Source organism: Hemicordylus capensis, chromosome 2 (assembly GCF_027244095.1).
Source record: "Hemicordylus capensis ecotype Gifberg chromosome 2, rHemCap1.1.pri, whole genome shotgun sequence".
NCBI lineage: Eukaryota > Metazoa > Chordata > Lepidosauria > Squamata > Cordylidae > Hemicordylus > Hemicordylus capensis.
In genome coordinates this window covers 6710597-6782685 of record NC_069658.1, presented here as the reverse complement: position 1 = coordinate 6782685, position 72089 = coordinate 6710597, and the positions used below count along the sequence as shown (strand labels likewise).

Genomic DNA, 72089 nt, shown 5'->3' with positions numbered 1-72089 from the left:
AGCAAAGTTTATTCAGAAAGTCCCAGTTATCTCAAGATCGGCCGGATAATAGGAAATAACATTTGCTCATCGTAGCATCCTAAAATAATGCTCTCCTCTGCTATCTCGGTATAGTGTGTGTTTTATCTCATATTAAACAAAAGTTGGATTGGAAACCAGGGCAGGCTTTGTATATATAATCAAAATGGCTGGCATTTCACTATCTGCCTTTCGTGCAAAGTGCTAAAGCAAAATTTGTGATCAAGAACTCAGTGATAGATGAAGCTTTAGAGGTGCTCGGGCGAGGCGTGGTGGAAAGAAGAGATGAATACTACCATTGTCTCTTCTGAATGAGTTGTATTTTCAATCTCTCTGTGATGGGGTGTGCACAAAACTGGGTTGCCTGGTTCAATTCAAGTCTGGACTAGACCCAAACTTGCAGGGAGGTTTGTGATATTTTAAAAAAAATAAATTTTAAAATTAACTGTTACTTACTGCCACCTGGTCTGGGGGCTTAGATTCAGCTGTGGGGGGGGGGCCCTCCAGAAGTTTCCCCTCCCCCCGCCAGCCTCCATTTATGTCCAAATCACCTGGTTTGGGCACTTCAGCCCGTTCCAGGCCTGTCCTCCATTGTGGCAGCCAATTTGGAGGTTGCCATTCACGCCCAATGGGCTCAGCCATGCAGAGGCCCATTGGGCATGCATGGCAGCCTCCCAAATGGCCACTGCAATGGAGGGCAGGCCTGAAATGGGCCGAAGACTGCTCAAATCAGGCCAAACTAAGCCCCTGGACTGGATAGCAGCGAGTAAAATTTAATTTTAAAAAGTTTTTTTACAAAATAATTTAAATCGCGACCCCCTGAACGGCCGGTGGTTGCGGTGGTGGTTGGTCCAATAGTAAACCAAACTGTGGTGTGATGGTGGTTCAATATCGAACCATCGAACCAAACCGGTTCGATGGCCAACTGGTTTGACATTTGGGGTGTGCACAAAATCGGCTGGCCCTGTTAGGTTCAAGGCCAAACTGGCCTCAAACCCAACTGGGCCAGTTTGGTCCGGCACTCCTTTGAACTACCCCGCCCATGGTTTGGTTTGGGTTTGGCGGGGTCGCAAACCGCAAAGGTTAGAAAAAAATTAACCTCCTACTTCCCTCGGGGGAGTTCTGTGGAGGTTCCCCCTCCCCCACTGGCCATCTAAATCACCCCCTTGCCCCGTTTCGGATGCTCTTCGGCCAGTTTTTGGCCTTCACCCAGCGGCCGGCGGCCATGTTGGGGACTGGGTGCCGGGCCGCCGGGTGAAGGCCGAAAACCGGCTGAAGAGCACCAGAAATGGGGTGAGGGGGTGATTTAAAAGGCCGGTGGGGCAAGGGGGAACTTCCGTGGGAGTTCCCTCTAGGAACTCCCCCAAGGGGAGTAGAAGGTTAAAGTTTGGTTGTTGTTTTACATTTGCAGCCTGCGAACCCCTGAACTTCGGGGGAGGTTTGGTCCGAGTCCAGACTGAACCAGAGTGGGGGTTTAAACTGTCAAACCCCCAAACCAAAACCTCAAACCTCAAACTCCCAAACCTGTTTGCACATCCCTACATTGAACCTGTTTGCACATCGCTAGTCTGTGATGCCCATGGCTAGTTTTCCAGGGGACTAAGGCAGGGATTCTCAAACCTGTGGCCCTAGGTGCTATTGGACTGCAACTCCCACAGGCTCTTGTGGCTGGGGATGACCTGGAAGTTGTAGTATATCTGAGGACACAAGTTTGAGATCCCCTGGACTAAGTGCCCAGTGCCCATTGAATACCAGAACGTTTCGGATTCAAAATGTTTTGTACTCAAAACCGGCCGTTGTGGGTGTTTTGTAGCCAAAACAAAACTCCTGTTTTCAAAATCCGAGAGTTTTGTATACAAAATGAAATGTCCCTGTTTCAGGTACAAAACGTTTTGTTGTTTCGGAACTCCATTTTCTGGCGACCTCTGAGTCAGTCTCCATTTGACTTTGACATCTGTTTGAATTGCCCGCCCTTCCAGCGATTCCCTCCTTGTTGGTTCTTTGGCCTCTTGCCACTCTTTACTGACCCCACATTGGCCAGGGGAAGAGTCGAAGAAGGGGCAAGAGTGGGCGGGGGGAGTTCAAGGAAGGATTTTCAATTCATTCAACAAGTTAGTTACTCAGTCACAATTCTGCCTTTCTGCCTCATTGAAGAGAGAGCAAGAGAACTATTTTGCATTGCATGCCTCAAGTTGCCATGATGCCATGCCATTGCAGCACATCTTCTTGAAGAGCGTGCCTTGATTCAGCGATGAATGTTTATCGGCTCCCCATTTTATTGTTTGATTAGCCCTATTCACATGTGGCCGGTTCTTATGATCCAGCAGTCATAGTTCTGTTGCCAAAAGTCAGGCGGAGGAGGGAGGCAGAGGAGGGAGGGAGAAGGAGGCACACATGCTCCCAAGTAGTAATGGTGAGCAAGGGTTCACTTGTGGTTGCTCTGCACAGGCAACCGATATTGGCAATTTTAGATTTGTAGTGATTGTGTAGGAGGGTTCAGTCATGGTTGTCCCATGTGGCCACCCTACTTCAGAACCACCCAACATCAGCCAACCTGCTTCAGAACCATGAGAGGTGCATTGCCGGGAATGATTGATGGGGCTGGGGCAGGACTTCTGGCCCCACTTTAGATGCTGTACACAAGTAGAACATCTTTCATTAAACGTCTAAATAGGGCTGTGTATACAATGAGTGTGCAGTGTACACAGGTATAATAATTTACATGTACAGTGAACACAGGTATAGCTTATACAGTAAGTATCTGTTCCATGCTTTTGAAGGGTCTGTACCATCAAACGAATGCAGGTACAGTCATTGACACAGCAACATGACTGTATGAGCCACGTTTATACAAGCATACAAACGTGTACACTAGTGCAACACAATCCCAGATTAGGGCAATTGTATTGCTTTATTGTGGTATTATGACTGGTTTTGTCATAACCACCCTAACACACACACACACACACACACACACACACTGCTGGAGGTGACCAAATGTCCATCTAGTTGGGCTTCTTGTTTTCAGTACTGACTGATGTGCTTTTGGAAACTCATAAGGAGATCATGAAAGAAAGAAAAATCTTTCCCTGCTGCATTTCCCAGAAACTACTGCTTCAGGTAGGCTGCCTTAGCAGAGGGAGGTTCCATTTAGATATAATGGCTGACAATAATAGCCCTATCCTCCATGGGTTTCTCTTGCCTCCATTTAAACACGTCTAAAGCAATAACCACCGCACCTTGCGGCCTGGAATTTTGCATGTCAGATAATCATTGTGTGAAGGAGAGCCCTTGTTTCATCCTTCCTGAATGTACTGCCAACTAAATTTGTTTAAATGAAGCTCAGTTTCCAGCATTAAGATGCAGGGGGAAATATTTTTCTTTACATTTCTCATATTACATTTCTCACATCAACAAGTGAGCCAGCGTGGTGTAGTGGCTAGAGTGCTGGACTAGGACTGGGGAGACCCAAGTTCAAATCCCCATTCAGCCATGAGACTTGCTGGGTGACTCTGGGCCAGTCACTTCTCTCTCAGCCTAACCTATTTCACAGGGTTGTTGTGAAAGAGCAACTTATGTATGCAGTGCACCGCTCTGGGCTCCTTGAAGGCAGAGCGGGATATAAAAATGTAATTTTTAAAAATGTAATAATAATATTTAATTTTCAGCCCTTTCCTAATAAATATAGGGCTGGTTCACCCAATGAAAGCAATGTCCAGTAACCAGTAACCCCAAGATTCCTGTGGTGTGCACACTCCCATGGGGCATGTTGTGAGAACCTGGGGGAAGTTAGTGATCTCCATTTGGCAGTCTTCATCCAGGATTGACAGCCAGAGTTCAAATCTAAGATTACCAATTCACCTTAAAATTCTGCAGTTGGCAAAAAAAAGTACATCTCTAGCAACTAAGAACATAAGAACATGAGAACATAAGAACAGCCCAGTTGGATCAGGCCCAAGGCCCATCTAGTCCAGCATCCTGTTTCACACAGTGGCCCACCAGATGCCACTGGAAGCCTACAGCAGTAGTTCAGGGCATGCCCACTCTCTCCTGCTGTTACTCCCCTGCAACTGGTACTCAGAGGCATCCTCCCTTTGAGGCTGGAGGATATTTAGATTCCCTGAAGCATTTTGCAGTCTTTATTGGAACGTTTTACTTCTGGTGACATTCCTCCAATGTTTGGCCCCAAAAGTCACATTCAAATTTGTTTCAAAATTTTGCTTTAAGAGAAATTTACAAGCAACTCCAAGCACTCTCACCACACACACCCCTTCAATATTGATTATATTTGGAAAATTTTGTTTCTGAGAAATAAAGTCATACTTCCTAATGACCTACAGATACCAAATTTTGTATACACAATCCTGCCAATGAAATTAGCTGAATGCACTATTTTTTATACTGAAATATGCTCAGTGAAATTTATTTATTTATTTTCGACCTTTTGGAAGAAATTCTCGATATCATACTTCCCTACAGGTACTAAATTTTGCATCAACAATCCTTCCATTTAAATTAGCCAGATGCGTTACTTTTTACACTGGAATATGCCTGGGGACACTTACAAAAATGAAAATAAAATGGTATTTTAAAGCAGGATTTCTGAGTTCATCATCATATTTTAATTGCTATTGTTCTCAATAGATTTTGAACACTAATAAGTCTGACAAAATATAATGCCCAGGAAAAGCAGGATATCTTTCTCAGATTCAAATTTACCATTTGTGGTCATTATACAATAAGATGAATAAGGCTTGAAGTTGAAATCCTACAACTTTCTGTTCTTTTACTTCTCTATTGCAAGCACACTTATTTAAAACACAATCCTATTACATATATATAATTTCTTGATCTTTCCTGGAAGTGTAATCTATGCAAAATGACTTTGCCCAGTCAATGAAGGCCCTCACCTTCTACTCTGATAAAAACTTATTCGGCTTTGCTGCTACATTCCACCCAAGCAGAAAATCCTTGATGGAATGCAGGATTTTTGTTTGCATGTTCAGAAGTTAAAGATGCCAAAAGGAAAAAAAAAATCTGGTACAGATCTTCAGTGGTGAGGATTACTTCTTAAATGTCAGCATCTGCATCTCTACTTTCATGATCTGATTATTACTTCTTACAATCTGCTCTGCAGTTCTGATATATCTTTTTGTGGATTCTTTGTTGCTAATCTTGTCAGAGCTTTTTTTTGTTCCCCAGGGAGAGCTTTTCTGGCTGAGGGGTGTGGAAATGGAACTTGGGCATCCATATCTAATATCTCAGAGAGTGCTCTCAGTCTGGGAGCTTTATCATGAGGATGAGTACATGTCCTTTTCATTCTCTACTGGTCCCATGGGTTGTGAATTTGACTCTTTTCCTCACCCCATTTTGCTCCACATGCCTCCCCATTCAACAGTGTGGGGGGATGCCCTATTTGGCATGGCTCCCAGTTTATGCCTTTTTTCTTACAGGTTAATATCACACCATGAATTAAAACACCACCCCAATAAGGACTGTTGATGAGACCAGATTAAGCTTATTTCTGTACTGGATTATCAGCAATGTTTGCCTATACTCATAAAATCATAAGTACCATCCTGCCAGATCAGACCAATAATCCATCAAAGTATATACTCTGTTTCCCAAAGTGACCAGATTCCAGTGGCTTATCCAGAACCAAAACCAAGAAGTGGAAATAAGATGCAAACTGAAAACTTGGGAAACAATGGTTGACATCCAGACTAATGTGGTGCACTAATTCAAGGATGAGTCACGAGCTCTAAGTCAGGAGCCTGTGTCCCTGACTAGTGTTGCTCTAGCACAACCATGTTTACTCTTGTTCGACAAGGTGGTATGAAGCCTCTTGCTCATGGCACTTTGGCTCAAGAGCACAGTTTTGGCCATCCCTGCAAATTTGCACATCTATGACATTTTCTTGCACTTGCGCAATGGTGTTCATTGTGCATGCACAACATTAATATGGATCTTGGCCAGTGGTTGCACTGCAGTCTAAAAATAGTGATACATAACAAAAATAACAAGCAGTAATAACAATAATGACTCCCATACTGGCCAATCAAACTGAGAGGTGTGCTCACTGCTTCTGAGGCATTCTATAGCCCACTGGCATTGTTTGCAACAGCAGGGCTACTGCATGACTTCTACACAGTGCATAAACACAGTTAGGAACATAGGAAGCTGCCGTATACCGAGTCAGACCATTGGTCTATCTAGCTCAGTATTGTCTTCATAGACTGGCAGCAGCCTCTCCAAGGTTGCAGGCAGAAAGCTCTCTCAGCCCTATCTTGGAGAAGCCAGAGAGGGAACTTGAAAACTTCTGCTCTTCCCATAGCAGCTCCATCCCCTAAGGGGAATAACTTACAGTGCTCATACATCAAAAGAGAGCCAGTGTGGTGTAGTGGTTAGAGTGCTGGACTAAGACTGGGGAGACCCGAGTTCAAATCCCCATTCAACCATGAAACTAGCTGGGTGACTCTGGGCCAGTCACTTCTCTTTCAGCCTAACCTACTTCACAGGGTTGTTGTGAAAGAGAAACTTAAGTATAGCAATAGCAATAGCACTTACATTTATATACCGCTCTATAGCCGGAGCTCTCTAAGCGGTTTACAATGATTTAGCATATTGCCCCCCAACATTCTGGGTCCTCATTTTACCGACCTCGGAAGGATGGAAGGCTGAGTCAACCTTGAGCCCCTGGTCAGGATCGAACTTGTAACCTTCTGGTTACAGGGCGGCAGTTTTACCACTGCGCCACCAGGGGCTCATCTACAAGTATGTAGTACATTGCTCTGGGCTCCTTGGAGGAAGAGCGGGATATAAGTGTGATAATAATAATAATAATAATAATAATAATAATAATAATAATAAAGTCTCCCATTCAAATGAATGAAAGATCTCCATGAAATCAAAGCTTAAAGGGACAGCCATGTCTGACATTCAAATGGGAGAAATATAAGCACAACTTGGTACAAGCCTTTTTGTTTCCAGAGGTATCTGGCTGGATTTGAAGTTGCTCTTAGTGAGTCATTTTTTATGCTTGTATGTTTATATGGCTGCCCTGAGCCTCCAACTGTTTTGATCCTAGGTCTGTAGTATGCTCAATGTTTTGACTACTCACCAGGGAAAATTGGCTAAAGCCCCCTGAATCCTGATTTATTGCTATCTGCTACAGGGGCCCAACTCCTTGCCATGAGTCATATAGAAGTCTTTGCTTTGCTGTGATTTTTCCTCAAGGCCAAACTATACATCCAGGAAATGAAGAGCTTGTGGTATAGATTTCCCAAGACATTTCGGATTATCTCGGGAGGGATACTTAATGTAATGACCTCCATCAGAATGCATTTACCTGTGGAAAGCTGACATGCCAAGGATTCTAATATACATTTCTCCCTTCTATGCTAGCTTTCTGTGCATATGTATTTTCACAGGTGCAAAGATTGAATCAAGGGATCCACACCTGTATTCTGAAGTGACTAAGTCCAAGACTGTATCATGTGCTCAGCTTCTTCTCTGAGTCTTGCTTGTGGGTAGGGATGCCTAAACCTCCCTGAGAAACTTCACTAGTCTTATCAATATTATCTTGATTTCCCTTCATGTTTTATCTGAGATGGACCTCCAAATTTGATTTGGATTTTGCTATAGGTAAAATCGAGTTTCAACTTAAGAAACTTCAGAAATGAGCCAAGACATCCTACTGGTTTTTATGAAATGCTTCCATCTTCCTTGAAGTGCCCTTTGATGCCTTGCTTGAGGAAGAATCTTCAAAACTGCCTTGAGCCATTTTTGGAAGAGTGGTATATCACTCACTCACTCACTCAATCAATCAAATAAATAAAATCCTTCTGGAAATTATCTGAAGGAAAAACTGCTGCCCTTAAGATGCATTGAAACCCCCATCCCTACCACCCCCGAAAGTAGTTTTCTCTAGAGATACTGAAAGTTTTTTTGATTCCCTTAATATTCCTTAGATCTTTTGTCTGAGGAGGAACTCCCAAATTTATCAAATTTCACTTTGGACAAAATTGCAGTGGCAGCTCTACCTCTGGAGGTCTACCCTGACCTCCAGGGGCATAGGAAGCTCTCCAGGACAAAGTCCAGCTACCAGCCCCAATGCCCTTGGAAACTGATGTGCACAGACATCGTGTGTGCCTTGACCATGCCCCCTGTGTCAATACCAGATGAAGAGGGCATGACCCGTATCAGGAATCAGGTTGCTCAGCCTTGCTCTGGATTCTCCCCAGTCAGTGTTTCATTCCAGCCTGTCTGGGAGCTCCTTCCTCTGCCTCACGGGCATCCAGCCAGCACTGGAACGAAGCACCACCTGGCCAGGAAAGAGGCACACCTCACATTGGGTTCACTGGCTGGGTGCCAGAGGGGTCAAGGGGGTGGCCAGGGGGCAAAGGGGTACCTAGTTGGCCCCCACAAAACCCTGGCAGCCCAGGGATGCTCATCCCCCCTTGGTCCATTCTGTTCCTGGTGGACTGGATCCAATAGCTGGATCTCAGAGAGCTGGCAATGGCAGTGACTTGGGCTTATATAGGGCTTATCTAGGCCCAAGGTTTTGCAGTGCCTGAGGCAAGGCATAAAATGCTGCCTTGCTCCATTTCAGAATCAAAAATGCCCTCTTTCAAAATCAGCCCTTGCCCTTCAGGCTTTGAAAGTGGCATGGGGACAGGGAGGAGGGCAGGTTGTTAGCAGCCTCCTCTTCTCTCTCTCTCTCCATGCTTCTTGGAGACTTTGCAAAGAGTGTAATAAGAGGTTATCATTGCCAAGTTCTCAAGGAGCTGCGATGCCAATAACATCTTACTACCTTGCTGTCATCCAGTAAAATGCCACCTGAGGCATCTTCTCCACGTTGCCTCACAAAAAGGCTACCCCGGGGTTTGTATCATTTTTTGGTTTCTTCTCATTTTCTGCACCATTGGAAAATCAAAATTTGAGTTAAGGCAACTAATTCTCAGCTTTTTATCTGCACTTCAAAATTTGTGCAGTTGAGGCAGCTGAATGAATTCCCCACTAAAATTACTCACTTGAGGAAAGGAGGGATTCCCCTTTCTATTCCACAAACCAGGGTCAAGTCAAACCGGCCTGTTTGGCCATTTCAAGCTCAAACCAGACAAGCCCTCCAAAAGATGGGGGCAGTCTGAGTTCCAGCAGAACCGGGCCCGGTTCGTATTTAACTGGTTTGACCTGGTTCAGCTGGTTCTGATGCTTGTAAGGGGAATTCAATAAGAATCGGGGGAACCCTACATAATTGGAAACAGGTGACTGGGAGGTTACCATATGTGCTGCAGCGTGGCTTCTCCGTGGCAGCGGCTCCCCTGGTGCTCCCCCATCATTATGGGTTGGTGCAATCACAGAGACCCAAACTGAGTCCCATCTGACCCAGAGTGATGGGGGAGCACCAGTGGGGCCTAGGGGAGCCACCACTGGCCCACTACTGCCTAGGAACCACACCGATACGGCATGTAAGGTAACCTCCTGCCCACCCTTTTTCAACCCTGCTGGGTTCACCCAATGCTGGTAAAGGGGAATTCTTACTGGATTACCCTTTGCAAGCACTAGAACTGGGTCAAACCGGGTTGAACCAGTTTGACCTGATTCTAGGCATGAAGCAAACCTCCAGCCAGTTTTAACAAACTGGGTGCAGACCGGGCAGTTTGATTTGAGTTCAGTTTGAACTCGAACCAAAATTCCCAAAGGGGTTCCATGCACACCCCTACTTCCTTATATGCTGCAAAAAGAAAAGAAAAAGAAAAGAGCATTCTTGATTGCTCAAATGTAATGATGCTGCCAAAACTTGTTATTGGCTGGTTTGTAATGTAAATCTATGTTGTTCATAGTTACTGTATCTATAAATGTGCCCTGACTCAGATGCACAGGAATTATTACTATGTATATTAATAAAACAAGTTTATTTATACCTCCACGGTCTATATAGCTAAATGAATCAGTGACTAAGCAAAGAAAAACTCTGGCAGGTTCCGCTTAGGGATGTGCAAAACATTTCAACATCAAAACATTTTGACTTCTTGTTTGTGAGATAATGTTGTTGCAGCTCTAGCTCTCTCTCTCTCTCTCTCTCTCTCTCTCTCTCTCTCTCTCTCTCTCTCTCTCTCTCTCTTTCTCTCTCTGCAATATTTCTTGGTGATTGCTGTGATGAGCTCCATGTCTGGCCTTGGGACTAACTTGTGCTTCACCTACTGCTCTGGTCTGCTCTGCAGTCCACATTGTATTCCGTCAAAATGTGGCTGAAGTTGCTCTAGTTGAGCTTATGTCTATGTTTGCTGCTAAGGGTGCTGCTGTGGCAGCTGTTGAAATGCTAGGAAGTAAGGAAGGAGTCCTAATTGTGTGAGAGAGAGCAACTTGTGCCAGTGATGTGACTGCAGCGCAGGCACTGTGGCTGGCAGTGGATTCTGGGTCAGTGATTCATTTTTGGCCATTTTAGGACTGTGTTTAAAATGTGTGGTGTTCTGTGTGGGGAGGGACAGATTCCCTTTTCCTGTGTGCTTCTGCAGTGTTTTCCAAGGCACGGTTGCAAAATGCATTGCAAATGGCCATACAAAACTTCTGTGCATACACTTTGTGAGTGCAGCTTGTTCTGGCCATAGGGAGCAATGAGGGAAATAAAAACATGCCATTGTTCCCTGTGGGTAGCTCCTAGGATACCAAAGTGGGTTGGGTGGTAGGGCTTGATGGGTGCTACCAACTGCCCAACCCACAGAAGAAATGGGCAAGCGGGCAATTTTAAACCATTTTTTAACATTTTCCCCAAACTCCCATAGAATCCCCATAGGATCCATTGTTCCCTATGGCCAAAACACTCAATGCTTTTTGAGTTTGTTTTGTTGAAACAACTGGGGTTGACTGGTGTTTCAAAGGAATGTTGTGGTCATCTGCATTTTGTTTTGAGCTTGAAACAAAACACAAAATCTGTTTCATGCTCATCCCTAGTTCCACTCTGTTGGTGCATGTCAAGATGTTTATTTTAACCCTTTAGTTATGCAATAGAATGGAAATGTCCATGGTGTTCAATGAGGCTCCCAGGTAAGTGGGTACAGGATTTGTTTGTTATATTCCTTTATTATATTCATGTCCCCAAAGAGACTCACAATCTGAAAAAAGAAAAGTTCTCAGATGAGAGGGCTAGATAGCTGTTGGTGTGGGGACCTCGCTGTTTTGCTTCACTTTCTGTTGCAGCTTGATGGCAAAGAAGCACTGAGGACTTTTATCACCCCAAACCCAAGCCATCCACCCCATAAGAAAGAAAAAGTTCTATTGATGGGTATGCGTCCCAGCAGTTGCTTCAGTGTTAGGGAGTGGTTGTTGGGCTTTTTTGGCACCTTGGTTCCTCCTTCACCCTCCCTGAAGAGCTTCGCCATACTCCCTCCCTCAGTGTTTTTTTTAAAAAAACATCTTAAAACACACCTTTTTAAGGAGGCCTTTAAATATCATGATTTTGTTATATCTGGTAGGTTCTTTAGCTTTCATAATTTTGAATTTTAATTTGAACCTAATAATCATTTTTAATCTGACTTTTTTTTTAAAAAAAATTATTGCTCGTATCTGTGTCTATGTTATTGTTGTAAGCCGCCCCGTGCGGTATTGCACTAGAGGGGTGAGGTATAAATATTTTAAATAAATAAATAAAATAACGGCAGCCCAAGGTCTCTGCTCAGCCTCTCTCTAGAAGGACCTGAGCCCTCGGCCCACCACACCACCCCTCATTAGTGGCCTGGCTTGGTTTTAATGCCCCTGCACAGCCCTGGCATTCTTCAAAACCCCACCCTTCTGTCCCTTGACTGTTCCAGCCCTGTGCCTCTATCCCTGGTTGGCAGCAGCCCCACCTCTGGTCTCCTCGGGTGGAAATGAGCCTGACATGAGAGGAGTTGTTTGAGCTCAGCCCCTCATTGAGATGCTCTCTCACATTATCATACAAGAGGAGAGGAGAGCAACTCGCATCCCACATGGAATTCACACTACATTTGCTCACAGGGAAGCAACTAGCTGAAACCAAGTGCATAAAGGACTGCAGAGACTTCCGACCGTTTGCCACATTAATACGGAGCGTTTGAGGGTTCCCAGCTGCACTATGAAATCAAATACTTCCCTGGGAGTTGCCTTTGTTTAAAACACCCCCATTCTTTTTATTTTTGGGTATACTTCTCGTCAACACTCAAGGGTGCAAGAGGAAGACAGAACATTGTGTGTCACTCCTTTTAATAGCTCAGACAGAGTCGGTACAGCATTGTGCAGGCAAAAAAACACTACAAAATGTTCTGCAAACACTTTGTACCAGAGGGAAGAGACAGGAAAATATCACTCCTCGGGGACACCTCGTTCCTTCTGGAAAAGTGTTGTTATTATTACTATTATGAGACAAATTGGAGTTCAACTTAATTGGACACATTACAAAACAGCTGGGGAAGTGAAGAAAGAAAGCAACACCAGGCATGTGGTAAGGAGAATATTTATTTCATAAATATTTCAGAACCATAAAACAGCTCTCTCAGTTACAGGCGTGCACAGAGGCAAAGAGAGAGAGAAAGACTTGGCCAGGCCAGTAAGCGGAAGGGAATAAGAGTATATTATGTTATCATTATTGAGCACAAGCCATACAGATGGAACTTAAAAAGAGCAAAATCAACAACAAATTCTTTCTCCAAGGAGCTTGCAATCAGCATTGGTTGGTAGAGATGTTCCCTTGCAGCAGAGGTGAGCACTAGGACACCCAGGAGCTACTGGGAGCTCCCAGAATTGCCTGAAGTTGGTCTCCAGGCATTTGGGCTCGCTTCTCCCTCCCTTTTCCTCCCAGCTAATACTGCAAATCTGATGGGCTGGCTGCACCATTTTACCTCTCCCATTTTGTGGGGAGGCTACTGAATTCTGTCTAGTGATATTTTGTTGTTTGGACGTTTGTCCCAGTGGGCATCCTGGAGAGAGAGAGAGAGAGAGCATGGGGTGTGTGGAATCAGACCGAAAAGGGAGGAAAGGAGAAGGAGAAAAAACTGAGTTGCTTTCTGAATAGAGTCTTAGTTAAACCATAATAAGATGTCTTTGTGTTTACAAGGAAAGCAGTTATACAACATTTGGCAACAAAGTTTTGAAACAGCTCTGCATGTGAGCCTGCAAAGCTTGTGCAAGTTCCTGCATCTTCCTTTCAATGCTTCATTGGGCCTACATTCCTGAACTGCTGCATTCTACTGTTGCTGCTGCTGATTGTTTCTCCAGCTTCCTGATCTGCACAACTCCTGAAGGTATGTTTTTGCTGATACTCCTGGCATTGCCATACATTTAAAAGATAAGATCTAGATGAAGGCAAATGCAATATCTGTACAACACAAAGTGAGGAATGTACCCATATCATTGCACCAACCACTTAGAGAGGAGCTCTTAAGACGACAGCATGCTGGCATCATAGAGCCTTTTGGTTCATCCGAATGGGTCTCTCCCATTGTTCTTGCATGAAAATAAAAAGGTACACTTCACTAGGTCTGGCCTAGGTGACCTAGGATATTCTTGCAATGGCTCACCCTGGCAAAGCAGTCCTTGCAGACCAAACCACACTCCTGCTCTGCTGGCTGCTGCTGCCAGTGTGTGTACACTCTCATGAGAGGGCCAGTCTACTGGGGAGTATGACTGGGGTTCTAGAAGACCCTGCTATCCCACCAGACTAACAAGTGTGTGGAACAGCCCTCTGGTTCTCCTGATTCCTTCACTGCTGCTACCAAGTGGGCTTTTGGTAAGGCTGAGTCCACTGCAGCAGCCCTTCCAGGAATTCAAAAAACCCAAACCAAACCTTAGTAGAATGGAAAGGCCTATAGGCATGGGGTAGAGACAATCAACAAGCTCTACTATATTAACAAGCAAGTTTTTACTAAAAACAAAAGTTCCGATTAAGCCATTATTTTACAGAAAATCACAAAATAATACTTACAGAGCGAGTCATGGTAACTAATAAGCTGTAGGCTTTTTAACAGTTCTTGTTGGGAATTCTCTCTGGTAAGAGATACCCTTCTATTACAACAGAGTGCAGTGAGGCACAACACACCGGAGTCTGCCTAGGCATGCGTGTATGCTGAGAGTAAAAGAAACTTGGAGCCAGTTCAAAGTTTCAAATCAATATAAGGAGTCTTTATTAGTGAACTCCATTCTAGATAGTAAAGTGGAGAGATAGCGTCTCTAATCTAGCTGGCTAGCTGGAGGCGGATGGATGGTTTCTGCATCTCTGCACACATGGTGCAGGGAGAGAGGAGCCTGTGTGTTGCAAGGAAGAAAGGGGAAGAGGAAGCTTCAGGAAGGAAGTCCCTGAGAGTAGCAATCTACATATCAAAAGAATAGTGTCAGAGCAAAAGAGAAGGGATGACCAATGTCTTGACCACTCTAGCCCGCTGACTCAATAATCTGTCCCCCTCTGTCACTGAGACATGAGACAGAGAAGAGTCCTTCACTTCCAACAGTTCTATCAAGGTTTTCCTTCAAAGTCTCTCTTTTCTTCCTCTGGCTGGCTGGGCAGACTTCTATGTTCAGGGGACTCTTGCACAGGTCTGGGGCTCAATCCAGCCTGGCTACTTTCCCACTTTCAGTGATTTCAGCTCTTGGTCCTGGGCTTATTGGCTGAGCAACTCCAGCAGTCTCCAGCACCCACCAATTCTCTGCTCAGTTCCCTCCCAGGTTTCTTTCTCCAGTTTTTCTTCCAGCAGACTTTTGCCGGCTCTTCTTCTACAGACTCTCTCAGCCTGACTCAACTGGACTCCAGCAGCTCCACTCCAGTAGCTCTTCAACTAAACTCAGCTCCAAAACCCAACTGAAGCTCCTCAATTCCACTGAACTCCTTTCAGCAGTCAGCTTCAGACTGATCCAATCCCCCTCAAACTTCCCCAATATATACACTTCTTCCATCCCATCAGTTATTTAGTTCAGCCAATCAAAACTCAACAAATTTCCCTCCATAACTTAAAATCATTTTCCCCTCCAAAGTCCAACTGACAGATTTTCCAAAACCAAAAGTGAAACAGAAAAACACAACTGAACCTTTGACCCTGCACCTTCATGTATAAGGATTTGAAAGCACAGAAATCCTATGTACAACAATGCAGATTTAAGAATATTTAAAGTTTATAATTCATTTATGTGAGCTTATTTACAAAAAAAACCAGGATGTCTAGGCCTCATTCCTTCACAGGGGTACACACGCTTGGGCTTCCATAGGACTGTACTTTCATGCATTGAGCTAATCTGACAAAGGGGCCCCTGTTTGTTTGCACCCGCCACCCTCAATGGTAAATGAACACTCCATGTGTCAGAGCATGGACTGATCTTTACTCCTATTCAAAATTCCTTGGTTCATGCCAGCGTTGTGTTATATGCAGATCTCCCACTGCAGAGAATCATGGGAAAGGGGAGCCCCAATTTCCCACCACCCAAGGAGAGCAAGGTTTCTGTTTTGTGGCACATGTAAAGGTACACATGTCCACATGGGTGGACAGGCTCACAGGTGAAATGCTTTGATCCCATTTTATTGATCTTCTGTATATACAATTCTCTAAGACATACCCATAGCTAATGCCATGTGTGACAGCTCTTGCAAGAGTTCAGAGAGCTGCCGGACAGCCATGGGATGGTCCAGAGAAAGAATATGGTGGCGGTGGTGGTGGCCGGCTAGCTGAAAAAACCGGTGGCAGCCAGCCGAGTGGCCATGACCAGCAGGCAGATGGCCAAGTAGCCATGGTCAGCAGCTGGCTGGCCTGCTGGCAGGTGGGCAGGCAGAGAGTGGGGGCAGGCAGGTGAGCGGCGTAAAAGAAGAAGATCACAGTGGGTGGGAAAAGAGGAGGAGGGCAGGCATGTGGGGGGAGAAGAAGATAGGCGGGGAGAAGATGGGCAGGGGGAGAAGACAGGCGGAGGTGGGCAGGCAAAAAAGTAGCTGGGGGGAGGCTGTGACAGCAAACTAGGGTTGCAGATTAGGGGTGTGCAAATCAGATTTTCAGTGTTTCGATTCAGATCCAAACCGAAACACCCCTGTTCTGTTTTGTCTCCGAATATGGTCCATCCGAATCACCCCTGATTCGATTCGGCTCCGAATTAATCCGAATCTGAATCGATTTGGATTAAAAAATGGGACCCAGGGGCAAAATAGTGGGGTGGGGTGGTAGTGCCCAATGGGTGGAGGCTACCACCCAAATTTCAGGAGGATTGGGCAAAGGGCTGATTTTTGGTGAATTTTTGAAGTTTTAGTGTCTTTGGGGCAGTTCGGGGGCATAATGTGGGATCTGGGCCAAAAGAGTGGGGTGGGGTGGTAGTGCCTAATGGTTGGAGGCTACCTCCCCCATTGCAGAGTGATTGGGCAGAGGGCTGATTTTTTGTGAATTTCTGAAGTTTACGCATTTTTAAGGTTTTTCCCCCATTAGGTATAATGGAGGGTGTATAGCTTCATGTCAGGGGGAAAGGGGTGGCCTAGAGCGGTGTGGGGTTGGAGGCAAAAAGTCGGGAAATTCAACTAGACGTCAAAATCCGAAACAACAGATATTCGGAGCCGAAACGGAGGTGATTCGGTTCGGCTACAAAAAATTTCGGAGGGCCAGAGGGGTGATTCAGTTTAGATCCGAATCACCCGAAATTGGCTGTTTCGGGTACAGATCGTTCTGTACCCGAAATGTTTCGCACATCCCTATTGCAGATGCTCTGCACTGGATCAGCTAGTTTATTATTGTTTTCTCTATGTAAACTGTTTTGGGAAATTTTGTTGAAAAGCGGTATATAAATATTTGTTCATACCAAGGCTCGGAGTGTGGGAGGTGCAGCTCCCAGTTGCCTGAATTTGGCCCACCTCTGCCCTAGGCCATTCTCTCAGGGCCTCTCAGCCTACTATTCCTGGCTACGGGGTATAGTGGTGAAGGGGGCCTGAATCCCTTAAGGCATGTGAGCAGCTATAGCTACAAAGTGCAGCATTTAGACTGGCTACTGAGCACATGTGCCTTAAATGGTGGGCTGTGGCTCCAATACGGAGATAAAAACCCAAATCATGTATGAAGTGCTCTCTGAAATATCACATGGACTTCAGAGTAAATCTAGCTGATATGTGAACGCACACCCACCCTCCCAAAGTAAAGTCACGGAAAAGACACCATCTGAAAAAGTTCCTGCTGTGAAATCTCTTCCACTGTCCACATCTGTTGCAGAGACTAATGCAAAGCAATCCTATCCACAATCCCTGTTCCGCAAGACAACCAAGACTGCAAGAGATTATGCAACTTTGAGCATCTGCTCAGTGACATAGCGTTCGTGTGTGTGCACACCTTGGTTTGTGCAGCATTAATCTGAATGCCAGCTATCATATTTCCTGAAGAGCAGCCCCAAAATCTTTTAAATAGATGTCACCTCTTCATTGCTGCCTCCAGGGACATTTCTCTGACTTCATTTCAGACACCTGCTTAACCTCTACACCTGTTTTTCAGGGAGAGAGAGAAATGTGCAGGACAGATTGCAATGTGATATATGAAGTGACACCACTTGCATGATGCACTTTACTGCTTTACAGATATGCATATTGTGCAGGAGAAAGCACGTAGACCTTCATTTAGACAGAAGTGGGCTTAAAAATCATGTCAGTTCCCAAAAGCAAGCAACAGCACTCCCACATTTCACATGTGAAATGAGCAGTTTCCCACCATAATCGGAGCACATCCTGTAGTTGAGAGTATTTCCTTATGTGCTTCTAGTTTTGACAGGAAGTTCCACAGCCCAGAATTCTTGCGTGACCACACAGCTCCCAAATCGCGAGTTGCTTTTCCTGTCGCCTCAGGACCGTACTCCCATGGTTAGAAAGAGGAGACACCACTGCCCTCCTTCATCCCCTCCCTCCTCATCCCCAGAGGGTAGACCCAAGAAGAGAACACCTAAGTGGGCCCCCATATGCCCTATTACCCAGATTATTACCCCCCTCATGGGGGTGAGTGGAGATTCAGTTCCAGCCCCCCAGCCCAGGGACCTGGAGGGGATGGATTCAGTGCCACCTACTGGGGCCTGAAGCAAAGCGGCCCCACCCACCCCCCACCCCCGAACCCAAGGACCCGGGGAACTCAGATACTACCTCCTCTGATTCAGAAGAAGGCAGGATTTCTGAGGAGGAGATACCCCAGCAGGAGGCGCACTCCACTCGCCTCTTCCTCGCAACTGAGTTGAAGGTTTTATTGGCGGCCCCACTGGAGACCCCAGCCACCAACCAGGGCCCGAACCAAGAGGTCTTCCCCTACACATCCAATGCCTGTGGTCCCTTTCTCCCAACTTTTCCTCTCTACTATGTTGAGCAATGGAATACCCCCTTTTCATATAAGTCAATGACTCACCTCTATAACAAGTTATACACTCTTCCAAAGGAGGTATCCAGCATGCTTGCTCCTCCCGTGGTAGACACCCCAACTGCACAGCTGAGTCACTCCTCAAGAAGACCCATGAGGCCTCAACCAACATAATCAGGGCAGCGGTAGCGAATTCGGTTTTTGCCAGGGCAATGGTCCTCTGGGCCAAGGTATTGGGCCAACTGGTCCTGCCCAAGAACGCCAAGCTGTGCCAAGGCATCAACAAGATGGCTAAGGCAGCAGCATTCATGGTGGACTCCAGTCTGGATTGCATCCAGCAGGCCTCCAGGGCCATGTCCTCAGAAGTAGCGGTTAGGCGCTGCCACTGGCTGAAGCCCTGGAAGGTGGACTCCAAGTCAAAACTGAACCTTGCCTCAGCACCCTTCAAGGGGTCCAAACTGTTCGGGGATTCCTTGGAACCAGTACTTGTGGAAACTAGGGACAAGAAGAAGATGATGCCAACCACCTGGATGGAAAGCCACAGGGCATTCAGGAATGAGCCCTACTACCGGAATTTTTGCCCCGCCTTCAGACAACTGAACTATTCCTCCAGCATTTCCTTTCATGACTACAGATACTCTCTAACTAAAGAACAGGAAGACGAGCCCATTGGCAGCAACAGCCCAGAGGCACAGATCGCCAGTCGTACAAGAAACTGTCCCACTCCACTTCCTTCTAAAAGTGAAAGCAATGACTCTGCTCCAATTGGAGGCCAGCTCCTGCTCTTCAGGAAAGCCTGGTCAGCAGCCACCTCTGACCAATGTGTACTCCGGACAATCTCGAGGGGCCTGTCCTTGGAGTTCTCATCCCCCGCTCAGACAAATTCATTACCATGCCTGTGCCCAGGTCATCAGAAAAGAGGACACAAATGTCACAGACCATCCAGCACCTCCTTCAGATCAGTGCAATAGAGACAGTGCCTATGACCTAGATAGGGCAGGGAGTTCACTCTCTCTTATTCTTGATTCAAAAGAAGGACGGATCTTGGAGGGCAGTGCTGAATCTCAGACCCCTGAACTGCCACATCAGGAAGCTCTAGTTCCAAATGGAATCCATCAGGACCATCAAGGAGACAATAAGGAAGCAGGAATTCCTGGTCTCCGTGGATCTGTCAGAAGCCTATCTGCATATCCTGATCCACACAGACCATCGGCACTTCCTCAGGTTCTCCTTCAACAGAAGCCACTACCAGTAAAGGGTGATGCCTTTTGGCGTCTCCTCAGTGCCCAGAGTCTTCATAAAGATCATGATAGCGCTGATTGCATACATGAAAACCCGGGGTGTGTGCATCCTTCCATATTTGGACAATCTGCTCATAAGGTCACGATCACTTGCGAGGGCCTAAAGAGATGTGCAACAGACACTTGCAATCCTTCAGGAACATGGTTTTGTGATGAACCATCAAAAGAGCCACCTGAACCACATGCAGAGGCTTCTGCATCTGGGGGCAATCCAACACAGCAAAGGGGTGCATCTCCCTGTCTCTGGAACAGAGGGAGAAGATAGTCCGACTCTCCAACACAATACTGAGAGAGGGCTCAGCCCATCTCATGACACTGGCCACACTATTGGGGTGCATGATAGCATGCATAGAGTGCACACCATGGGCCAGGTGACACTCCCGCAGCCTTCAGTGGTTTCTCCTACCATACCAGGACGAGATGACAAAACATGTGCAGGCACCTCTTCGGGTCCCCCTGGGAGTACGGGTCTCCCTTCTTTGGTGGAGATCCAGGGCCCTGGCAAAGGGCCTCCCATTCAGCATGCCAGCCAGAGTCACAATAACCACAGATGCAAGTCTAGGGGGGAGGGGAGTCCACCTCCGACACCACTTCGTGCAGGGGAGATGGCACCCAAAAGAACAGAAAAAGTTGATCAAATTGCTAGAGCTCAAAGCAATATGCCTCATGTTGATGCACTTCTTACCTCGCATCAAAAACCACCATGTGTGCATCCTCACAGACAACACAACAGCAAAATCACATGTGAATAACCAAGGAGGAACAAGGTTGAAAGCGCTCATGCGGGAATCTGCCAGACTATTCATGTGGGCAGAGAAGAACCTCCTATCCCTTACAGCAGAACACTTGAGTGGCAGCTCAAACCACAGAGTGGACTGGCTCAGCAGGACATAGGTTGGTCCCTGAGCCTGGAAATCTTTGAAATGATAACCAGAACTCTGGGACACCCAGAGGTGGACCTCTTCGCCACCCAGGAAAATCAAAAAGTGTCAATGCACTCACCAGACCCCTTTTCTAACCCCTCCAAGAGGCGCCACTCAGGGTACTCATGGGCAAGGTCTATTCCTTGTGACGATCACCTCCGCATGCAGGGTCTCCAAACCTGGCACTCTCTCGGTGCAGAAAGAGCTGTGCATCTTCCAGGAGAAGGCAGTGATACTGTACCTGGACCCGACGTTCATGCCAAAAGTCAATTCGATCTTTTATCACTCTCAGCCGGTGGTGTACCCTCTTTCTGCCTACAGCTGGCACACCCAAGGGAGAAGGCATGGCACACCTTGGATGTGAGAAGAGCCCTGTGCACAGACATATGACAGCTAAGCCATTCTGAAAATTGGAATCACTATTCATGTCCTTCAGCTATGTGACAATGGGAAACAAGGTGACTAAGGTCACGCTGTCCGGATGGATAAGGTACACCATTATCAGGGCCTACAACACACTGGAGATTCCTGTCCCGCAGGGCAACACAGCACACTCGGCGAGAAGTGCATCCACATCAGCAGCTTTCTCGGCCAGGGAATCACTACAGGCCATCTGTCAAGCAGCGACTTGGGCCTCCATTTCTCCATTCATAAAACTTTATAAGATCCCAGCCTTCCATTCAGAGCAGGCGGCCCTTGACTGCACAGTACTCCAACAAGTTGTCTAGAACACTTCTGCTTCCCACCCAGGGGCTATGTGGGCCAGAGCTTTGGTATGTCCCTCAACTACAGGATGGGATCCAATTACAGTGGGAAAAGGAACATTGGGGCTTACCTGTGAAGTGTCCTTTCCCACTGTAATCAGAGTCCATTTGGTCCCACCCACAGAAGTCAAAGACCAATAATGATGATGATGATAATGATGACAATAAAATCCAGCCATCCCAGGTCCTTGGGAAGGACTTGATGTTTGGATAAAACAAACAAGTCAATAACACCTGTCTGACTGTGTAAACAAGAAATAATAATAATAATAATAATAATAATAATAATAATAATAATAATAATAATAATACTTGTAGCCAAAAATTGGTGGGACCATAAAATTGAAAAGGTTGTAGAAAATGAAGATGCAAAAATAAAATATTATGTGACTTCTGACTACAAACAGAAAAACATCTGTCAAGCAGTACACCAGATATAACTGTAGTTGAGAAGAAAGAAAAACAAGTCAAAATAATCGACATAGTAATACCAGGGGGTAGCAGAATAGAAGGGGGAAAAATAGAAAAAAATCACAAAATACAAAGATCTACAAATTGAAAATGAAAGGCTGTGGCAGAAAAAGACCAAAATAATCCCAGGGGTAATTGACACCTTAGGTGCAATTCCAATACAACTTGAAGAGCACCAAAACAACATAGGGGCCACAGAAATCACCATCAGCCAGTTACAAAAAGCAAATTTAGTGGGAACAGCCTATATTTTTGATGATATAAAAAATGTTATTGACCATTTGAAGTGCATCTTCTTCACTGTCCTTGATATATTCTTCAAGGCCTCTTTTCTCCTCCTCTACTGTTTGATGGACTTGCAGCATTCCTCTTCCACCTGAGCTGCGAGGGAGGTAGAGCCTATCGACATCACTGCGGGGGTGCAGAGCATGATTGATGGTCATGATTTTCCTGGTCTTACGATCTAGCGTCTCTAGCTCTGCCTGGGTCCAGTCTATTATTCCTGCAGTGTATCTGATAACAGGTATAGCCCAGGTGTTGATGGCTTGTATGGTGTTCCCGCCATTGAGTTTGGACTTGAGGATTTTTCTAACTCCCCGGATGTATTCACTTCCAATGCAATGTTATCAGCCTGGAGAATGCCCTAGTATTTGTAATGTTCTTTCTCTTCCAGGTTCTTGATCTTGCTTCCATTGGGCAGTTCTATTCCTTCTGTTTTTGTTATTTTTCCTCTGTTCATTATTAATGCAGCACACTTGTCTAGTCCAAACTCCATTGCTATATCGCTACTGAATATACGGACAGTCTTTAGCAGTGATTCAATTTCTGACTGGGACTTTCCATACAACTTCAGATCGTCCATGTACAGCAGATGGTTGATTTGACTTGATGTTTTAGATGTTTGGTATCCGAGGCCTGTTCTGTTTAGTATTTGTGGTGGTGGTGGTGATGATGATGATGATGATGATGATGATGATGATTTATTGTTGTTGTTGTTATTTGATCTTTGACTTCTGCGGGTGGGGCTGGATGGTCTCCAATTACGGTGAAAAGGACACTTCACAGGTAAGCCCCAATGTTCCTTTTTCCACTTTAATTGGAGCCCATCCTGTAGTTGAGGATCAGCCACCATCACATATAGCTTTGACCAATGTCCAGTATAAGGCAGTCGGAATGTGCAAACTGGCTCAATCTTGAACTGGTTCGGTTCAAGGGTTTTACCTCAAACCTAACTGTGCCCGGTTCAGCTCAAGGTCATGCCGAACCCTCCCGGCTGGTTTGGGCCTGGTCTGTGGGTGCCAGGTGCCAATACATTTGTTTTTAAAAATTTTAACTTACTGTCACTGAGGGCTTCTGTGGTCTCAGGGGGTGCTGCTGCAGCCACATGGTGGGGTTAGGTTGTTTTGGACTGTTTCAGAGCTCATTTGGCACTGTTTGCACACACACCGCAGCCATTTTTGGCCCACTGAGAGAAGTGGGTAAGCCGGAAGGGGGAGGGGGAGCTTCCAGAGACCCCTCCCCCCCATGGCCATGGCAGCACCCCCCGAGGCTGAAGAAGCCCTCAATGGTGGTAAAAGAAACCTTTAAAAAAACAAAACAAATTGATTGGCACACGGCACCCCAAAACTGGTCCTGAACCGGTTCAAATTTGAACTGAACTGGGCCCCCAGTTCAGGGATGCAGAAACCGAAACATACCCAGTCTGGTCTGAATCCAGTTCAGTTGGAACCCAGTTTGTATTTAAACTGAACCGGGCAAACGAGTTTTCTGCACATCCCTATAAGGCAGCATCGAACATATCCATGTACAATGGACATTTCCATTCTCACGCTGACTTGTGCAACAAGCAGTATTGTGCCAGTGCAAGAAAATCACATTTTGCAAGCCACGGGGATGCCCAAGGTTGTTTTCTTGTGCAACCGTCCCCCCCAAAAAGGTTTCACAGCAGGAGGCACATTACCTTGTTGCCCTAGTGCCAATCTGTTTGCACTAGTGTGACACTAGTTGGGAGTACCAGCTCCTGACAGTGCCTCTGGCCAGCATAACATCCTTGCACTATTGCCACTGGACTCAACCCTTATCTTAGCAGGCAGGTCTGACCTGCATTCCAATGGACTGTAATTGCCTGTTTTTAGTGGCCAATCCATTGAGCAGGACATCATCTGGCTTGTGACATATTTTGCTTGCAGCTCATCTTGGAAATGCTTCTGGGTCAAGAGGGATGGGGTGGTTTCAGAATAATATCTAGAAACAAAGCACCAATGGTATATTTCAAGCACAGGACAGTGCAGATAACAGCACGGAAATCAATCTGGAATCTTTATAATAGGAGAAGGAGAAAGGTGACTCTGATATTGTATGCCCTAATGAGTCAAACAGAGCGTAGGGAACTCGCTGATCTTTATATCAACATATTAATGATTTATATAGCTTTTAATTTACAACACAGACATATCAAAAATAATCAGGTGGAAGCAGGCATTAAAAATTCACTGCATGGGTAATAAAATGATTAGGTATTCCAGGGACTCCTGATTTGTATTTCATTAAGGAATCATTTTAATTTACTTTTAAACAGTGTATATACACAGATTTAAGAACTCTCAGAAGACTATTATGCAAAATGTTCACTTTTATATGTTCAGTTTATTTGTGGAATATTTGAGGCAACTCTCCCCGCCGCCAAAAAAAATCCTTTCTATTTATTTCAATGTAGATGCAACAGGGGTCAGGATTGGGGGGGTGGGCCTGGGAGGGACTGGAGCCAGCAGAAATGTTTTGGGGTGTTTTTTTTTAAAAAGTTTTAATCAGTAGCTATGGAAGTAGTTATGCTGCCAGTCGCTATGCTGGCAATTAGAACTTCAGTGACCATTTGAATTTGCAAACTGTTTTCAATGTGTGGGGGGTGGGTTTTTTTTGGTGGGGAGAGGTATTGCATTCGCCTTCAAACAGCCATGTAAGTTCATTCCCTACCCCAGTGGATCCCAGCCTCAGGTCCCCAGTTGTTGTTGGACTATAATTCCCATCATCCTTATGCAGTTGTGGCTGGGGTTGATGGGAGTTGTAGTCTGAAGGTTGGGAGCCCATGCCCAACCACCCAGCATTTCACAGATGAAACTAGGGGCATGCTCAGACAGCCAAGGGTAATTTCTTGACCTCATCCCCCACCCCCACCCCACCCCATCATTTATTGCCAAAGTTTCTATGTCATCTTGGGTTGGGCCCAAGGTATTGAAGAGAGCACCTTCATCAACCCCAGCACCCATTAAGGTCATTTGGGGAGGTCCGGTTGTGGTTGCCACCAGCCTAGTTGGTGGCAACTCAAAACGGGGCCTTTTCTACAGTTGCCCCAGGACTCTGGAACACACTTCTTGATGAAAATAGAGTTTCCCCTTCTCTGAGTGTTTTTAAAAAGGACCTAAAAACATACCTGTTTAGTCAGCCTTATAGTTTATAGTTTTTAACCTCTGGTTTTACAGTTTTTATTGCATTTTAGACTGTTTTAATTATGTTAATGTTTTAATGGTTTTATATTGTGAACCACCCAGGGACATTTTTTGTATGGGGCAGTATATAAATGTACTAGGTAGATAGATAGATAGATAGATAGATAGATAGATAGATAGATACTCAATCTCCTGTAATATGCTGGATTGTGTTCATTTTAAGGTGGAGCCAAATTTGGAGTGAAAGAGGGAGGTCACGTTTTGAAATTGGAGGTGGGGTTTCAACCAAACGCACCAGCAGTGGCTGTGTGCTCCTGCTGCCAGCTGGTACTCTGCTGGCCACAAACCCCCTTCTGTGTAGCACTTGGGAGTAGCACTGCTGTGGAAACCTGACTGGCACAAACATGTCAGGAATCAACAGCTGAGTCTGCAAGGGGCTGGAACAGGGGATGATGTGTGCCGCCAGTTGCAAGTGGGCCAGGCTGTTATGGCATGTGTCTACATAAGGCCAAGCAAATGGTGTCCATCCATAGCCATCCATAGCCGAACAGGTGTCCATCCATAGCCATCCATAGCTGAACAGGTCCCTTGTCACAGGAAGAAAGGAAGCTGCCTTCTACTGAGTCAGACCATTGGTCCATCAAGCTCAGTATTGTCTACAAACACTGGCAGCTGCTTCGCCAAGGCTGCAGGCAGGAGTCTCTCGCAGCCCTATCTAGAAATGACAGGAAGGACACTTGGAATCTTCTGCATGCAAACATGCAGGTGCTCTTCCCAGATAAGAGCAGCCTCATCTCCTAAGGGGAATATCTTACAGTGCTCACATGTAGTCTCCCATTCAAATGCAAACCAGGGTGGATCCTGCTTAGCCAAGGGAACCATTCATGCTTGCTGGCACATGACCAGCTCTCCTCCCATAACAGTCATATACTGTTCATGTCTCTCTGGGGGTGATTTGCCGCCACCCTATTGATCAGCGGCGGGACTCTGTGGGGACATCAATGTGGGCTGCCAAAACTACGTTTTCACAACCTTTTGAGAATGAAGCCGGGTCCAGAGGCGTAACTATAGGGGGGGCAGGGGGGGCACGTGCCCCGGGCGCCATCTTTTCTGGTCACGTGGGGGGCGCCGCCATGACAAAAAATTTTTTTAATTTTTTGTTAATACAAATGTTTCCTGCTCAGTGCAGCAGCGCTGCAGCAGTCAAGGGAGCACGTCGGCACCCCCTCCCCCACGAGCTGTCCCTTCCACGCCGCCCACGCCCCCCCATTGCTTTGCTGGTGCCTGGCGGCCAGTCAGTGGCCTGGCTTGCCGGCGGCGGCGGGCGCTTGTGAGGAAAAACCTAAGTATAATGTAGTATGTTGGGGGCACGGGGGGCGCCATTTCAGTGCTTGCCCCGGGCGCCATTTTCCCTAGTTACGCCTCTGGCCGGGTCCACTTCAGCTGCACTGATCATGGGAAACAAATGGTTGCTTCTGCAGCCTTGCTTCAGCCAGACATCTTCCTTGAACTTGCTAGGTCTCAGGTTTGTGTGCCAGTCGGGCACCGGCCCTTTCCAGAGAAGAGACGCAAGCAACCTGAGAGACCATCCTGATGGTTCACAATGATCGTTCTATGTACTTTGTTTAGTGGAGGCACTCATGAGGGGACGGATAATTGTTAGATATATTTGAATTATTTAGTGAATCTGCAGTTCGGTTTCTACTGGAATACGTGGAATCTGCCAAGCTGTTGTATCTAGGGATGTGCATGAATCAATTTTTTTGATTAGATTTTTGCCTGAATCAAATCACCCCTGATTTATTTTTTGTCCAAATCTGGACAAACACCCTGAAATCTGAAACACCCCAGATTCAATTTGGATGTGGGACGCATAGCGGACTACTAGCGCCCGTTAATTTAACGGGCTTAAAGTTACTAGTTGTGTATATTTCCACCATTGGTCAGGGCCAAAGAACTTATTAAATGAAGGATCTGGGCTACTGAGTTTCAGAATGACCTTTTGAGGACATCTTGGTCATTCCACCTGCTCAGTGATGGGATGAGAACTCACCCAGCAGATTATTTCTACTTCCTCAACTTCCCTAAACATAGACGGGCCTTCTTGAGGTCCTGTATGAATGACCTCCCCTCAGAACTACTGGCTGGCAGATATAGCAGAATTCCAGCTGAGCAGAGATATCATCCCTGTAACTCTGAGGAGATCGAGTCAGTTGCCCCTGTGCTCCTATGGTGTGTCTTTTACATAGGTCTTAGACGACGGTTAATTAACCCTGTTTTACATAACCTGCCAGGATAATCGGATGAATTCTATGTCAAATATTTGTTAAGAGATGTGAAGCCATCTTTCACACACTGTTGTGAAATTCCTTTGTTCTGCAATACAAGTTCGATGTGCTCTGCTCGCTGACCTTTAGATCCAGTGTACAGATATGTTATCAATATGGCTATGTTTAAATTTTACATTTGTTTTAGATTTTTTGATATTGGTCAAAGACCATAATAAATACTGACTGACTGACTGGCTGACTGATATTTCCACTATAGGAAATAATGTGGATTCAAAGTTGCCCTATCCTAACCTTAACAGGGATCCCCAGCTTTCATTTCCAAAAAAGAAAAAGCTAAGCTCTAGGCCTTGTAGCAATGGAGTTATGGAGCAAAATGTGTGGTATCTGTTTTTCAAGTGTTTGGATTCTTTGGAGTATCATAACTTCGCCTCATAATGAATCCCTATGAGGATTCACTGCACACCTTCATTTCTTCTGTTCATTTTGACTGTCATTGGACAGTGTGAACTGTCAACTGCCTTGTGTCAACTACACCACCCTCCCCCACCCGCACACACTGGGGTACTCAGTTTATTTTTTAGTAATTTCAAAATGCTTAGATTATTTGGTGTCTTCATTACACACCTTCATTTCTTCTGTTCATTTTGACCCCACTGCTTTGCGGGTGGGGATGGGTAATTAGTGGCATCCCATGTGCCAACTACTCCCTAACCCGCAAGCCACTGGATACTCAGTTTATATTTTAGGAATTTTTGAGATATATAGAATCTGTGGTGTATAATGAGTCCTCATAGGAATTCATTATGAGGAAAGGTTATTACACACCAAAGAGTCTAAACACTTGAAAAAATTCCTAGAACATAAACTGAGTAGTGCCCCACTGCCTTGTGGGTGGGAGGGGGGTGTAGCTGACACATGGCAGTTGACAGTTGGCACTGTCCAAAGACAGTCAAAATGAAAAGAAGAAATGAAGGTGTGTTATGAATCCTCATAGGGATTCATTGAGGAAAAGTTATTGTACACCAAAGAATTCAAACACTTGAAAAACAGTGATCACTTATTTTGCTCCATAATTCCACTTCTGCAAGGGCTAGAGGTTAGCTTTTTTAACAAAATGAAAGCTGGGATCTGGGGGAATTAATAGGAGGAATTCGAATCTTGAATTGATTGAAATAGAATCTGGCATTATTCGATTTGGACTCAGATCTAGCCAATGGAACACAGGGGTGATGATTTGTTCTGTCTCCAAATCACCCGAATCACCTAGATTCAGGCACAAATCAATTTGTACCCAAATCGATTTGCACACATCCCTAGTTGGAGCAGCTACATACTGTATATTGAGTGTGTATGTTGCTTTGTTAAGAGCTCTTGGTCTGTCTGGAATTATTTTGTGTTAATACAAGCAAGATGGTCGTCCACCCTACCAGACCTACCAGGGTAGGACAGGGCTAACCCAGGTAGAACTGAAGCACCAGGAGCACTCCTGATCCTGGCACTCCTCCAAATAGCCTTGCTTTGAAACCCAGAATAAAAGTGAGGTAGGAGATGAGTGTGTGCTGTTAAAAGATCTACGCCAGAGTGGTGGCTAGACACTCAAACTATACTTGGGGGTTACCATGGGGAGTCAGCTCATCTATGGGGGAGCAGTCTATTACAGTATTAATCTGAGCAGGGTTTTGCTTTTGGAAATAATGAGGAAACGTAAATGCAATGCAGCAGATTTATTTAGGGATAAAGGGTTACAGGAAAAGAAAAATATTAGGTAGGCAGACAATACACTCTTAATTAATAGTCTTACCAAGAATCTCACTAAGAGGAATTTAGCTAAAGGTGCAAATTGTAAATAAATCAACTTAAGGCTTGCTGTAGAAAGGGCTTGGATGCAGAAATGGAGAGGAAAGAGAAGGGGTGAGGATATTTAGAGGGACAGAAGGTTAGTATTACCTATCCTTATCCGGTGGTGCGTCTGGTACACGTGTAGATAGGCACACAAGCAGATCTCCTTGCAAGGATAAGGCAGCAGAAAAGCAGGGAGAAGAAAGGGCAAGTGGTATAGAGCAGGAATTCTCAACGTTGGGTCCCCAGATGTTATTGGACTTCAACTCCCATAATCCCCAGCCAAAGGCCACTGGGCCTGGGGATTATGGGAGCTGAAGTCCAATAACATCTGGGGACCCAACGTTGAGAATTCCTGGTATAGGGCTACCAGCTTAGGAACCAATATGGTAAAGGTATGGTAAAGGTGTACACAAATAAAATTTTGTCATGCAACATGAATGCCACAATATAAATTCCTTGTTTTTCTTTTTCAGTGTGAACCTGGAGGCATAGGGCCCATGACATTTCACAACTGACGGTCATCGTTCCACTCTCTTCTGTACTCAGCAGACTCACTTAGAATACTGAAGGAAGCACTGGTGCAGCAAGAGAGCGGCTGAACAGACCATCCCAACTAGCTGCACTGGTGTAGTGGAGAAGTGGCAATTTTTGACAACGTTCCCTTATTCAAGAAGCCCTCTCTGTCACCCCCCAAATATGTCCTTGATAGTTGCACCTATTTCCAGGTAGTTTAGGGAGATTTCAGGAGAAGTGGGGGTTGTCAAGAACAATTCCTGGGGAATCGCGGGAGAGGGGAGTCCCGATTTCCAGTGCCCCAAGGAAAGTGGGGTCACTGTTTGGGGGCACAAGCAAGGGTGCACATGTACACATGGGCTGGCAGGGAGCAAAATTTGACAGCTACTTGGCAGCAGTTTCCAAGACAGGGAGAGCAGTTGCCGGGGTACCCATCCCAGCAGCTTTCCTGTAAAGCTCAACCTGGCTCGATAGAGAGACCCCATGGTCTGACACTCTCATGAGAGAGGGGTCCGTGGAGAAGGGGTTGTTTTGTCTTCACACATTATTTGTGATTCTGCCCGACATCCCTATCCCCACAGATGGTTCTTCTCCTGAATGAGCAGTCTGCTTGGGATCACCTTCCACTGTCATCAAATATGTCAAATCGCCCCTTTCACTGGGGCAATGATGATCCTGCTGCCCGACGCTTCTCATGAGTAAGCCTAGGAATTGCACAGGTACCCCCCAAGGGGAAGGGGCTGGGTCCCCCTTCCCCAAGTTTTCTGTGAAAATAAATAAAATTTGGCTGCTCAAGAATCCCTGGTTGAGGCTGCCTTTTAAACCAAACCCTGGGCACCCCCTCCCCTAGCCATTTGTTTCCCTCCTGATGCTGTGATGGGGTGCTCAGCTTATGTTGCCACCTGCAGTATCTGTGCTTGTGAACATACATCATTGTCACTTCATTCTTGGGGAGCCAAGTGCTTAGTATCCATCATGTCATCCTGTTCCCTTTCCTCCTGCTTACCAGGAGAGGGGACCAAGAAACTGAGAGGGGAGAGGGAATAACCCTGGGTAACTTTGCCCCTTCTCAGGCTGACAAGCTTGGGATGGGATGTGGTGGCATCCCTGTTGCTGGGCAACAGCATTTCTGCACTGGAGACAGGAGGGGCGGGGCTGCTGATCATAGAGGTGACCAGCAAGAAGCACCACAGACATGGAGCAGGAGTGATCCCAGATGGGTCTCTGCTGCCATTTCTATGATTGCTGTTTCAAAAACTGCACAGAACTGCAGTTATGGTGGCATCTGTGTTTGGATGTAATGCTTTGGCAGCCAGACCTCAGGTGTCAGCGGTGAACCTTGCTGCAAACCCAAAGTTCAGATTGGAATTTTTCAAGGCAAACTTGAAGTCTTTGGGGGCTCAAAACCACAGCTGCACACATTCGGATATAGCAGAATTCTAACCTCTGCCCCATGTACTCCAGTTTTGCATGACATCCTAATTTAGCCAAAATGTGTACATGAAGCTTCAGTGCATCTCCACATTCACATGGCTTGCCAACAGTTTTTCGACTTCCAGCTGTCCTCTTCTCTGCTTGCAAATGTTTTTGAAGAGGCATGTCATATTTAGAGGACTGATGAGGGAGGGGTACCAACCAAAAGCAAAAAACCCTACATTTTTGCCAGAAAATCAAAGGACATAAGTGTTCTCTCCCCTCCCCCCACCTGCTGCTTACTATTTTGTTATCTGTGCACCTGTTCAAGTGAACAGGTAGCTTTGGGGTGGTCTCTGCCCCATTCTGACCCAAAGTGCTGCCCCCCCCATCTTAACCTATCCTGGGTACCAATCCTTCTGCCACACTGGACTTTTAGACTCCACCCATACCAATATCTTTGGGGTTTATTTTGTTGGCACTTTCCAGGGGGTAAACATTGTCCTAACCCCCTGTTTTTGATCACAATGTGGATTACCAACGTTAGTGTGATTCTGTGAATCCATGCCAAAGTGGGAATCTCAGGCCATCAGTCGATTTGGCATGGATTCACACAATACTTCAATGTTGGTAATAGGGGTGTGCAATTCGGGTTTTCGGATGATTCGGCTCGGACCCGTACCGAATCATCCCTGTTCTGTTTTGTGCCCAAATCTGGGTCACCCGAATCACCCTTGATTCGGTTCGGATTCGGATTTAATCTGAATCCGAATCTGAATCGATTCGGGGGTAAAAAGGGGCCCAGGGGCAAAATTTTGGGGTGGGGTGGTAGTGCCCAATGGGTAGAGTCTACCACCCCAGTTTCAGGGGGATTGGGGAAAATCCTGGTTTTTGGTGAATTTTTAAAGTTTTAGTGATTTTGGGGCAGTTCGGGGGCATAGCATGGGATCTGGGCAAAAGGAGTGGAGTAGAGTGGTAGTGTCTAATGGGTGCAGGCTACCACCCCAATTTCAGGGGGATTGGGCAAAGGGCTGATTTTTGGTAAATTTCTGAAATTTTCATGTCTTTGGGGCAGATTGGGGCATATTGGGGCAGAATAGTGGGGTAGGGTGGTAGTGCCCTCTGCCCAATCCCCCTGAAATTGGGGTGGTAGCCTCCACCCATTAGGCACTACCACCCCACCCCACTCTTTTGGGGCAGATCCACTTTCTGCCCCCAAACTGCCCCAAAGTCACTAAAACTTCAAAAATTCTCAAAAAATCACCCCTTTGTCCAAACGCCCTGAAATTGGGGTGGTAGCCTCCACCCATTAGGCACTACCACCTCACCCCACTATTCTGCCCCAGGCCCCACGTTCTGCCCCAATATGCCCCAATCTGCCCCAAAGACATGAAAATTTCAGAAATTTACCAAAAATCAGCCCTTTGCCCAATCCCCCTGAAATTGGGGTGGTAGCCTGCACCCATTAGGCACTACCAGCCCACCCCACTCCTTTTGCCCAGATCCCATGCTATGCCCCTGAACTGCCCCAAAGTCACTAAAACTTTAAAAAATTGCCAAAAATCAACCATGAACCGAATCACCCGAATTTTTCAGGTCCGAAATTTGGGTGATTCGGCTCGTGCCCGAAAAATATCGGGGGACATCAGGGGTGATTCGATTCAGCCCTGAATCACCCAAAATTGTTTGTTTCGGGCACAGATCGTTCTGTGCCCGAAATTTTTTGCACATCCCTAGTTGGTAACCCACATTAAACCTAGATTCAAATGACTGTGTGAACAAGCCTAATAAGTGATTTTTTATTTTTTATTTTTTTAAAAAAGAAGAAACACTGTTCACTAAGTGGAGTACAACTTCTGAGGAAGTGTTCTTTGTAACTTGAAAGCTGACATACTAAAGTCGTTAACTCTGAGGAACAGGCTCCTGTGCATTAACAGCAGCCCCTGGTGTAGCTATGCTGGTATATTCTTTACAGGAGACAGCGATCCTTGGGTCTCACAATCCAAGAGACCCGCCTGGGGAGGGTGAGCGGGGAGAGCAGGCTTACCCCGCACATGAGCAGGGTGGCAGCCCTGGGCATCCGGATCAGCTGCCCACATGACTGCCAGCTCTGTGACGGAGCCGGCAGGGGCTGGGAGGATCGGGGGCCCCATGGCCCCCGGAAGCTACAGTATGCCCTGCGTGAGCATGCAGGGCATACTGGAGAGACCCCCGAGCCGGGAGGCTGCTTTTGATCCTCCCAGCTGGGGGTCTACTCATGAGTAGCCACAGCATGGAGCTGCAGCACGGCTACTCACGATTTTGAAATCCAGGTTTGCAGAGAGCTCACTCCAGAGTGCTCGCTCCGGTTTAAGGGGAGGGCTAGTTTGGCAGGTTAACCGCCTCCGTGACTCCCACGATTAGGCAAAATCAGGCTAGGCTCCCCTAGCCCAATTTCACCTGATTGTGGGAATAGCCCCAATCTCACTGATGGAGTACTGGTAGAATACCTGCTTCACATACAGCGGTATTGGAAGGACACTTCGGGAAGGTGCCCTATGATCAAAGATTATGCCCCTGCCAGAATGGTGAAGTGGAGTCTACGGAACATCTGATGCTGAAATTAGGGGTGTGCACGGAACTGCACAGCTACGGTCCGGCACTGTGGAGGGGGTTCCTTTAAGGGCGGGGAGGGTTTACTTACTCCTCCCACCTCTTTGCCCCCTCCAGCGCTCGTATTTACTGTAGAAATTGGGGCAGCAGGATACCTTCCTGCCACCCCTTGCCCCTCTGCAATTCAAAAGGCTCCGGGCCTCCGGCTTCGGGGAGACGTGAAGCTCGCGCGTGACGTGCATGTGCGCAAAAGGCTTGCCAGAGCCTTTTGCATTGCGTAGGGGAAAGGGGCGGCAGGGAGGTATCCTGCCGCCCCAATTTCTACAGTAAATACGAGCGCTGGAGGGGGCAAAGCAGCGGGAGGGGTAAGTAAACCCTCCCCACCCTTAAAGGAACCCCCTCCACCCGGACCGGACCAGCCAGGTCCGAACCGGTCCGGACAGTCCGGAGGCCTTTACAGTGGCCTCCAGACAGGTCCGGACCCATCCCTAGCTGAAATGTAGATTTTATACTGAATTAAGGGGAAAGCTTCTCTCCTCTCTATTAATTCTTTTCAATTCTAATTGCCCTTCTGATGGGGACAAGGTCCTTTTTCTGCTTACTGCTAAGTCAGAGTACATTTACAGGAGGGTAGCAAAAAAAAATTTCATAGCAAGCAAGATTCGGTTTAGAGTGATTGAGGCATGAGATGCCGGGCTGTGCATTTCAGATTAACCGGTTTCATTTGAATGAAATTAGTCATGTATATGGTATTTGAAGGTATTAATGTTTTATGCATTTTATTGTTGTGTTTCTTTTTCTTGTATTTATGCTGGCCTTGGGCCGAAATTGATAAATACATACATATCTGATTCACATACAGAAGCTCCGGGATTCATATTTGGCAGCATCTCCTGGTAGAACTGGGAAAGATCCTTACCCAGAATCTTGAAGATCTGCTGCCAGTCAGTGTTAGATGGACAATAACTGAGTTAGATGGACAATTTTTCTGACTCTGTATAAGGCAGCTTCATATGGTCCAATAGTGTCTAGTCTCTCAGAAGCTCACAACTAGGGTGTTGAGCTCTTTCCTGCGGTCTGTTCCCAGTGTCCGGTATTCAAAGGTATACTGCCACTGAACACTGAAGGTCTATGTAGCTATGCCGTAACTGGTAGACCTACCTTCCAAGAACTAGCCTAAATTTTTTAAAGGCTTCTAAGTATGTGGCCATCATCATGCCTAGTGGCAGCGAATTCTATACATTAGTGATGTCTTGTGCATTTTCTCTTGTCTGTGCTGAATCCATACCTCGTCAATTTCATTGAGTAAACAAAGTCTAACTCCAAATGTTAACTTTAAACTCCAGAATGATGAGAGGTGAAATTTCTATTTCTATTTCTTTAAATTTATTCATTTTATTTACTTACTTACTTACTTACTTTTCCTTTCTTCCATTCTTTCCTTCACTCTCTCTCAATTTCTCCTCCACCACACTAATTTACAGCAACCCGCTTGTCCTGCTTCACTTGATGATGACACTGAGCTGCCTGTTGTATTTGCATGTGTGTGTGAATCTGGTGTTTTAAGACCAAAGTGGCATCTGTTTCAGATTTGTTGTCTGTTCCCCTAATATCAAAGGCTTTCAGATCACAGCTGCATTCAAGCATTCTCATCCCACCGGCTGTTTTCCGAAGCAGCTTTCTTGCTTCATTGCAACAGTTTATTTTCTCCTTTCCTCCTTGATCAAGTGCTGCAACAATCTGTAAAAACAATAACAAGTCTAGGGGCAGTTTAACTCCAAATTAATCTTGTCCAAGCTCTAAAGTATATCCAGCAGCCTTCTCTCCCCCCCCACACACACTTCCTAGAAAATGCTTTTGCAATAAACATTTTCCAGTGTTTCAGACCCTCCAACATTTTACAAACAGAACCAGGATGTGATTGCACTCGCTCTCCCCTTTGCGTCTATGCTTTCATTGGCGGCAAGATTGTAGGAGCCCCACTAAAGCATGTCAAATGTTGTGAGAGTGAGTGGGAGGGCTAACTTCAATGCAGTCTAAGGTAACTCCCCCACATCGTCTTGAACTTTAAGATCATAAACCTGATGGATGACCTTTACCGGGGAACCAAGAGAGAGTGTGTGACTCTGCTGGTTCTTCTGGATCTCTTGGTGGCGTTCGATACCATCGACCATGGTATCCTTCTGGATCACCTGGGGGAGTTAGGGAGTTGGGCTTTGTAGTGAATCTGCTCCTATCTCTCGGGTAGATTCCAGATGGTGGAGCTTGGTGACAGTTGCTCCTCAAAATGAGATCTGTTATATGGAGTCCCTCAGGGCTCCATTCTGTCACCAATGCTTTCCAGTATCTATATGGAACCGCTGGGTGAGGTCATCAGGAGGTTTGGTGCTGGGCGTTATCAATATGCTGATGACACCCAAATCTCCTTCTCCTTTTCATCTTCTGGAAATGACACTCATTCTCTAAATGCCTGTCTACAGGCAGTAATGGGCTGGATGAGGGATAACAAATTGAAGCTGAATCCAAGCAAGACGGAGGTACTCATTGTGGGGGCTCAGAATTTGAGGAGTGAGTTAGATCTTCCTGTGCTGGATGGGGTTACACTTCCTCCAGAAGGAGCAGGTGAGCATCTTGGAAGTACTCCTGGACCCAGGCCTCACCCTGGTATCTCAGGTGGAGGCCATGGCCAGGAGTGCTTTCGATCAGCTCTGGCTGATTTGACAGCTGCGCCCATTCCTTGAAGAGGATGACCTCAAAACAATGGTGCATCAGCTGGTAACCTCCTGGCTTGACTACTGCAATGTGCTCTACGTGAGGCTGCCTTTGTACATAGTCTGGAAACTTCAGTTAGTTCAAAATGCGGCAGCCAGATTGGTCTCTGGGGTAACCCGGAGAGACCATATGATGCCTGTCTTGAAACAGCTACACTGCCTGCCGATATGTTTCCGGGCAAAATACAAAGTGCTGGTTATTACCTTTAAAGCCCTGAACAGCTTAGGTCTAGGTTACCTTAGAGAGTGCCTTCTTTTGCATGATCCCCACCGCATGTTAAGGTCATCTGAGGAGGTCCGTCTCCAGTTACCACTGGTTCGTTTGGTGGCGACTCAGAGGCAGGCCTTCTCTGTAGCTGCTCCTGGTCTGTGGAATGCACTCCCGGCAGAAATCCGTAATTTGAATTCATTACTGTCTTTCAGGAGAGCCCTTAAAATCTATCTGTTTGGCCTGGCCTTCCAGGGTTTTTAAACTACTGTAAACTGTTTTAAATTATTTTAAATGGCTGCCCTGGTTTTCCAGGGTATTTAGTTGTGTGAATGTTTAATTGATTCTATTCTGTTTTTATATTTTTGATTTTCATTGTTAAAATGGTTTGATTTGATTTTAATCATTTTTATCCTGTTGTAAACCTCCCTGAGCCATTCTGGAAGGGCGATATATAAATCAAATAAAGGAAGGAAGGAAGGAAGGAAGGAAGGAAGGAATTCCTTGGTCTCCCCATGCAATTGAGAAGAGTGAGGGGGACAAAGAAAGCATCCAGCCGGAAAACAAAGTGCTCTTGGGCTGCAGAGGGTGAGGGGCTGCATGTTTGTGCTCAGCACCATCTACACCTCTTGTGCTGATATGCTTACATAGAGGAAGGAATATGGCCAGTATGGAGTAGCACACCCATGTTCAGCAGTAAGCGGGGGAGTGGTGGGGAGTGGTAATGGAGCCGGGGGGACAGATTAGAGCCCTGTAGTATAATCCTTCCTTCCTTCCTTCCTTCCTTCCTTCCTTCCTTCCTTCCTTCCTTCCTTCCTTCCTTCCTTCCTTGGGATTGTAAAAACAAGGAGGTTGGTGGGCTGTGTTTACTCAGGTGCATAAACTGTTATTTTTTAATCTCTGTTTCACACATTAACCTCTGGTGGACTTGGAGAGTCCATCAAAGGTCCCCTGGCCCCTGGGTTAGGCAAGTATGTCAGAATCTCAATCCTCAGCTCTCAAGCTGAACACAGCCATGCTGCAGAAAATAACCACCGCAGCCTGGTCAGCCTTGTCTGTGAGGTAGCCATTGCGGAGTGTGTGTGTGTGTGTGTGTGTGTGTGTGTGTGTGTGTGTGTGTGTGTGTGTATTAATCCTTTATTCACTTCCATCATGTCCTACTGCAGATCCCTGTAGCTTTCCCCTTAAACAGATGCCTGTCATGTGGAACTTTATTGAGAGCTTTCTAAAACTCCAGATAAATCATGCTGGATGTGTTGACACTGTCAACCTTGTCTGTAACCTTCTCAAAGTCAAAGGAAGTTAAGCGGGCTCTTTTCTCTCTCCCTCGGCTCTGGATTCCCTTCTTTCACCGTGACGATTCTGGGTGGGCTATGCCAACTGGGGCCAGCCAGCTTAGACCCAGGGAAGTCAATGGGGGATGGATCAGCTGCACCTCCTGAGCATACATCCCAATCCCTTTTTGCACCTTTGCATGCTGAACCAAGTTCCTGCTTTTGATGTATGTTGCAAATTCCAAAGCTAAATGAGCCAATGAACATTTATTCAAAATAGGTACCTTGTGATTCCTATCTTTGGTGGTTAATGTCCCTTGCACCTGATGTCTCTTTGTTTTACTCCGGCATTGACATTATCTTTACATTTTCTCCTTTAAAAAACATGGATGGCAGGTAGCAATCTAGAATAATCTTGCCCAAAACTGTGTGGAAATTTCTAGAAAGGAAAGGACGGTGGGATCCTACATAGGAAGAGCCCTGCTGGATCAGCCCCAAGGCCTGTCTAGTCCACTATCCTGCTTCCATGGTGGAAGCTCACAAGTAGGGCATGAAGGTTCTAACCCTCTGCAGTCATTTATCCCCCAGCATCTGACATATTTATTTATTTTATTTATTTAAAATAGTTATACCCTGCCCTGTGCAATACTGCTTGGGGTGGCTCACGACATTTATGAAGTGCAATATAAAATCAGATCAATGAAATTAACCAAATTAAACAAGTTACAAATCCAAGCTAAAATCACATTCAGAATTGGCTTTTAAAATTTCATTCAAATTTCATACAATTACAATGAATGTTAGTGGCAGGTGCATGAGCAAGGCCTGAGATGATGAGTGGAGGTCTCTGGCAGGTTCATACAGGTGAATGCAGTCTGACAGGTACCCCCTTGTACCCTTGTGCCCCTATATGGAGTATACATATTGAAAATATGTATACCCTGTCCCTTCAGTGCAGTACTGCTCAAAGCGGCTTACAGCATTAACAGAATAGATGCAATATAGGATTTAAAATTAATAATGTTAAAAAGTTAAAAGCCCAAGATAAAATCTAGAGATAAACATTCAGAGATAAACTAAGGAACATAGGAAGCTGCCATATACTGAGTTAGACCATCGGTCCATCTAGCTCAGTATTGTCAACACAGACTGGCAGCAGTTTCTCCAAGGTTTCAGGCAGGAGTCTGTCTCAGCCCTATCTGGAGATGCTGCCAGGGAGGGAACTTGGAACCTTCTGCTCTTCCCAGAGCGGCTTCATCCCCTGAAGGGAATATCTCACAGAGCTCACGCATGTAGTCTCCCACTCAAATGCAAAATTCAGGACAGGCCCTGCTTAGCAAAGGGGACAATTCATGCTTGCTACCACAAAACCAGCTCTCCTTCAGGAAAGTCCTTCAGACTTCAGAAAAGCCCTGTGGTAAATCTGAGCACTGGGGCCCACTGCTGACTGACATGGTGGGGCGGGATTTCCCCTCCCTTCGCCCAGCTGTACACAGCGACACAGGTGCAAAGGGAAGCTGGCGGCAGCCTGTATTCGGCCGCCATGCCCCCTGGCCCCACCCCCATGTCTGATGTCAGACATGGGGTGTGGTCTCCCTGCAAAATGTGGCCGCAAGGCCCTATTTGGTAGGGAGATCAGGCCATGCTGTGTTGGGCAGTGCAGGCCAGAGCGACTCTCCCTGCCTTTAAAGGGAGAGTTGTTTGGGAGCAAAATAATGCCCCCCACATCTGATGTGGGGGCATGTCTGGGGCCACACTCACGACCCCTGGGGGGGGTGGCCCGGGATCTTTGAACCTATTCGCCCAATGGTGGCTCTGCCCCTGTGGCTACAGTAGGGTGGTTCTGTAACGTCTGAATGAGTCTTGTGATTTTACATGGTTGAGTTCTATTCTTCATTGCAAAAGGGGGAAAATATTTGTGCATAAATATTCAGGTGAAAAAAATCCCTCAGTATCTTCGTTTGCATCTGTGCAACTTGATCACAATTATCTGCACATGTATTGCTGTGATGTAGAACCACACCAGTCAATAGTTTTCACCATGATCGCAAAACGGATACTCCATGTCTAGTAGCATGGTTGGGACAAAAACTGGGGAAGACCATCATCTCCAAGACCTGGAAGTTTCATTTAGCTATCAGGATCATAGCAATTGATAGCTATATTCCCATCTGAGGAGCCCCCATCCCATCTGAGGGGCCCCCAAATGCAGTTGGACTACAATTCCCATCGACCTTTTGGCCACTGTGGCTGCGGATGATCAGAGTTTTAATTCAGGACCAAAGGGAAACCCTGCTCTACGAATTGCATAACCCAGTCTTTGCCAAACGTCTGAGGCTCATCCACACCCTCCCTCCCTCCAGTTAAAACTGGATGCACATTTCACTCTCACATTGAAAATCTATAGCCCTATTATACTCATCATGTGTACAATCTGTGTACAGTGCACACAGGGGCAGATCTGTACGTGAGGTACCCTCATTCACAAGTTATGCTGAACACAAGTAAAGCAGTATACTTCCAAACTGCAACCTGCATTTCAGGGAGCCTGTACCCAAGATCACGTTTTAAATGAACACAAAAACATGTACATGTGTACACAAATCTGAACTCAGGTACAACATAATAGCTGGATTCAGATGTAACAGGAAACCCAAGGTCCCTTCACCTCCGGTTCCCTCACCCACACATCTGAATTTGGGGAAATTGAGTTTGTGGGGGAAAGGGACCCGTGGTTTCTCTCCCCAAACCTCATTCCTGAAGTGCCAGCATTACATATGAATGCTGGCACCACAGTTTCAGTCCCATGGAACTGGAGAGGGAGGAAGCTCCTCCCCACTCCAGACTGATTGGCTGTGCAGGCTGTCCTTCTGTCAAGGAGGAAGACTGCACATCCAGCAACCCCGCCTCTCTGAAGTCTTGCTGACTGCAGAAACGCAGCTCTCCCGAATGCCTGAATGCAGACGGGAGAGCATTGGGAGGGGGGCACGGAACTGTGGGTCCCTTGGACCCATGGTTCCACGTTACGTCCAAATGGGGCCAATGACTGAACAGGGCTTATCTACCTCAAATCAGTAAACTACCTCCAGTGATTCGTGGAATTCTGTGAGCCAGTGTTCTGCATGTACATCTGGACTGAAAGGAAGCAAACCGGCAGTTGCCTCTAATGCTGAGTAATTCTTCTGCATATCCATATCAGGGATCATGGACTGAACCAATCACACCCAATGCTTATTCCCAGTTATACTCATCTCCAGCAGAGCAAGGATGGAACTTTATAATCATGCAGATGATGGCAAACAGTCTCTTCTGGGCATGGATGCTTTGGACACATGGTTCTCTTTCATTATTTGATGTACATATTTCTTGTGGACTCTCTAGCCGTTCTCTCAAGGCACACTCATGTTCCCCTCACACAGAGTTTGAGAATTAGTGGTCAACACTGGTTGCTTTCAAAAGCCACTTAAGCTTGTGATCAAGCTTGTGGTGTTGAATTCTACCCATGAATTATGTGCTGCGAAAAGAGGAGCTTCCATTTTCCAGAACTGAACTTATGGGTAAACCCCTGCTAACTGAGCAAAAGGCACCTTTTAAAAGTGGTGATTCTCTTTATTGAGCACGGGGAGAGCAACTGGTCCTATCCACCCTCAGCACAGCATCTTCCCAGTGGCTGTTGCTGGTATCTGCCTTCTGTTTCTGTTTTAGATTGTGAGCCCTTTGGGGACAGGGAGACATTTTATTAATTTATTTAGGAACATAGGAAACTGCCATATACTGAGTCAGACCACTGGTCTATCTAGCTCAGTATTGTCTTCACAGACTGGCAGTGGCTTCTCCAAGGTTGCAGGCAGGAATCTCTCTCAGCCCTATCTGGGAGATGCTGCCAGGGAGGGGACTTGAAACCTTCTGCTCTTCCCAGAGCGGCTTCATCCCCGAGGGGAATATCTTGCAGTGCTCACACATCAAGTCTCCCATTCATATGCAACCAGGGCAGACTCTGCTTAGCTATGGGGACAAGTCATGCTTGCTACTACAAGACCAGCTCTCTATGTAAACCACTTTGGGAACTTTTGTTGAAAGCGGTATATAAATATTTGTTGTATTCATATTCTTATAATGGGAAGATGTTAGTTCACTTCAGAAATTATGCTGTATGAGTGTACAGATGTCTGTATTCTGTGTTCTTTTTCTGTGTTCTTTTTCAAAGTGAATCTGGATACAGGCCCATCAAATGCAGGGTACAGATAAGTGTATTTCTCTACCTGTGTTCAGCATAACATGTGAATGGCTGTGCCTGTGTATATTGTACACCAGATGTATGAGTGTTGAACATAATGTGTGGATGGGCCTATTATTAGTTGTTAATTTAGCACTATCCAAGTGCATGACATCTTCCAAGGTGCAAGATAGACGGTCCCTGCCCCAAGGGGCTTCCAATTTCAAATTTGACACGGGAGATATAACAGAGGGAGGTGAGAGAAATGGAGGTCAGGCTGAATGGAAAGAATGTGCTTGGTTGTGTGTTAGGTTTAGTTGTATTTGGTGTGTTTGAAATGTTTTTTCATCCTGCATTTCCAACAGGAATGCGTAAATCTTCAGGGAGGCTTACATCTAAGATTAAAATCACATGATGATTAAATAAAATTCCCAAAATAATTAAATAGAATAAAATAAAACTGGTGTGCAATTTCATAAAACAGCCACCTAGGATTTTTTTTTTTAATGAACAACATTAAGATAAATTAAAGGCTTGGGTGACTGCATAGGCAGGCATTCACCTGGATGGGGATTTCAATCCCCAGCTGGACAAATGGTCAGCCCATGCAGTTCGGGGCAGGGAGAGAAGAGAGAGGGGAAGCTGAGGCAGGGCAAGAATTGGGACTGAGAGACGCAGCTGCAACTCATTTTCCTCCCCACACAACTCATCGGCACTGCTTGCCACTGGCCACTTTCTCCCATTTAAGCCTCATGTTGTCTTTGGTGTGGGTGCAATGGCTGATTGACCTGGCCCCGACCTGGAGAAGAATGTATGCAGCTAGCGGAATTCTCTAGGGAGAGTGTTCCAAAAACCAGGAAGTCCCGTCTCACCAGAAGACAGATCCCTCACTTCTAAAGGTGTGGGGATCTTCTGAAGGGACCCTGAATGTGATCATTATTGCCGGGTAGGTTCATGTGGCACAAGACAGTCCTTCCGATACCCTGGCCTCCCAAATCTCTTCATGCCAAATTTCAGTGCACATTTCAGCCACGTACTGGGCTTTCTGTGTGTGTCTTCTTTATGAAGCTGACTTTCTTCAGCCCTCCTCTCCTCTTCCCAAGTTTTCTCTTCATTTCAAAGGCAGTGGTGGAGATTTTGAAGGTTGTTCCTCTCTCCGGTGAAGTGTGACTGTGTCTACCTGTTTTGTTGGCATCCCACAGAGGAAGACAGATGCTGTCTGCTGAGGTGTCTACAAGTTATTAAACTGGATGCGGTTCAGACATTAATGTCTGTCTGCTTCTGTGCAAAGAAAGTCCTTCCCTTAAATTTACAAAATTGCAGGCCTGTTCCTCTAATAACACCGGTGACACCATTGACATGGCATTCCCTCACATCAGGCATTCATCTTTGTTCTTTCTTTCCCCCATTAGAAGACACCAGAAAGCATTTTTTCCCCTCTTCAGGTTTATCTGGGGGCTTCTGCAGCAGTCACCGTTGATTTCTGTTAGCATAGTCCCTTCTTTAATAAAAAGAACCTCAACCTCTGGTAAACCAAGTGCAAGTTATTGACAAGGCGAATGAGGAGCCTATTACTACAAACCTGTAGCATCTCAGAATTGCAGAACAATAAATCTGAAGGTCCCCCATGAGGAGTTGTATTTCCTCCCCCCCCCCCCAGTTTCCAGGGTTCTGCTCTTCGAAACAAGCTGCAGCTGGGGACCAGTAAGTTAAGAGAAGGGACTGGGGTGATAGCAAGGCCAGCCCTTCCATGAGGCATGGTGAGATGTGGGGAGGGGCAGAGGTGTGGTAAAGGGCAGAAGGGACAGCTGGTAACAAGCCCCTACCACCACTGGTGCCACACTGCTATCCACGACCACTGTCCTTCCTTGCCCTGCTGGGGCATGCTCTTCATTTATTCATCATCTGGGTCTTTCCCAGCGAGCAGGCTTCACTGTGGAATTAAGAGGGGTGAAATACTGTGAGTTACGGGGCATATTGGATATTTTGAAATTGCCCCCAAACCAGATGCAAAAATGGATTTATTTTTTTTACCCTGGACATAAAGCGGGTTAAGCTCCAATGCGCAATGGAAAACCCTGTATTGTGTATGGAGTGCTCCCCAATAGCTTACAGGGACTTCAATGTAAATCTGGATGATATGTGAATGCACACCTGCCTTTCCAAAGCAAAATCATCATCTGGCAGGTCTCCAGGAGATTGGGTGCAGGTTATTATCAGTATACTCATGACACCCAAATCGAATTCTCCACATCAGCATCATCAGGCAGAGGCATAAGTTCATTAAATACCTGCCTGGAGGTGGTGACGGGCTGGATGAGGGATAACAAAAAAACAATATGTTTCGAGGCAAAATAAAAAGTGCTGGTTAGGGTTAGGGTTTTAATTGGATATTTTAATGTTGTGTTGTGAGCCACACAGAGAAGAATTTGTTATGGGCCTGCTAACAATGTTTTTAAAAAAGTATTTTTACAGAGACACAAGTTTTGGGTGGTATAGAAATGTTAACAACAACAACAACAACATAGCAATGGAGTTTGGACTAGACAGGTGTGCTGCATTAATATTGAACTGAGGGGGGGGGGGAGAAGGAATAGAACTGCCCAATGAAAGCAACATCAAGAACCTGGAAGAGAAAGAACATTACAAATACTTGGGCATTCTCCAGGCTGATAACATTGCACACACTGAAGTTAAAAGAAAAATTGGAAGTGAATACATCAGGAGAGTTAAAATCATGACCATCAATCATGCTCTGCAACCCCGCAGTGATGTCGATAGGCTATACCTCCCTCGCAGCTCAGGTGGAAGAGGAATGCTGCAAGTCCATCAAACAGTAGAGGAGGAGAAAAGAGGCCTTGAAGAATATATCAAGGACAGTGAAGAAGATGCACTTCAAATGGTCAATAATGAGAAACTATTCAACACCCATTAAACAAACCAGGCCTACAAGAAAGAACAAGTCAAGAACTGAGCAGAAAAATGGAAAAATAAGCCACTGCTTGGTCAATATTTGCACAATATAAGATGAAAAACAGACATCACCAAGACCTGGCAATGGCTTAAGAATGGCAACTTGAAGAAATAAACAGAGGGTTTAATACTGGCTGCACAAGAACAGGCACTAAGAACAAATGCAATAAGAGCAAAAGTAGAAAAGTCATCCACAAACATCAAGTGCCACCTTTGTAAAGAAGCAGATGAAACCGTGGACCACCTAATCAGCTGTTGTAAAAAGATCACACAGACTGAATACAAACAAAGGTATGACAAGGTAGTAGGGATGATACACTGGAACATCTGCAAAAAATACAAGCTACCTGTAGCCAAGAATTGTTGGGACCATAAAATTGAAAAAGTGGTAGAAAATGAAAAAGTAAAAATAGTATGGGACTTCCGACTAGAAACAGACAAACATCTGCCACACAATACACCAGATATCACTGTAGTCGAGAAGAAAGAAAAACAAGTGAAAATAATCGACATAGCAATACCAGGGGATAGCAGAATAGAAGAAAAAGAAATAGAAAAAAAACCAAATACAAAGATCTACAAATTGAAATTGAAAGGCTGTGGCAGAAGAAGACCCAAATAATCCCAGTGGTCATTGGCGCCCTGGGTGCAGTTCCAAAAGACCTTGAAGAGCACCTCAACACCATAGGGGCCACAGAAATCACCATCAGCCAATTACAAAAAGCAACTATACTGGGAACAGCCTATATTCTGCGATGATATCTATAACAATGGCAACAACATTGACAATAAAATTCAGCCATCCCAGGTCCTTGGAAAGGACTCGATGTCTGGATAAAACAAACCAGTCAATAACACCGATCCTGTGTAAACAACAACAACAACAATAATTAGACTGTCCCAGGAGAGATATAGAAGAAGACAGTTTGCAACATACTGTTTGGGGGCAAAGTGTTGGAGCATTTCAACTCCAATCAGGCCTGCATTATACTGATTGTTTAAATCTCTTCAAGTCTGTTTTCTAGACTGCCTTTGGGACAGTCGCCTCTCGGGTTGCCCTGGTGGAGACAGATGGGGGTAGTATGACCATATTGGTTCTCCTGGACTCCTCAGTGGCTTTTGATACTGTCAACCATAGTATCTTTCTGAGTTGGGATTGGGAGGCATATTGCTACTGTGAAACCTATTTGGAATATCTTACCAAGGAGATGGGGCTGGGGAACATTTGCCTCTCCCATAGCGACTATCATACGGGGTGCCTCAGGGCTCTATTTTTATCCCCCATGCTATTCAACATCTATGTGAAACGGCTGGTAACACCATTTGGGCATTTGGGCGGTGGTGTCGTCGATATGCTGATGACATCTAGCTTCATGTTTTTGGTTTTTGTTTTGCCGGCTGATCCCAGGAAGGAAGTGGAAACCCTGAGTCCTGATGGACAGAGTCTGGTCTGGGTGAGGGCAAACAAGCTTGTTTCCAGGCAAGATGGAAGTGTTCTTGAATGAAAAGGCCACTGAACTGGGGTGTGTGTGTGTGTGACTGTTCTAAGTGGGGCTGCTGCCCCAGGAGGACCAGTCAGTAGCTTAGAATGCTACTGGATCCAGCATTGCTTCCCAGGAGCGCTTTCAGCTAGATTTGTCTAAAGCTCCAGCTGTGGCCCTTCCTAGAGTAGGCAGATCTGGCCTTGGGCATGCATAAGAACACAGGAAGCAAAGTTCCAAGGACTTAAACCATTGATCCATCCAGCATAGCGTGGTCTACTCTGATGGGCAGCAGCTTTCCAGCGCATCAGATAGGGCCTTTTCCATCACATGGTGATGCTGTGGGTTGAACTGGGGACCTTCTGCATGCCAAATAGATGTTCCACCACTGAGCTAGAGCTCTACACGTGCACTGGGAACATCCCCATAGGATTGCTGTAATGCACTACATAGGATTGCCTTTAAAGTGATTCTGGAAGCAACAGCTGGCACAGAATGCCACTATTCAGATGCCCCCGGGAGTACAGTTGCAGAAAAGTGTGATGCCAATTCTGCATCAGCTGTGCTAACTACCAGTTCATTTGTGGACCAAATTTAAAATCATGGTGTGGGGCTAGGGTACCTTACCATCTTTGGCTATATGAGCCTACCCAGATGATATGAAGAGTGATGGAGAAATTCTGGGAATTCTGGGTTTGTTTAATGAGCAGAGGCCAAGCCGGGCATCAGGTTCAAGCTTTTATTGATCATGCCATTCTGAGTGTCTCTCTTCGAAGAGCATACCCTCAGACTTTTGGCAAGAGTCTTTTATACTTTTTACATACAGGCTATAGGATTGTGTACAGAGCCTATCAGAGGCCAAAGTTTCATGGTATATACCAATCATACTTGCAGAATAAAGCTTAGCCATTGGTAGACAAGGCAAACCAATTACAAGGCAGAAACCAGCAATAATGCACCAATCAGCTTTAGCTGTGCTTTTGCCTAGTCAGGCAGAGCAAGCTATGGTCAACAGGTGTTTATCTCTAGTCAGGCAGGGCAGAGTATTATTTTCAAGAAAAGGGGCCCTTGTAACAGCAGAGTGCAGAAACTTGTGACCTTTAGGACTTATGTAGGTAACACTAGGTGAAAGGGGATAGTGGAATTTTCCTTCATCAGCAGCCCTGCAAGCCCTGCTTTCTGGCCCACCATTGAGTTCTGTTCAATTGGTGATGACCAGGGACAGGGCTTTATTTGTGGTGGCACCACAGCTGTGGGGAATACTAACATTCAGCACTCCTCCCCACCTGGGCTGCTTTTAAGCAAACCATTAAAATGTGCCTGTTCTGAAATGCTTTTAACTTCATTCTCTGACTTGCTGCTGCAGTCCAATAAAACTGTTCGGTTTTGGGTTTTTTTTAATGTTGATGAATTTATCGCATGATTGTTAGCTGACATACGAGACTTGCTCTAAAAGGTAGATTATAAATCTTTTCCTTTAAAAAAATGTATTTATTTAAAGATTTTTTTAAGCCAATACAAAAAAGAGAAGAAGAAGAAGAAGAAGAAGAAGAAGAAGAAGAAGAAGAAGAAGAGACATATATGACATCTCATGATAATAAAATACATCAACTTGGATTCCAGTTCCCTATCATATCAAACAATTCATTCTAACCCAATGGTAACTGAATAACATATCTATGCATCGATAAACCATCAAAGGTATAGAACTTATGGCCTAGTTGACAAAAAAATAAAATAAAATAAATCCAAATTTTTGATGTGGCATTAAACCATGAACCAAATTATAATATATAAACGCTTCCCACGTTGGGGAAATCTTACCCATTGATGCATAACCCCAAAGTTTAAGTTACCACTCTTCTAATGATGGGATTAAATTAACTTTCCAATATTTAGCATAGAGAATTCTAGCTGCAGTAGTCATATATATAGAGAGAGTTAAATATATTTTACAGGTATATAAGGTTTTTTGATATTTAACAAGAAAATATCTAGTAACTTCAGAAAGTCAGTATTCAAAATTTATTGCATCTTAGAATGAATTGTCTCCCAAATTTGCTTAGCTTTACTGCACGTCCACCACATATGATAAAAAGTTCCCTCCTGATTCATACATTTCCAGCATTTACCAGAAGATTTATTGTCTGTCTTTGCAATCATCATTGGAGTAAGATACCAGAAAAAATACATTTTATACCAGTTTTCTCTTAATGGTGCTATTCACTGTAAATTTAATATTCACCTTCTGTTGATATTCCACATTGTTGCATATCAATTTTATTTTTTTAAGTTTTGCATCCATTTTATCATGGAATATTTTACCTGTTCCGATTCTGTCTCGTACTTCAATAACAACTTGTATAAAAGTCCTAGTAAAGGTTCTGAGTTTTGTGTTATTAATATTTCAAAATCCACAAATAAATAGTTCTGGGAGAAGCTTTTCAGCACATCACCTTAGTCCATGCACAGAGATATGTCTCCAAACATGGATCTCAGTCACTGGGTTACTAGAGCTGCCTTCACATGGTCACAGTGATCCTGGTAAAAGAGTTAACCAGAATAGCTGGGCCCACAGAGCTGATTTTAAGAACCTAGGTTGATAAGTTGGTGATGCATAACTCCTCATCTCTTAACAAAAAGACCCTTCATTGTGCAAAAAAGGGAAAAAAACTAAAGCTTGGTATCCTTATCTATAAAACGCTTGGTGTCCGTCCGTGGACGGACACCAAGCGTGTGTCCGTGCCTCCCTGGCCTCTTCTGGGCATGCGCGAAGCACATGGCCAGAACAGAGCCAGGGAGCCAGGACCGCCAGCACCCGGCGGCCATCTTGGGTGGCCAGAAGCGGCCGCCCCGAAGAAGCCGGGTAAGCGGTGGCGGGGGACACTGGCCGAGGCGGCGGCAAAGCCGCCGCCTCGGCCAGAGGAGACGGCGCGGCCAAGGAGGCGGCAGAGCCATGGCCGAGGCCTGGCCGTGCTGCCGCTTACCTGGCTTCTTCGGGGAGGCCGCTTCTGGCCGCCCAGGATGGCCGCCGGAAGAGGCGGCGGAGAAGAATGCGGTGGTGGGCCCGGGCAGCGGTGGACCAGGCCGGAGCCGCGGGCGGCAGTGGGTGGAGGGCCCGGCCAGAGCCGCGGGCGGGAGGGGTAATGGCGGCGGTGGTCTGGAGCGCAGAGCTCCCCTAGCGCCCGTTATCCAACGGGCTACAAAGCCACTAGTACATAATAAAATGTTTTGGTGTAACACAGCATCCTCATGTTGTATACCAACTTTTAGGGTTTTTTTTTTCTTTTTTGCACAATAAAGGGTCTTTTGTTGAGTTTAGGAATCTAGAATTTCCAAGAAAATCTGGTCAGCTTGCTGTGGTTATCCCACATTTTCCAGGATAGGAAACTAGCATCTGATCTGGAATCTTAAAAAAATAAATGTGTTAATTTCTGAATGCATGTTGCATGTTTCCAAACAGCATTATCATGATACTTCCCTATTGCTTTAAAACTCTGATTTCTTCAATGGCTCCAAATCCATACCATTCTTCTGTTTTATTTTTCCACGTTTCTTTGTTTTATTTCTTCTTCTTCTTCAAAACAGAAACCAGAGATCATATTTTTTTATTAATAAAGAAAGGGGGGAGAGACCCAGAAAAGAAAAGAATTTGTCTTTATGAAAGAAAATACTGTAGATATTTTGCCAAAAAGGACACATAGTGAAAATAGATTAGTTCATTTGAGCAGTGTGTGGGAAATATATATTTCCTGAAGCAGGTGGAGCGGATGGGGAGAAGAGAGGAAGAAAAATGTTGTGTACAGAAAGTGTTCTCCAAAATGTGATTTTTCGCATCAGGAGAGAAAACAGCAAAAACCACTTGGCCACGGAGGACTGGCACAAACTCCAAGAAGCCCTTTTGGTTCTGCTGATTCTGTTGGAAAAACTCATGTATTGAAATATATATAGAGAGAGCTAGGGACCATGCATCCATTAAAAAGAAAAAATAAGGTAAAATTCAACCGCACAAAATTAGCTGTATGGTTGGAGTTACAGAAAGATTACAAATAGGAAAGGTTTGTTGTAGGCCAGTAGTGGAGGGAGGCCAGCCCCGGTTCAGCCCTCCGCTGTGGCCCCCTAGCCACACCCCCTACGTCAGACGTCAATGTGGCTAGGGTGCGAGGCATGGCCCCTGAGCACAGAGGCCCAGGTTCTTTGAACCCATTCATGCTATGGTGTCTCCACCCCTGTTGTAGGCCCTCATGGCTTGATCTTCCTTGGGGATATCAAATTCAGCTGTTGGTGTATTTCACTTTGGTGCATACAGAACCCATGAAGTTGAATGGAAAGTATTCCAATTCCAAATCCCTCTGATCCCCACCCCTTGACTCTACTTTTAGAAAAAGAAAATGCCTCAGAAGTTCAGTTCCTGGACCTCTCTGCTCATGTTGTTGTTGTTGTTGATGATGATATGATGATGATGTTCTGTTTGGCTCTGAAGGTTTCTCATTGTTAAAAACATTTTGTTGAGTTTGCTTGTATATACAGAAGCACGCATACCTTTTTCTCCCAAAAAGAAAATGTGGGAATGCCACATCTGATCATCTGTAACTGAAGATACTGTTCTTTTTGTTGTTTTGTTTTTACATTTTAAACCTTAAGTTGCTTGGAAATATCTCAAGAACTGACACCTTACATGTGAACCTGCGTGAGAAATGTGTTCTACTTTGGAGGCCCTCCTTTGGTTCACCCTGCCATCAGACGTATGAAGGCTGTGCATCTAGAAGAGAGATTTTCAACTCTGATGCCCAAGCTCTGGAACAGCCTCTTGGGAGAGGTCGACTTTCCCTATCACAGCCTGCCTTTGGACAGACATCAAAGCCAATCTTATTTCAGTGGACTTTTTCAGATGTAGGTTCCCAATCAGGACTTTGCTGTTATTTAAATCACTATTTTAATCTATTGCTTTAAATGGTTTCAACGTACAAATGTAGCGTGTGCACACGCACAACACAGAGATATCACACACACACACACCACTATGGATTGCATCCAAACCCTGTTTTCCACTCTTGATGGCTTGAAGTGCAAAAGAGGGAGAGATGTAAGAGTATTTAATTTAATTCAAATTTGATCAGATGGTTCACCTGAGCAGTGGCCAATGCCCAAAGCGAAGCACCCGAAATCATAAGAACAGATTCAATTTAGGCAAAGTTTCCTAATAGTCACCAGGAGTGCTACTGCCAAGCAATGCTTTTTCAGAACCCAGCAAGAAAGAGGAGTGTCATACTTATTTGCAAGGCTTTATTTCAGAACTCTCCACAGCCAGAGCAGTAGGCAGCAAAACAGGGATATTCAGCCAGCAGAAAGCGCCCAGACTTCCAAAGAAATCTGAGAACCTTGCAAAGTCTAATATAATTATTTTATACCCTTTAATGACAATATAGTTTATAGATTTCTGTTCGGATCTCCTCTACTCACATATTTTTCATGACCAGGCCCCAAAGAACGTCCAGGAAGCTGTGGTTTTTCTGTTTTTCTGCCTCCATGTTGAAACCCTCCTAACATTTTTGGCATCAGCCTAAGTTACTTCCCCACTTAGACAGCTTCTGACTCACAAACATCTGTAAGGCCACTCTTGAGGACTAGAGGCCTACTATCTTATAACTGCTAATCAGGCCTGTGCTAAAATTTGGTGAAGCTAAAAGCACTACATAGGAGTGCTACATAAAAGCTGTCAGTAGTTATCACCAATATGCTTCTAATAATTAGAAATCATGCAATTAAAACCTTCAACTGGGGTTTTAACAACAACAATTTCTATTGATTTCCCCACTCCTCTCCTGCCTAAGTGCCACACACCATCCAGTTCCTGAGGGTTCCTCAGCCTCACCAACAGATTTTCAGGAGATGCAGGGATCTGGAAAGGGATGGAGAAATCAGCGAAACCAATCAGGGAGTCATGGATAAGGTGGGGGGGGGCGGTCCCTTGACACTGCAGCCTCAGAGTGTGGCATCTTCCAGGTGCTGATCAGGGTGTGTCCTTGGTCCTAGTAGATGCTAAGGCCCATAATGGGGTCCTCTACCTCCTCCAGGAAGAAGGTCCTATCTAGTTCTAGATCTGAACATGGGCTGCTCTTCTACAGCTTCACACAACAGAGATAAAGTTCCTTCTCTTGAGCTTATAAAGAAGTTGGCTAGTTGGCATACCTTGCTTCTTGGACTTATGGTAGCAAGCATGACTTGTCCCCTTAGCTGAGCAGGGTCCACCCTGGTTGCATATGAAAGAGAGACTAGATGTGTGAGCACTGTCAGAGATTCCCCTCAGGGGATGGAGCCGCTCTGGGAAGAGCATCTAGGTTCCAAGTTCCCTCCCTGGCAGCATCTCCCAGATAGGGCTGAGAGAGATTCCTGCCTGCAACTTTGGAGAAGCCGCTGCCAGTCTGTGAAGACAATACTGAGCTAGATAGACCAATGGTCTGACTCAGTATATGGCAGCTTCCTATGTTCCTTCCTCCCAACACACACACCCCTTTCCACTCCCCTTGGTCCAGCACCTACACTTTCAAAACCACAACGTGTGGGGATAGACCAAGAGAGAGATTCTGTGGAGTCTGGCTCAACAGATGGGCAGACTCCAGATTACAGAGTAAAATTCAAGTGGAGCAATGCCGACTCTAGGACTCCCTTTGCTGGCTTTATGCATGGGGCTGCTTGCGTCTCCCGTTATTTCAGAGAAACATGCCACATCAAATCAGCCAATGAAGAGCTTTGTCTCTTTTATTGTTTCTATGACAGGGATCGATGTCCCTACATTGCAGCAACCCTCCCTCTGACCCTGGCTGCTTCTGTGAGGTGCTTCTTTGTGAAGCAGCCGAAGAGAGAGAGGGAGAAAAAAGAAACCAGAAGTAATTGTGCTCATTGCTATACGGAGAATAATAATAACTGCTATTGAGAGTCGGGCTTTGTACAATGGAGCCCACTTAATGAAGATCTGATATAAAAATAAACCGAGGAGAATAGATTTACCAAGCAGCAGTATTCAACAATGCACGGTGTGTGTTCTCTGAGGGTGAGGTACACAGGCTTCATAATGAAGAGCCTGAAGGCTGGCTTCTCTTATGCCACATTTCTGAAGACACGGGATGGCAGAAGTGCTCAATTCCTGAGTTAAGCACCAGCACTCACCTGCTCCAGCCAGGACATGGGATTAATTTGGGGGTTGCTGGGCCAGGGCTGAGAGTGATTGCACCAGAATCCAGTCTGTGCTCTCCAACTCAGATCCTGGCTTGGAGTGACTCAAGATGGAGGTTGACACGCGGAAAGCAAAAGGTACATGACCCAGCTTAGCACAGAAGGCTAAGTTCCTAATACCTATACTAATTCTGAAAAACCCAGACGATTCACACAGTACCTGCCAATCACAGCGGCTTCTACTATGCATTCCAGGACGATGTGAAGCATCAGAATAGTATTTGATTTGGTTGAAATTCAGGATGAATCTATTATCAAATAGCAAAATCCAAATCAAATAGCTAGACCTCCAATTCTCTCCAAATCAAATCAACAAATTCCAAATTGATTTGGAGCGATTGAAATAGAAAAGGCCATGCAGACACCTTTCCCCTTCTGTAAAGTTTATTTTCTAGGAAACCACTGAACCTAGTTGCTTGAAATTTTATAGGATTCATGCCCACTTAAGTGACTACAACTCTAGTTAGGATCATCCTATTTTGGGAGGTGGGGGGAATGAAGACAATATAGGCATTTTAGATATTATCCCCATTATGTCCTCTGGGCAAATATTTGTGAATCAAATATTTGGTACTGATCACCAAAATTAAATTGGGTGATCCCACCCACCAAATCAAAGCAACAAAATGAATAGTACATTCTTCTAATACTGAATCTGAATCTTGCCAGTTTGCTTAGGGCTGGGGTATTCCTTTCTTTAACCAAAGAGACATGAGCGCACAAATTCTCAGGATCCAAGACTCACACCATGTGATTCCCAATCTGTTACTAGTGTCTCTTACAATTAAACATACCGTTGTATTCTATCTAGTAATCTTTTATGTTGTGTTGTTGAGAAGTTTGTCCCAGTTTGTCCCCTGCCCTTCCAGCCTTCCAATCGGTGACCTAAAGCATGGGCTGACCTGCTGACAATTCCCTCCTTCTTCCCCATTGGCTCTTTGGCCTCTTGCCACTCTTTACTGACCCCACATTGGCCAGGGGAAGGGTCGAAGAAGGGGCAAGGGTGGGGGGAGTTCAATGAGGGGTTTTCAATTCATTCAACAAGTTAGTTACTCAGTTGCCATTCTACCTTTCTGCCTCATGGGGGGGGGTAGTTTGCAGCATTGCATGCCTCGAGTTGCCATGATGCCATGCCATTGCCTATGCCTGCCTTGTTGCCAGCCTGAGCCCAGCCTGCCAGCCTGCTATGGCTACTGCATTCCAGCCTGGGCATGGATTCAGGGGCAGAAGAGCAGGTTGGGTGGTAGTGCCCCAATGGGTGCCTGCCAGGCTGCCACAAACCAGATTCCAAAGGAATTGGGCAAAGGGCTGATTAGTTGTGATTTGTTTAAGTTTACGCATCTTTAATATTTTTTCCCATAGGGAATAATGGAGGTTTCAGCAGCCCCATAATTTCACTTGGGGGGCACCAGGGTGGCCCAGATCAAGTTGTGGTGTAGTGCACATAGGGTGCCAACCACCCCCATGGGTTGCTGGGTTCTGTTGTTTCTGGGGTGTTCTGAGTGTAGATTCTCTGGTAGCATATGAGATTTTCAACAACAAACCATGAATCCACCCTCATATGCTACCAGAGAATAGAATAAAATAGAATGTGGCTGCTCAGTCATCCCTAGTTGGGGCTGCCTTTTAAATCCAACTCCAAGCACCTCCCCCCCCCCAGCCATTTCCCCCCCTCCCAGTGCTATGATGGGGTGCCCTGCGTATGTTATCACGTGGAGTGTTTGTGCTTGTGAACTTATATCATTGTCCCTTCATCATTGGGGAGCAAAGCTCTTAGTGCCCATCCTGTCATCCCATCCCTTTAACCTCCTGCTTTCCAGGTGGGGGGAGGAGCAAGGGATGGAGTAGGAAGAGGACATGCCTTGGTGTGACTGTGCCACTTGACAGCCTGACAAGCTTGGGATGGGACATGGCAGTGTCCCTGTTAGTGGGCAACTCCATAGCTGGATAGGTGACAAGAGGGGCAGGGCAGGGCAGCCAGCAAGCAGTGCCGCAGCAGTGAAGCAGCTGCATTCCCAAGTGGGTTTGTGCTGCCATGGATTGAAACCGGCACAAAACCGCTGTTATGGTGGCATCCCAGATTAGACACAAAGCTTTGGTGGACAAACTGGAGGTCTTGGCGGCAGAACTTTGTGCAAACCGAAGGTTCAAATTGGAGGTTGACAAGGCAAACTTCAGGTTGCACAGATTTGGACTTAATGGAGTTCCAATTGGACTTCTGCCCCGTTTAACTCCAGTTGTGTTTTGTTTGAATCCAGCCACTAATTAAAGAACATGATAAAAAGTCAAAGGCTAGGTATGTGTGGAACCTCCACAGGAATCGGGGTAAACATAGTGAATCATAGAGTTTTAGAGCTGGAAGGGACTTTGGCAGGAATCTGCTAGAGCGTCCCTAACAGATGGCCATTCATCCTCTGTTTGAGAACTTCCAGGGAAGGAGAGCCCACCACTGCATGAGGCGGACTGTTGCCATTGAGAAACTCCTCATCTCCTTAGACATCTTTCTACAGCAGTGACGGAAAGATGGACCAGGCAGGTGGGAACTTTCAAGGTGCTCCCCAGAAGCAAAGGAGCTCAGAGCACAGGGCTATGCAAATCTCTTGTCTCCTGCTTTGTCCCATTCTGTGCTAGTGTTGGGAGGCCCTATTCTGGAAAATGTTTGGCGTGACACTAGGTCACAGGACAAAGAGGCAAAAGCAGTCATTTGTATCAACGAAGTAAAGCAGGCCAGCTATTGACCTTGCAAACCGGGGGTGGGGGGTGAAATCTCTTGTGCGTGTCCTGATCATCAAACGTTTCAGGCGAGCCAATCAATGTGGTGTAAACACTGTGTACAGCGGTTTATAGCAAATCCTGGGCAGTGTATAATGAAACACCTCCCCTATAAAGAGTGGACAAAAGTACATCCCTATTAAAGGCATAGATTTATTGACCTATTGATGTTCTTAAAAGGTCTCCGCTCTAAAACTAGGCTATATGTAAATAAGAGCATTTGAAAGCAAAGGACGAATGCAGAGAGCTCTTTGAAATGGTGTGATTCATTCCAGGCTCCCAGAGATGCCTTTCAGCCTTCTTAATTATTTTTAACTTGTACTTGTCTCTGGCAGAGAATGAGGAAAAGAATATTCCATGATCAGAAAGTCCCCTTTCAGTAATTGCAGATGGAGTAAATTGTGCCTCTATTTAGTTAGCATGCATAATCCACGATGAATGCTAAACATTATTTTTTATTTTTGCTGAAAGTGGCTGTATTTCAAAACACATCTTGAATTCTGCTGCATTTAAAATAACTGTCTGCAGCTCTGGCCATCCCATCTCAAAAAAGGATGCCATTGAGCTGGGAAAGGTACAGAAAAGGAAATCAAAATGTCAAGATGTAGGTGCACCTCCCTGGAAAAAAAGGCGAAAGCATTTGGGTTTCTCTTGGTTTTTTTAGTATAGAAAAAATAGATGATTTAAATTGGGATATTATAGAGGTTGAAATAATTATAAACTGTGACAGACATGCAAACTAAATTACTCAACAGTACAACTCACAAGTTACTCTAAAGGACATCTTAATTTTAATAGGACTACTCAGGAGTAATTTAGTCTTGATGTCAGCCAATGTGGAGGGAGTGGATATTTCAAGATGAATCTGGGGAAACTGTTGAATCTTTGACACACAGTGAACAGTCAATCTCAACTGATTTGAGATTGCTTTGATGAAAGGCAGTATAAAAATCTAACAATAAAATAAAATAAACCAGCCAGCTATGTATGGGAGTACACCAGGAGTAAGTTCTCTCTCTTGGGTTGCTTCCACTTGGGACTGCCCAAAACTGGAGAATTAGCTCATAACTAGAAGACAGCAATACATGGCTAATGTATAGTCTGGTGGGCCGTACGTTGTTCAGGGTTCTCTCAAGACCTTTCCCACATGGGTTTCTGTGGCAGGGTGCAAGGGGGAGCAGCTTCCCACACTGGATTTACAGCCTGCATTTAGAGTCCTACTTACATATTCTTTCTTTCTATCTATCTATCTATCTATCTATCTATCTATCTATTTATATTTTTATACCACCTGATATGTAGATCTTTAGGCATTGCACAAAATTTAAAATATTTAAAAGTCAGCACTGATTAAAATACATGGCACAATTTAAAAAATAGCATAAAACAGATATTAAAACAAATTATTAAAATTATTAAAACTAATTCTAATTAAAAGCCCGAGAAAACAGGAGAGTCTTGAGGGTCTTCCTGAAAACAAACAGAGAAGGAGATGCTCCTATTTCAGCAGGGAGCATATTCCAAAGCCCTGGGGCAGCCACAGAGAAAGCCCGGTCCTGGGTCACCACCAAACGAGCTGGTGGCATCCGTAGCCAGACCTCTCCAGAAGATCATAACAGGCGGCAGGGTTTATGACAAAGGAGATACTCTCTTAAATAGCCTGGAACCGAGCCATTGAGGGCTTTGTATTTCACCTGGAAACGTATCAGCAGCCAGTGCCGTTCCCTCAAAACCAGTTTTATGTGGTCCCTTTGTGTTTGTTTGTTTGTTTGTTTGTTTGTTAAGAGATTTAATATACCACCCAATCCACAGACTCAGGGTGGTGTACAAACAGGAACAGCATCTGAGATTTAAGAAGGGGGGGAATAAATAAACCCAAAAATAAATTTTAAAAAATTAAAGGGCAAACACCTGGTGGAAAAGAAATGTCTTCAATAAGGTTTTGAAAGTTGAAAGGGAGGAGGCAGACCAAATCTGGGGTGGGGGGAGAGAATTCCAAAGTGAAGGGGTAGCAACAGAGAAAGCCTTTCCATGGGCCCTAGTACTATGGACCTCTGAGACCAGCGACCGAAAGAAGGGCAACCTGAGAAGATTACACAGGACGGGACAGGACTGGTCCCAGAGACCAATCTGGTGTTGTCCCAGAGACCAATCTGGCTGCCACATTCTGTACCAATTGTAGTTTCCAGACTACGTACAAAGGCAGCCCCATGTAGCGTGCATTACAGTAGTCAAGCCTGGAGGTTACCAGCAAATGTACCACTGTTTTAAGGTCATTCACCTCTAGATATGGACATAGATGAAGTATCAGCCAAAATGGATAAAAAGTGTTCCTGGCCACTGCCTCCACCTGAGAAACCAGGGAGAGCTTTGTGTCCAGGAGCACTCCCAAGCTATGGACCCGATCTTTCAGGGAGAGTGTAACCCCATTCAGAAAAGGCAGATCTAAACCATCTCTCTGGTCCTGCCCCCTCCCCCCCCCCCACGATCAATATCTCTGTCTTATTTGGATTCAGCTTCAGTTTGTTATCCCTCCTCCAGTCCATTACTGGCTTCAGGCAGGCATTTAGGGAAGATATGCCATTTCCCGATGAGGTCAACATAAGAACAGCCCTGCTGGATCTGGTACAAGGCCCATCTAGTCCAGCATCCTGTTTCACACAGTAGCCCACCAGATGCCTCTGGGGAGCCCACAGGCAAGAGTTATGTGCACGCCCTCTCCCCTGCTGTTGCTCCCCTGCAACTGGTATTGAGAGGCATTGTGCCTCTGAGGCTGGATATGGCCCACAGCCATCCAACTAGTAACCATTGATAGACCTGTCCTCCATGAATCTGTCTAAGCTCCTTTTAAAGCCATCCAAGCTGGTGGCCATCATCACATCTCATGGCAAGCAATTCCATAGATTAATTATGCACTGTGTGAAAAAGTACTTCCTCTTGTTGGTCCTAAATTTCCCAACCTTCAGGTTCATGGGGTGACCCCTGGTTCTGGTGTTGTGATAGAGGGAGAAAAATATATCTCTGTCTACCCTCTCAATTCCATGCATAATGTTATACACTTCGATCATGTCTCCCCTTAGTCGCCTCTTTTTCAAGGTAAAGAGCCCCAGATGCTGTAGCCTAGCCTCATAAGGAAGGTGCTGCAGGCCCCAGATCATTTTGATTGCCCTCTTCTGCACATTTTCCAGTTCTACAATGCCCTTCTTAAGATACGGTGACCAAAGCTGTACACAGTACTCCAGATGTGGCCGCACCATAGATTTGTATAAGGGCATTATAATATTAGCATTTTTATTTTAACTCCCCCCCCCCAATGATTCCTAGTATGGAGAAGTAGATCTGGGTGTCATAAGCATATTGATAACACCCTACACCAAATCTCCTGATGATCTCTCCCAGCAGTTCCATGTGGCTGCTAAAGAGCATTGGAGACAGTATGGAGTCTTATAGAACTCAACACTTGAGTTCTCGCTTAGCAGAACAACACTCTCCAAGTGACACCATCTGGAATCTACCAGAGAACAGAACCACCATAAAACAGTGCCACCCAATCCCACCTCCCTCAAGTGGTCCAGAAGGATACCATGGTTATGTATATCTATAATATAAAGTTGCTTGAGCTTCCAAATAGCTGACATGAAACTCCCAGACCAAACCACAGAAGATAGAAGCATGCCATTTTTGCAGGTGGGTTCCAGACCTCGCCCAAACTACCAAAAATATCCCAACCCCCAGAAAAATGTATTAATGCCCTGGAAAATGCAGGAAAACTCTCCCATTGGACAGCACAGGTCATGGGACTTCAATGAGCCAGGAAGAGTGATGTGAGCTGTTAATATGATTGCAAACTGAAAGTCATTTTATTAGTATTTGTATGTATATATTCATCCTGTAAAAATAAGATTTTTTAAAAAATCCCTGGAGATGCCCATGCTTTCCCCATTCCCAGTTTGGCATGATAACACATAAATAGTAGGTCAGATTGGACAATACATCCCACCCCCCAGTCTGCCCCATATGCATGGAAGTGAGAAAGCAAAGATGTGCCTGACATTGCACCAAACCCAGCATGCTTGCCAAGATTCGAATGACCTCAGTCATCCATGTGGGAGTGTAATGTTTGAACACCTCCTACACACAACAATGCCAGTGTGCTTAAATGTCGTGGTGGATTACTGGGAATAGTATGCATTTTAAGTGCTGAGCTATCTAGAGATGCTGTAGAAGGAGGATCCCAGATGAGTGAGCACAGTCTTGTTCTCCTCCAATGAGCCTTCTTCAATGAGATTCTTCATGGAGAAGAATCATCTGGCTGAGAAGGGTGGGTCCCTTTTTCTTCTCTCCCAGGTCACCCTTGTCCTGAAAGCTGCTAGCTAGGGATACCAATGGCAATTGTTTACATTTCTGGACTGCAGGGGACATGTGTGCGCGCACACACACACACACACACACACACAACACACACACACATATTCCAGGAACTCCTATATGTCTAATGTAATGGCAGAAGGGGAGCTAAGAGAAGGAGGGGGTCACAGGAGCACTTACTTTGCACGATTCTGTCCTGCCATCTCCAGGTCAGGGGCTGGGAAAGACCCCGTCTGAAGCCCTAAGTCAGTGTGTTCACAATACTGAGCAAGATAAATCAAGGTAAACTGTTTCAAGGCAGTCTCAGATGCTCATCATACATAGGAGGGCCAGAAATAAAAATAAATAAATAATCAGTTTCTAACATACACTCCATGACGTACATGTGTTCTTGGAATACAAAGAAGCAATTTCTGTTCAGCTCTTGAAGTTACCCCAAGTTGAGGTAACAGAACAAAAGCGTAATTGAAGTAAAAGTAAATCTCATTAGAGAAATTCCATTGAAATGTTCTAAAAAGACTCACATTGTCGTCGTCCCCCGCCCCCTTTCCTCTAGATTTGCCAAGACAGCTTTAAATAATGGGCCTTAAATAACCCGCCAGAGCATGATGTTTCTGAAATTGATTTTTGCTGATTGTTGTTAAAAGCAGCGTGTTGTCACCAGCTTCTGCAGAAACTGTGCCATGGATTTCATCAAGCAAGGTCACTCTTCAGCTGATGATTACCCATAATTGCCTGTGGAAAGGCGCCCCATGTATCGAGCTCAGTGATGGGAGAACTACATCATGGGAATGCACCATTCTAAGGGCATGCACAGGGAACTTGAAGACCTGCTCTTTCAGTATGTCCAGTCCACATGGCTTATCAACTGGACAGTGTCCACAGCTACAATAAAATGGCTGCCCTGTTCTCTGCAAATAGTTTTTATTTCATTGTTTGCTCTAAGGCAGGGGGGTCTCAATCTTGGGTCCCCAGCTCTTGTTGGATCCTGAGAGGATTCTCAAAGTGATGAGTCTTTTTATAGTAAGCAGGAGGAGAGCAACTGCCCCTATTCAGCCCCAGCACAGCATCTCTGCCATGGTGGTTCTTGGGATCTACCGTAATGTTTCTTTTTTTAGATTGTGAGCCTTTTGGGGACAGGGCTCACAATCATCTCTGTGTAACCATCTTCTCTGTGTAATTCTTTTTCTATGTAAACTGCTTTGTGATTTGTATTTATTTTTGTTGAAAAACAGTATATAAATAGTAGTAGTGGTGGTGGTGGTTGTGGTGGTAGTGGAAGGAGGAGGAAAAATAGGGGTGAGCCACAGGAGGAGGAGGAGGAGGAGGAGGAGGAGGAGGAGGAGGAGGAGGAGAAGGAGGAGGAGGAGGAGGAGGAGGAGGAGAAGAAGAAGAAGAAGAAGAAGAAGAAGAAGAAGAAGAAGAAGAAGAAGAAGAAGAAGAAGAAGAAGAAGAAGAAGAAGAAGAAGAAGACACAACTCCCAACATCTCCAACTTCAGGATAAGTGTCTATTTTTTTCCTTGAACACTTCTCATATCCTCAGCTGTTCATGACAGCACAAAATTGAAGGGTGCTGATAGTGGACTTGATCAGGAGTACAGCTGGGATAGTAGTTCACTCAACAGAATTAATCTTCACAAACCAACATTATTTTTTAAATAACCCTAATGCTACACTCAAATGAGGTCAAAGGTGGTCCAAGACATTTAGCTGCCTTAAGTGGACAATATGATACTCTCTGTCAATGAAAAGTGTGCCCCAGCAGGGCAAGAAATTGTGGTAATGGATCGCAGGGTGGTGCCGCTGGTGGTGCAGGTCTGGCACTTGCTGCCTCCTGTGCACCTACCCACATTGCCTCATCCTGACTCGTGGAAGAGCCGCCCCTGGCTGCGGTAGTTTTAGGCAGAATGTTGGGGAACGTGAGAACATCTGGATCTACCCCTGATGGGAATCCATGCCCTCTAAAGCACATACCTAACCCTAAATAAGGTGCAAGCTGTTTTGGGCACTGAAAGTGCTTTAAGTTCATTATTTTTATCATTTTAATTGAAGCCATTTCTGGACTTGATTTCTGCTTCGCAATGGCTGCACACAATAAGAAAAGAAAAGCAGTGCTCCCCAAACCCATGGCCAAGTCTTTTACCATTTCCACATCTCTTTTTCTCCATTTTCTCTCAGGCAACTCCAAGAAACAAATGGCCAGCCACTTCATCATTTTGACGCCAGGGAATGATGCGGATTTCATTTGGTTGGATCATGCCACTCGAAGGAGACTGCAAGTGAAGCAGCAGGATAAACTGTTATTCCCCAAATATATTTTGCTCAAGTTGATTTTGCTGGACTATTTTTCTTGCTTCAGACTCACTTTTCTGATCAATGTGTCATCCCTGCTAAACAAGAGCAGAAATGTTTGCCAACTTCCTACTGGTATGGCCCAGTTCTTGGAAACAGCTTGGCAACTGCGTGGTTTTCTTTTACATCACCTTATTTTAGAACTCAAAATCTGCATTTCACGTAGGTTTAGGTAAGTAGACAGACACACTGACAGACAGACATGGTGTTGACCAACATTCATGTGATTGTGAAAACCCATGCACAGTTGTTCGGCCACATGCTCCAACCAAGGTCCCTTGGTTGTGAGAACCCATACCGCACACAGTAAGAACATAAGAAGGGCCTTGTTGGATCATGCCCAAGGCATATGTAATCCAACATCTTGTTTCCCTCAGTAGCCCACCAGATGCTTTGGGGAAGCCCACAAGCAGGAGATGAAGGTAGAGCCCCACTCCTGCCATTACTCCCTTGCAACTGGCATTCGGAGGCATCTTGCCACTGAACCTGGAAGTAGCCTATAGCCATCAAGACTAGTATCCATTGATAGACTTTAGGAGAGGAGAGCTGGTCTTGTGGTAGCAAGCATGACTTGTCCCCTGAGCTAAGCAGGGTCTGCCCTGGCTGCATTTGAATGGGAGATGAGAAGTGTGAGCACTGTAAGGTATTTCCCTTAGGGGATGGAACCGCCCTGGGAAGAGCAGAAGGTTTCAAGTTCTCTCCCTGGCTTCTCCAAGATAGGGCTGAGGGAGATTCCTGCCTGCAACCTTGGAGAAGCCGCTGCTAGTCTGTGAAGACAATACTGAGCTAGCAATAGCAATAGCACTTACATTTATATACCGCTTTATAGCCGGAGCTCTCTAAGCGGTTTACAATGATTTAGCATATTGCCCCCAACATTCTGGGTACTCATTTTACCGACCTCGGAAGGATGGAAGGCTGAGTCAACCTTGAGCCCCTGGTCAGGATCGAACTTGTAACCTTCTGGTTACAGGGCAGCAGTTTTACCACTGCGCCACCAGGGGCTCCTAAGAGCTAGATAGACCAATGGTCTGACTCAGTATATGGCAGCTTCCTATGTTCCTATGACTTGTCCTCCATGACCATGCTGACCATCGCTACCTGCACACCACCTATAAACGTCTGTTCCCTGAGTGGACCATGCCTGCTGGTGCTCTAGCCTCCAACCCAGACTCCATGGCCACCCAGCCAGAATGCCTTCGGCTACACTCTGATGACAACACACCACATCACCCTTACCTTCCCACCTCCTCTGCCCTGACACCACATTCCTACTCCTTCAAGCAACAGCAGAGCATGCTATGGCTAGCCAAAATGGTGCAAATGGAGTTGTGTGGCAATGCAGCCATTATTACATAAAACGGCTGCACTGATGTGTAACTCCATTTGCATAATTTTTGTGCTTGCACAACAGTGCTCTTATACAACTGTGTGCACGTTTTGTTCCACTACATGCATTATGTTGCACAGTATGTCAGCCAGAGAAAAGTGTTGAGGGCTCAAATTAACATTCCCGGGCTTCTCGGAGTCTTAAAAAGACCCTCGGCTCTTACGTCAGAAATAATATATCAACATAGCGTACTTCTAATTTAGGAATCACTTCTTAGTAGACAAAGTGCTTTCCATACTTGTTCTTGTTCGCCCTCACCCAGTCCCCATGAGCGTGTTCAGTGTCCTTTATATGATAAATCTTTTCTAAAGCACTTTCCACCAACCTGCACCATACCGTAACAGAACGAAATCAATATGACTGACGCACGTAACTCTGCACTGCAGTCCCTCAAATGTCAGCCTTTTCAGAACTGCACCCACTCTCCCAGAATGACCCCCCTCTCCTTTCTATAGGCACAGAGAGCAGATCTAAGCCCTTTCAGTTGGCGGGAGGCTTATTTTAGAGAAAGGACTTTATAAAATGGCCTCCCTAGCAAAGCCCGGCTGCGCACTTCAGTTCCTACATCCCCCAGTTTGCTTTGAAATTATCAATGCTTTTAATTGACTTTTACTTACTGTTACTGCTGCATTGACAATTAGTATTCAGGCTTTTTAAATTGTTATCAGTATCGCATTGTTATCAATTTGGGGGAGAAGCCACAGCTCAGAGGGAGAGCACATCCTTTGCATGCAGAAGGTCTCAGATTCAATCTCTGCTTCTCCAGCTAAAACAGAGCAGGTGACAAGAAAGAGCTTTCCTTGGGACCCTGGAGAAGTGTTGCAAGTTAGAGCAAATGGACTGGGCCTCCGTATAAAGCATTTCATGTGTTCCTATATAATGTCAGTAAGAAAGGGGCATCACTGTGGCAAAGGCTGAAGAGAGGGACTATGGCTCAGTGGGAAAGTACATGCTCTGGCAGGCAAACGTGTAGGGGAAGAATGGCAGTTCAGTCCCCAGACAGCAAAGCAAAAACAGTTTGGTGAGAAAGCAGCAAAGTAAGAGGTCTGGAGACAGTTCTTTAGTATTGAAGAACTACAAGGATGTATTGAAAGAAAAGGTTACAAACGGCCACGAAAAGGCCTGCAGCCTTATTTCAGCTGTCGCTCATGGCTGAAAAGAGAGACCAAAACAAACAGCCACCTCTGGAGAGACCAAATGGAGACTAACACTGGAAGAAGAAGAACAAAGAGGGGAGGGGTCCAGCCCTTTTATCCATGATCCTAACCCCCTCCCTCCGGTGGTCACTATGAGACATTGCAGCTGAGAGCTGATGCTGCCAGGGTCCTAGCTCCAAAAAAATGGCCCCAAGTTAAATCATGAGATCTCCAGAGAGGGCTGGAAAATAACTTTACTTAAATCTCTGGAGATCTGCTGCCAGTCAGTGTGGACAATACTGAGCAAGATGGACCACTGTTCTGACTGACTGGAAGGCAGCTTCAGATGTACTCACATGTTCTGCCCTGCTAGGGAGGTATGATAGTTCAGTGGTACAGTGCAAGCAGGAGGTTTCAGGAGCAATCTCTGGCATCTTCAGCTAAAAGATCAAGTAGCAGGTGATGGGAAAGAACCCTGTCTAACAACCTGAGGAGCTGCTGCCAGTCAGAGTGGATAATACTTAACCGGATGGGCCAGTGTTCTTATTCAGTTTGTCAGCAGCAGATGTTTATATTTTCCATCATAATTTTGTGATATTTGTGTGCTGTATATCACTTTGAGATATTACTTTTGGAAAAGTTATTAATGCATATTTTCTTTTTAAAAAGCCACTCAGACTTGTGCAATCATGAAAGAGAATTCATACTTGCGCAGTCACTGAAGTTCTCGGCTAGGGTGATTGGGAGAAGAACCACCACATCATTCAGATCTTAAAGGCGCTGTTTAAATATGCAAAGCATATGATCCTCATCTATATTTACAAGATGGGAAAGAACAGCTCTGAAGGTAATAGATTTTTTTTTCATTTTAAAAAGGGTGTGCATTTTAGGAAAATGTATTTAAGTGGAACTAGATCTAACAGCAGCGCACATTTCTAAACGCTCCCTCCAAATATATATACCTGGCTGAGCAGATGTTCTGGTCTCCTGAGTAAATAATTAAATGTTTTTAATGATGCTGCACATACACATATTTACCAAATAGGCTGGAACAAAAATTAGTATACCAGCAATTAATTGCCCCGGTGGTTGTAGCAGTTTCTGTCCTTGATGAGAAGAGGTGACAAGTTACACTGGCAAAGGAGAGGAGCCTGTGAAAACTTTTGAAAAAAGATGAAACAAGATCGGGAGGTGTTTGCTGTCCTGATCCTATCTTTCTGATGAAGAGCCGTGATTTTTAGCGATGATATTGTTGCTGTGTAGACTGAACAGCCAATGTGCCAATATGCTCCAGCCTTGCCTCACTAAACTTTTTTTTAAAAAAAAAACTGCAATTGTACTTCTGGGTGGGTTCTCACAATCAATTGAATAGTTTACTGGGAATCTGAGACTCTTGCTATGCACGCACCCGCACGGAGCATGCTGTGAGAAGCCAGACCCCACCGAGAACTGCAAATCAGTAACCTCACTAGACTTCTACAGTTCTCTGAGAGTGTCATTAGGCGTGTGCATAGAGGTGATTGGCTCATATCCAGGCTAACGAAACACTCATGCAAACATGTTGCACCAGTGCAAGGCTGTTGTGCCAACTAGTTGTGATCGGTCTGGAGCTCATGTTAAGATAAATGACTTTAAAACAGTGGCGCATGTGCTGGTAAGCTCCAGGCTTGACTACTGTAATGCACTCTATGCAGGACTGCCTTTGTATGGGAAACTACAATTGGAACAGAATGTGGCAGCCAGACTGGTCTCTGGGACAACTCCAAGGGACCATATGACACGGATTTTAAAAGAACTGCACTGGCTGCTGTTGTATTTCAGAATAAAATACAAACTGCTGGTTATTACCTATAAAGCCCTCAATGGCTTGGATCCAGGGTAGTTAAGAGAGCGCCTTCTTTGGCAACCTTGCTAACTGAGCAAAGAGGCACCTTTTTAAAGTGGTGATACTCTTCTGTTTATCAGGTGGGGAGCAACTGGCCCTATCCAACCCCAGCACAGCTTCCCTCCAGTGGCTGTTGCTGGGGTCTGTCTTATGTTTCTTTGTAGACTGTTCGCCCTTTGGGCATAGGGATCTATCTTGTTACTTTATTATTGTTTTCTCGGTGTAAACAGCTTTGGGGACTTTTGTTGAAAAGCGGTATATAAATATTTGTTGTTTGTTTGTTGTTTGTTTGTCATGAACCCTGTCATTTATTAAAATCATTTGTGGAGTTTGGGTTACAGTTGACACCAGCTCCTTTGATGGCGACTCAGGACTGGGCCTTCTCTGTAGCTGCCCTAGGGATTTGGAAAGGGGTGTAGCTATAATTGAGTGGATGGGTTGAAAGAACCCAGGCCCCCAGCTCCACCCCTCAATATTTTCTTCATTGTCTTCCTCACTCCAAGGGGCCACCAGGGAGCGGGGCGAACATGGGCCCCCTCTGCCCTAGCTACGACCCTGGCTTTGGAATATGCTCGCTGTCAAAATAAGAGTATCTTCATCTCTGATTTCTTTTAGGAAGATGCTCGAGATACACTTGTTTTCTCTCTTGAATTGTTTATTTCCTTCTGGAATTGTTAACTTTTGTTCAGTGAAAGTGATGTAATTGTTTTTACTCTGTTTTATATTGTGTTTTAGATTGTGTACACTGCCTAGAGATACACATATCAGGTAGGGATGTTCATGAATCAACTTTTTTTCAATTTGATTTGTGCCCAAATCAAATTGCCCCTGATTGGTTTTGTAACCAAATCTGTCCTGTCCCCCCAATCAACCCAGATTCCATTTGGATTTGATTCAATTTGATTCGGATTTGTATCAGTTTGGACCACTTATAAGAGTCCTTGGGGTACCAAATTTGGTTGGTGGGTAGGTTCCTATGGGTGCCATCTACCAACCAGGTTTCAAGGCAGTGGGGCACTTGGTTTATTTTTATTTATTTATTTTAGTTTTTACTGATTTTGTATATTTTCACCATAGGAAATAATGGGGATTAGAAGTCACCCTATCCTAACCCTAACATGGATTCCCAGCTTTCATTAAAAAAAAAAAAAAAAAAAGCTAAGCTCTAACCCTTGAAGAAGTGGAGTTATGAAGCAAAATGTCCGGTCACCTTTTCCAAATGTTTGGATTCTTTGGTGATTCGAAATGATTTGAATCGAATCTGGCACGATTCGATTTGGACCTGAATCTAACCAATGGACCACAGGGGCAATTTGTTCTGTCCCCAAATCACCTGAATCAGCTAGATAGATTTGTACACGAATCAATTCGCACATCCCTAATATCAGGCGATATATACATAATCAATCAATCAATCAATCAATCAATAAAATGTTCCAGCCTAGTGCTGCACTAGCACAACAAAGTGCACAACCTGTATTATGTCTTGTATGTTTTTCAGGGAACATTTGCACAAGAGCACAATTCCGAAAATCCCCATGCCTTAAGCAGCTATGCCATCTTCTTCTACCAGTGCATCTTTGTTGCCCAATTGCTAGTCTGCTTCATCAGTCTGGAAGTCAGCTGCTGTATACTTGAACTTTCAAAGAGCTTTTGACAAAATCCTTCTTTAAATGCTCTTGAGTGAACTTAGAAGTCATGGGATAAGGGGGCAGGTTCATTCACAGATTTGTAAATGGTTGAAGGACAGGGAACAGAGAGTAGGAATAAACTCTGAAGAGCTGTCATATAGAAGAATAGGAGGGCTCTGTTGCTCCTGAGAGCAGCATTAGAACCAATGGGTTGAAGAGGTTGTGTGGAAGCAGATTTAGACTTGATAATTAAGAGCAATTGCCTGACTGTGAGTCTGCCTTGTGCAGTGGTGGGCTCTCTCCACTTTCTAGCATCTGGTTGAGATGCTGTAGCAGTTTTTTGCAGTCGACTACAAGACCTCTAACGTCCCTTCCAACTCTAAAATTCTATGATCCTAGTTAAAATAATTTAGTCAGGAAGGCTTCTGCTCGAAACCCGGGAGAGCAATTCCCAGTCAGAATAGTCAATGTCGGGCTAAGCGGCCAATCGTCTGACTCAGCAGAAGGCAGCTTCATATATAAGGTAGGGAAAACTGGCTTCCATATTCCAAGGGGCAAGTCTCTTAGTCAGCCAAGCCGGCACCAAAAGGGAGACAACCACACAGAAGCGACAATGGTGGCCCACACCCAGAAACAAAACCAAGAGGAACAAGATCAGCAGTCAAGTGTTTTTGTTTTCTCCAGACTCTGCATAGTAGGGATGTGTGAACCACCAGTTTGGCCAGTTTGTTTTGAATCTGGACACGATTCGAAGCAACCTGGCCCAGTCTGGCTCTGGTTTAGCCCGAACCGGTTCACTGGCTGGTTCGGGTGTATACTTGTAAAGAGGAATCTGGCAAGAATTTCCCTTTACAAGTAGAGGGGGCACTCCCTACCTTAATGGCCAGGGGTGGGGGGAGAGAAGGGCCCTCCGTATCTTTTTCGGAGGACATCCTTACTACATCATGGCTGCCATTTTGTGTATGGTATGCAGTCATGCACATTCCTGAAAAATGCTGAATCATTTGTATATAGATTTGTTGGACATGTCACACACACATGCCAACATTTCATAGGTGACAATAGTGACACATTTGTAACTCCTATGGTCTCATAACAAAAATTATTGCTTGAGCGCCCCCCCTCCAGAAATGTACAATGAGACACTGCTAAGGACTCTACACCATCTGTGCTATGTTGTCCTCGTTTACTCTGTAATGGCCTGTCCTCCACCAATTAAAGAGCCCAAACAGCAGTTGTTATTTTGCTTAAAGATATACCAGAAAAAAAATAATTGTCTGGTAACGGGCAATCACAGTTCTAAATATACCTCAGCATCTGCAACGTGCAAAATGGCAGGTTTGTGCTGCAATGGCTCGTCCTGCTTGCGCGCATGACTTGATATGCATTTGCACGAGAGACAACACGTCCACTACTTCCTTGCTTAGAAGTGTAACTTGTATTACAGAGAGGGGGAGATAAATAAATATGGCAGAATGACAACTAGAGACTCACACTAATAAAGGAAATTGCATGGCATTCCCAAAAGGTAGAAATAGGGGCAACATGGAGAGTGGTCATAAATCACTCTCCATTTTGCCCCTGTTTTTACTTCTGGGGAATACCAAAGCACAAGTAACAGGGGAGAAAAACAGGGACTTGGAACAGGGACAGTACAGTTCCCTATACAGGTAGAGCTGTGACAGACGATGGATATTTGCATGTCATTCTTGTGCAGTCCTCCCACCAGGGGCATAGCTATAATTGAGCAAAAGGGTTCAAAGAACACGGGCCGCAAGCTCCTGAGGGCCCTCCAGCTCCATCCCTCCCTATTTTCTTCATTATCTCCCTCACTCTGGGGAGCCGCAAGAGAGAGGGATGAACACGGACCCCCTCTCCCCTAGCTACGCCCCTGCCTCCCACCAAATTGTTCATGCATATAGATGTTAGATACTGTCCTTGTTGTGTGTTAAACACCTTGAGGTTTTAATAACGGCCAGCCTAGCCCTGCCCAGCCCTGCAGTAGAGCCCTATAGTACATTTAGCGGAATGTGTGGACTCATCGGCGGCATGACCAGCAGGGTACATCCCCCTTGGAGAGGAGGGGGAGAGGAGAGCTGGTCTGGAGAGGAGAGCTGGTCTTGTGGTAGCAAGCATGACTTGTCCCCATAGCTAAGCAGGGTCTGCCCTGGTTGCATCTGAATGGGCGACGTGATGTGTGAGCATTGTGAGATATTCCTCTTTTAGGGGATGGAGCCGCTCTGGGAAGAGCAGAAGGTTTCAGGTTCCTTCCCTGGCTTCTCTGAGATAGGGCTGAGAGAGATTCCCGCCTGCAACCTTGGAGAAGCCGCTGCCAGTGTGTGAAGATAATACTGAGCTAGATAGACCAATGGTCTGACTCAGTATATGGCAGTTTCCTATGTTTCTCCTTCACCTCTCCACACGTTCACAGAACGTGTGAGGGCAACAAGAGAACAGGCTTTTCTATTGTGTGACTGGGAGGAATTTGTATGCCCTCAAAAGGCTGGGACAGGGTTTTTTTG

General features: G+C 45.4%; 1 long non-coding RNA gene across 2 annotated transcripts; it reads left to right on the top strand.

Moving 5' to 3' along the window:
- The first annotated feature begins 12340 nt into the window (after positions 1–12340).
- LOC128342783 (uncharacterized) lies at positions 12341–63482 on the top strand. 2 transcript variants are annotated; one of them, XR_008315172.1, is made up of 3 exons: positions 12341–12478; positions 13091–13277; positions 63352–63482. It is a non-coding gene; the product is annotated as an uncharacterized LOC128342783 (long non-coding RNA). The 2 variants fall into 2 exon arrangements; XR_008315173.1 differs by lacking the exon at positions 63352–63482 and adding an exon at positions 29829–30653.
- The last annotated feature ends 8607 nt before the right edge of the window (positions 63483–72089 follow it).